The 72,089-nt window shown below is 37.4% G+C and overlaps 3 protein-coding genes, 1 long non-coding RNA gene and 1 other non-coding gene across 6 annotated transcripts; 2 read left to right on the top strand and 3 right to left on the bottom strand.

Annotated features, from left to right (window-relative positions):
• Positions 1–8,342: 8,342 nt before the first annotated feature.
• Positions 8,343–21,260, top strand: LOC121414422 (GPN-loop GTPase 2-like). 2 transcript variants are annotated; one of them, XM_041607595.1, is made up of 6 exons: positions 8,343–8,404; positions 13,044–13,463; positions 14,417–14,573; positions 15,732–15,892; positions 16,478–16,608; positions 19,551–21,260. In XM_041607595.1, the coding sequence occupies exons 2-6, from the start codon at positions 13,074–13,076 to the stop codon at positions 19,636–19,638; spliced, it is 927 nt and encodes a 308-aa protein (XP_041463529.1). In that variant the 5' UTR covers positions 8,343–8,404; positions 13,044–13,073; the 3' UTR covers positions 19,639–21,260. The 2 variants fall into 2 exon arrangements, with proteins under 2 accessions (XP_041463529.1, XP_041463528.1); XM_041607594.1 differs by having other exon boundaries at positions 8,344–8,371.
• Positions 21,261–32,510: 11,250 nt separating this feature from the next.
• On the top strand, positions 32,511–38,997 carry LOC121414423 (probable U3 small nucleolar RNA-associated protein 11). The gene is made up of 8 exons (XM_041607596.1): positions 32,511–32,681; positions 33,068–33,129; positions 33,562–33,664; positions 34,257–34,370; positions 34,783–34,879; positions 35,355–35,509; positions 36,988–37,098; positions 38,188–38,997. Exons 1-8 carry the CDS (start codon positions 32,622–32,624, stop codon positions 38,269–38,271), a joined length of 786 nt encoding a protein of 261 aa, XP_041463530.1. The 5' UTR covers positions 32,511–32,621; the 3' UTR covers positions 38,272–38,997.
• Positions 38,998–42,558: 3,561 nt separating this feature from the next.
• LOC121414424 (iron-sulfur cluster assembly scaffold protein IscU-like) lies at positions 42,559–49,570 on the bottom strand. The gene is made up of 5 exons (XM_041607597.1): positions 49,399–49,570; positions 46,485–46,598; positions 45,410–45,520; positions 44,037–44,115; positions 42,559–42,905 (listed from the first exon to the last, which is right to left on the bottom strand). Exons 1-5 carry the CDS (start codon positions 49,501–49,503, stop codon positions 42,829–42,831), a joined length of 486 nt encoding a protein of 161 aa, XP_041463531.1. The 5' UTR covers positions 49,504–49,570; the 3' UTR covers positions 42,559–42,828.
• A 1,379-nt stretch (positions 49,571–50,949) lies between these two features.
• Positions 50,950–51,105, bottom strand: LOC121414558. Its single transcript, XR_005969869.1, has one exon. It is a non-coding gene; the product is annotated as a U12 minor spliceosomal RNA (small nuclear RNA).
• Positions 51,106–59,284: 8,179 nt separating this feature from the next.
• Positions 59,285–65,618, bottom strand: LOC121414425. The gene is made up of 4 exons (XR_005969857.1): positions 65,419–65,618; positions 62,953–63,208; positions 62,154–62,456; positions 59,285–61,428 (listed from the first exon to the last, which is right to left on the bottom strand). It is a non-coding gene; the product is annotated as an uncharacterized LOC121414425 (long non-coding RNA).
• Positions 65,619–72,089: the final 6,471 nt, after the last annotated feature.

Consider the following 72,089-nt stretch of genomic DNA (forward strand, 5'->3'; position numbering starts at 1 on the left):
CAATATTTTTAGCACTTGCACAGGATTTTTCAAGTGATATGTGTGAGACTTTAATGCCACATATTCATCAATTTCTCATTATTATTAAGTTTGGCGTTTAGGGCATGATCTATCCAAAGATTGAGGTTAGTATGGGGGGAAGTTGGTTTGTATGAGTATTTAGGGGTAGATGATCTTTTCAATACACATAAGGTGGTTTCAAACCGCCTCGATCACAAGAATTCCCGTTAAAGTACGAGAACTTTTTTAGGCTGAAAAATACAAATTATTCCTGCATTCACACCGCCCTGAAACATACCTTAAATTTCGGGATAAGTTCCTGAAGTTACGAGCATGCGCAGTATGGTCTGATAAACAGGCAAGGTGCGAGATTCGAAATTTCTAGCCCAGCAGCCACCCATGCACGGCGCCGCACCCAAAGACACGCTTGGCTAAAAGTTTCCGTAATTTTTGCTTTCACATCGCCAAAATACCTGCGACCTTGGAAAAATCCCCGCGAAAGTTCTCGTAATTTCGCCAAGTACCTTCTATTTAGCGGGTATTTTTTTCGGAGAAATTACGCATAGTTTGCTTTCACATTACCAAAATACCTGGTATTTTCTGATCGGGGTAAATTTCCCGATCAGAGAATACCTGGAACTGGCGAACTTCGAGGCGGTCTGAAACCACCTATTATTGCCCCCTTTTTTCGGGGAAGGGGGGGGGGGTATTGTTAGATGTGATCTGTGATTGTGTCACATCTGTTTCTGTATTTCTTCCAGTTGTCTTCCCAATTGAATTTGGACTTTCCCTAACTTTAGAAAATCTTGTTATATGGGTCTCATTTATTCTAATTATGGTAAAAATGTATTTTTGCATGGAATAATAAAAGAAATTTAAGGAATCTTGAGCATATTCGTTAATTGCTCACAAGAACTTTTCTCTTTTACATGTTGAGTCGTTGAGATCTTAATTTGATAATGCATAGACTCTAGACCAGGGGTTCTCAAACTGCGGGCCGGATCCGGCCCGCAGAGCTTCCCAATCCGGCCCGCGAGACTGCTGTTTTTTTTAAAATCACTTTTAAGTCACAATATGTAACATGGCTCAATATGATTACATTGTGTAGACCTAACCGTAATAAAATTAATTTTAAACAAAGTTTAGTGGACTCTTTTTTGTCTGTTCGATCTACTTTCTTATTAGATGACAAGCACTGTTCTCACCATGTTTGGATCTACATCCACGTGCGAAAGTGCATTTTCCACAATGAACATTTTTAAAGAACTAACTCATACCAAAGTACCTTGAGAGGGGCCGCGAAACGGTTTTCAACGTGCAGGGGGGGGGGGACTTGCCATGCAAAAAAAAAAATCACAATCATATGGTCATTTTTACGTTTTTGTTCATGGTTTAGAAACAAAGTGGGGGCTGAAGCCTCCCCCCCCCGCTTCTGCGGCCCCTGCTTGACCAGTTAACATTTGCACCAGTGCCTTCGTCTGGCAATTACACCGTTTGTGCGAAGGTTCAAGCAACTTGTTGCTGACAGCGGGCTGTCAATTTTTCCATATTGAAAGTGACAAGGAGACTGACATCCTTATTAGAGTCTACTATAGACATCCTCTATCATTCATTCTTCTTTGACTACAAAAAAATAATGTTACTTCGAGACATTATCTGTCTCCCCAATACCAGGTATTTACAGGTACAATCTAGATTCCTTACAAAATTACTACAATTTTGTTATCATTGATATTGAATCTCGCTGTATTTTGAAATCTTTTCTAATTTTGCCTGCGTTCCATATGAAACTGTTATAAGTTTGTTGGATTAAATGATCCCAAAATAAGGGCCATATTGCACAAGAAAGCTTCTAGGACCCTGACCACAAGGGTCTTTGCGCTTCGCGCACAATTTTTTCTTAGTATCCACTTCACCCTGGCCCTTTCAGGTTTACTTGGAGTCTCATCTGGCCCTTCAAAGAAAAAATTTGAGAACCCCTGCTCTAGACCATGTTTATACAGATCCATTCTCCAGCGGTGTATTTTCAATGCTGATTCATCCAATTACCAACACGTCTACTATCACTTTGACTATTCAGTTCGTCCACTATTTCATCTAATAACCAGTTGGTTCAACAATAGCCATTTAGTCTATACCATTGTTCTAATTGGGCTTAGTTTTGATGGAGCAAAATGAATGAAAATAAATTAGGTATGAGACCAACTGGTTAAGAGATGGAATGGTCATGGCTAGCTGACGCTTAGAAAGTGTTGATTTAAATTAGACAGTGTTGATGGACGGAATGCCGTTAGACGAAATGAAGGTGGACCATGTTATAAGTGGACGAATTGGCAATCAACGAATTTGCAAATTACTTCTTCAACGAGTGGTGTGATGTCACAAAGCTACTGGCTAGTGTAAAATAAACAAGTGGTATGCCTCTACTGGCCGTATCACCTGCATCACACGATTCAATAAACATGTAGCAGCAGTATTGATTTTGCTTGGATAATGTCTTCAATCGGTTATTTCAAGTACTTTCAAACTTGATTTATATTCATGCTATACACAAAGCAGTGAAATTGGAGCGCACAATGTAATTATGGTATTCCTTACACATTAATAGTGTAGACCAGTATCATTATCACTGGGAAAAAATACTTTGCTTTACATGGTAACTATTTGACATTATATAGATTCGAATGAAATACATTTAAGTTACCGTTTTGTAATATCTCTTTTGACAATACCTTAATGAAATTTTATCCTCAACTGTCGGTTCAAATACAACATAAATCATTTGAGAAGATTAAATCAAACTTGCGTGTTAGCATTATTTTCATAAATGCATTCAAATTTCCCCTTTGTCGGAGTTCACGCTTATCCTACTTGTCAATCCTTCAACACTTTGATTTATATTCTCTCTGAACATGTTTAATAACCTTGTATTGACTAAGGATACATATTATACGAAAGAAAATCATTAATACTAAAACCAGTCGTAATTAAATTAAGTACTTTTTATTTCATAGCGATATACAGAGAATCAGTTATTAATTTTGCTTTCTAATATTCACCAATATGCTAACAAACATCATGTTGACATTTTATCAGTTCATACAACTTGAAATCAATTAAGTCAAATTCTAAATGTAGATTTTTTTTAAATCAAACGTGATATACACACAATATTACCATGATTACAAAATAGTACAGAAAAGTGGTCTGACTTACCAGAGCCATCCAAATATTAGGAGTAAATTTAGAAGCAAAAAGAATATAAAACATGAACATGAAACATCAATAGAAATATAAATTGTCCTCAGTCTGAACGCAGTCTCTACATGCAGTCAATAGATCTGTCATGGTCTTCCTTCTGTAATTCAGTCTTGGCATTAACATGGTTAAGATTGAAGTCATATTAGTTGCCGGGATTAGTTGGATTCAGTCTCTCTGTCATCTTCATGTTCATACCAGTCTTTCGTCATCGTTACCTTTGTGGATGTTGTGCCATCAGGTTCTGCCTTTGTTGCTGTTGTTGGTCCATCTCTTCTGTCTGCTCTTCCGTCTGGAAAGTACACCTTGATCTGTCTGTCTTCTTGGTCTCTTTCCATATCTCCTTTCATTTTCACTGTCGTAATCATCATCATTGAGGTATATATTGCTGTCACAACCGTTTTGTCACATCGCAATAACATTTCAGCAGCCAATTAAGTTCGATTTTGAGGAGGAAGAAGTTAAATTAATAGTTAACAGAGAGCAATTCTCCTTTTGTTATAGATTGTACACAGTTCAGTGGGGGCCTCGCTGGGTAATCCCCCGGGGGGCCACTTCCATTCACGAGTGGATACCATGCGCGACCATGGGGTCTCGAAAAGCACCCTAAACACGTAATTTCCATATTCTGAAAATGCACCCATTAACAAGTATTGGCGTGTGAAACACTACCCTTAACAAGTATTGGAAACAAAACGATACTCTTGGCAAATATTCCCTGAAATGAACCCCTAAACAAGTACAGGAATGTTTTATTGTTACGGGTCCTTCGGTCGTCGGCTTTACCTTATTTGGTTTAGTACGACCTCACCTTCTACACCTCGCGCAAATAGGACTCTAAACACGTAGTATTGGGGCAAAAGGACATCCTTTATAAAACATTTTAATTTTGTTTTATCATCCCCGCAAATTCGACCCTAAACACGTAATTTTCCTAGCGAAATAGATACCCTTTTTTCATTATTTTTGTGTTTTTGACACCCTTATCACGTTACGTACGTAACGTGCCCTATCGTGAAAAGGACATCCTTTTTACGTGTTTTTTGGTCGCGCATGGTATCCACTCGTCAATGTAAGTGCCCCCCCCCCGGGGTAATCCGGGTTCTCCACCATGTTGTGTTGGGGTTGAAAGTTAAAGTGCAATCGATCCAACCCCAACACAACACTAGGAATAGCACTAACACATTCTTAAATCAGTTATGACCCAAAGCCATCTTACAAACGTCGTTATCATAACGAATTTAAAGGCCTTTATACTACAATGGAAATCACTGTGTTTGGAATATCCTTAATGTTTTGTATCAGGTTTTGGAAGTAAACAACAGTGGAACCGGTATACTGATTAAAGTGCCAAAGTGAAATCGCATTTGATCATTTGGCAGTACAGGGCCCACTCCTTGAAAAAAAATAGATAAAAGAATTTGAAGGAGGAGAGGGGGGGGGGGATAAGTCCTCTGAAATACATGAAACAAGAATGATAATAGGTCTATTACGTAAATGAAAGTATAAACGAACAAATATAAACACCAAATAAAAAGTAGTGCAAGAAGAATAAACTATAATTCAATGGTAGGCCTGTAGACGAAACCGGGAATGGGAGCATGATATCATGATAGAGACACGTTATCGGAGAAGAAAATTTCCGTTTGGTACAGTGGAGGAACTGTGGTGTAGTGGTTCTGACTCTCGCCTTGTAAACAGAGTGTGGTGTGTTCGAATCCCACCGCGGTCTGGCGTCCTTTGGCAAGGCGTTAATCCACACTTTGCCACTCTCGACCAAGGTGCTACTGATGGGTACCCGGTAGGATGTGAAAGTCATTGTAGCTTGTCCAGTACTGTGTGCGCCTCACAGGCGACTGACTGGAATATTCCCCAGGGAGTAGAGGATGCGCACACATTGTGTGCGGGAATGACTGATTGAATCCGATGATCGACCGGGGTAATAATATATCTGTACAGCGCTTAGACACGTCGTTCCGATGTATTAAGCGCTATATAAAAGCAGATTATTATTATTATTATTACAGGAACTCTTACCCAGAGTTTGATACCTCAGGGGCCCGTTACAGAAAGAGTTGCAATCAGTCGAAACTATTAAAAATCATGCGCAACTTGATTTTCAACCAATCAACAGCGCGCATTTGGGACTTGCGATTGATATTTTTGGCTTGCGTTTAAACGCAACTTCTCTTTCTGCAACGCGGGCCCCAGACTGTATGACCCACCCTCATTGGCAACCTGAAACATACTTGTATATGAACAAAATAGTGCTTCGAGACAGACATCGACTTATTTTTTTAAAACAAATGTCGTTTTTCTACTCGAGCTGCACCTTGAGCATTTATGGAAACTGTGCCACACAAGTCTCACGTATCATTATCCTTTATTTTATTCATTTTATTGATATATTCATATTCTACAAATCCTCAAAGCACATTTCATGATCATTTTTACAAAGAAAATATGCATCAACTGCATATAGATGCAGGGTTGTAACGTACCAATGAAATTAAAGAAAGTGGGGGGCCTACTGATTAAGATTTAGACCCCTATCAAAAGTTTAAACAAGGGTAATGTGATAAGTAGAATAAAAATAATCAGCAAATTCTACAAATTTATGTAGATATAAACACTGTAACACAAATGTATACACACTCATATTGACTATATAATAATCACCACTGCCGTGGATAAAGTTCCATAAATATTTAATCGAATCAGTAAGAATTCAAAGTAATTTTTTTGCTGAGTATATAATAAATGGATTCAGATTAGCTGCCTCTTTTATTACTCTTTCCAGCGAATTCCAGAGTTTTTGGTCCTGTGATAAATACAGTTTTGCTAGAAAATACTCCGGTCTTCTTTTAGGTAGGTGATAGTCATTTGACTATCTCGTATTATATGAATGCAAAGTATTGTTTCTCATATTTTTTGGTAGGACATTAGATCCATTATTTCTATCTAGCTGATACATGAATTGGAAATGTAAGCGGTAACAGGTCACCGACTTTAAGGATACGTTTCTGACGAAACAATTAAAGGACATATTGCATATTCTCAGTACTTTTTTTTTGAAGTAGTAAGACATTGTTGAGTCTCGATTGGCGTTTCCCCATGCCAATCCCATATATTTGCACAATACAACATTGCCTGTGCTGGAAGAAAGTTTTCAAGCTTATTGATGATTCCAATATTTTTTGCCCCCGTATATTGTTGATATGAGCATTTCATGTAGGTTCGTTTAGTAAGACCTAAAAATTTTGTTGTTTCCACTTATTTGGTTTCAGTATCATCTAAAATGCGGCAGATAAATTAAGCATTAGGTTTTTTTGCAGATTCAGTGACAGTTGTTGGCTTGAATCCAGTTTGTTACTTTTTTAAATTCTGAATTCATAGTGCTCACAAATGAACACTGTAAAAACTGCGGTGTTAAAACTGACACCAATTGGTGTTAATAGAGGACCACACCCTCAGGTGTCAAAATTACACCCTAGAGATTAAACATAACACAAAAGAGTGTAAATGTAACAACAAAAGGTGTTGTAATAACACCTATATGTATAAAACTAACGTCCACCAATTTAACACCAGTGTATTACTGGTGTGGTCATCTTTGTACACCGGTTAACACCAGTGAATGTGGATCATGATGTGCGGAGAAAATATTAATCATCAGCAAAGAAAATAAATGAGAGAACATGAGATGAAATTTTCATATCATTAACTAAGTATAGAAAGCAAAAATTACAGGGCCTAGAAAAATACCTTGTGGAATTCCACAGGTAACTGGCTTTGTTGGAGATTCCGATTCATTTACGGTTACAAAATACTTCCGCTATAAACCATTGTAAAGCTGTCCTCTTGATAGCTTATTTCATGATCTATCGTATCAAATGCTTTTGATAAGTCGAGGAACTTAATTAATCCTACGCACGTTGTCAAAATAGCCTGCAATAGGAACAGAAACTTTCATACGTTATAGTCACTTGACGTTTTTTTTTTTTTTTTTTTTTTTTTTTTAATATTCTGTTAATGTTCCGTACTTGTTTATCCTTTCGTTTTGTACCAAGTAAGTCTATGTATTGTATTATTCATTTTTTTTTAATCACTTTGTGCAATTTTGATGTAATTTTTTATTGAATTGTGGAAATAAAATGAATTGAATTGAATTGAAAATATGCCATGTACTGCCTGCTCGACCTCAAAGTTTAGGAGAAAAATGAGTATTATACATCAACATGTAGGTAATCTATTCAGCACTAATCAATCTCTACTTTTTTAAAGGATATTTCAGTGGGAAAACCGCAGATGCCAGTGCTCGACTAATATGGGTGGTTTCGGACCTTTTGCAAGTGTTGTTGCAACATGCCGTCAATTTCAAATGAAGTGACAGCGAAAAGTAATTGAAGTGAATTAATTGTAATAATATTTACATCGGATTAATTGGACAAAATCATGATTTTTTTTCTCAAGACCTTTGTTTATGTATAAGAATAAAAAATAGGGTATATGCTCCGAAAATCTGGCTGCAGGAACAGTGGAAAAAATGGGTGAAAATGTAAGGATTCAAGAGTTTATAGTGGTCTAATATATAGACTATAGTGCCAGTCCAAAACTCAAAGGCAGTGCATTATTTTACATTTGCTTAGTTTATGAATTCATACCCCTTTTGAACAGACGTTCTATTTGTTAATTTGGTCTAAACTCGGTGTGATATCGTATAACTAATGCAAAAAAAAATAATAATCTGAGAAGGAAAAATGGTGTAACTTCAGGGCCCGGCCGTCTTTTTTTTTTTTTTTTTTAGAAAGAGTTACGATTGATCCAATCAATCGTCAATCAATCAATCGCCTCTCTCCACGCCCCTCCACGTAGTGTCACAATTTGTTCTACAGGAGCAAAATGTCCTTTGTAAAGAGGAGAACACACCAAATTGTCAAGATATCAATGGATTTATGGATATATATTCGTATCTAGATTTTTTTGGTGAAAAACATGCAGTTTATATGTTAATTTTGCTGGCATTCCATAGTTGCGGTACTGATCGGCCATCAACCAATCACAATTCTGACTAGTGCACAAGACAGGCTCTGGATTTCTGCGACAGCGACAGGTATGTGGAACCTAGTGCATTTGTTTTCGTCATGTAAGTTAAGAATGTGATAATTTGATCGCGTTTCATTTATTAGTTATTACTGAAAATATAACTGAGTGAGAGGGAAGCTGATAATAAGTCTAATGTTTGAACTTAATCGTTGAAGTTGTAATTGTCTGAACAGAGCAGAGCTCCGCAGCCGGCATGCACTGCAGCCATGGCAGTTGCAGGCAGGCCCACCCATGGGTTCATATCGTCTCGCGAGTGAAGGATTATCAGTCATACGCACGCGACACACCACTACACTTCGAAAATACAGTGGGCTTTTGCCCACATAAAATATTTTGTTTAAATAAACATTCCACATCCTGCTATGACACTTACCGAATCATTTAGATCCTTCCGTGACTTCTCCTTGAAGTTTCTTTCTAAAAATATGTATATTTTCTTGATCTTTAGTGAAGATTTTACGGAGATAGAAATCAGTCAGCGTTGATATCAATTTTCTCCTGAAGAGGGCGCGCGATTTATATTCATATCAAAGACACGACAAGGGAAAGAATAGGCACCTACACTATTTTACACGCATATCGACGCAAGGCATTACGCAAAGTCCGTGAAGTGTCCAATCTTTTCATTGTATAGACTTTGGTACACCGTATACGTATTATTGACGTTCGTCAAAGCTTGTACTGCTGGTTTCTTTCCAGGCACGTATATTATTTTCATTTTTTTTTTATCAGTCATCTTTTTGAATTAATGCAAATGAGTGTTATCATCACCAATAATAATCATTAATTATGTTTTTTGAAGGCATTTCATTAATTGGTGCCCATAATTAGTAAATTAATCATGAGGATTGCGCATTCAAAGAATTTAGATACAGTTATAAAATTACCGAGGAGCTGAATCAAGGTTGTGAAATTATTAGCGCCACCAACGGGCTTCCTTGTATTTCCGTGGAAGAGACAAGCGAAGTCACTTTCGAGGCCGAGGTAAGCAAAATGTGCTTTTTTTATCGGATTATTATTTTATTATTATTTTATATTAAAAAAACTCTTGCTACTTACCGGCAAGAGCCCCGGTGCGTAGCGAGAAGGAGCTTCGGCAAATATTACTTCAGCAATGAAGCGATGTTTGCCGACTACTTCGAAATCCAGGGTCAAACACAGTCTATTGTACGAGGTTAGTACATACTAACCTCGTACAATGTGTGAGTGAGGCAGGCCTGGCTCCGGCGCAGACTCCGCGCCGCGGCCGTGGTGAAGCGGTTGCACCGGAGACCACTCATTCAATGAACAAGGTTATGATATGATATAACCTAACCTTGTTTTCACTTACTTCCAGGATACTGCCCAACTCCCCTAAAAGGGGTCAAACGGGCAGGGTTAGGGTGCGCTGATGGTCGTTAAGCGGAGGTGAGAGGCGATGCTTAGTACCGGTAATATTAGTATTAATTTGGGTTTAAACTTTAGGTACTTCTGGATTGTTACTTTGAATTTGTCTTTGTCGAGAATTGATTTGATTGAGTTTGGCAAGTTGTTCCAGTCAACAACAGAACGTGGTATAAAAGAAAACTTATAGCAGTTTTTGTTAGTTGCAATCGGAATAAAGCTATTTGTGGTTGAGGTAGGCCTACATGTATTACGCAGGTTCCTTTGGGCCGGGCGCAGGGTGGATCGCAGCGGCACGGCGAGCTGGCCCGACAATGCCTGCTGGAAGATTGACATTCGGTTTATACTTATATCTCCATGTGTGGCAAAATAAGGGTGGCAATGTTTGGCTTATTTTCTCGTTTTCTTTGGGGCAAATGCTTGATTTTTTTTACACTGACAGTTTCCAATACACCCATTATTCATACAACCTGACTCTTAATTGAATTTTGATTTTTTAAATTATTTTTGTCTTAGTTAAAAATACAGATCAAAAAATGAAAATTTTCTTGCCACATTAATTTCCACCAATAGAGGGCGTACAAAAAATATGCCCAAAATTCAAGTTTTTGAGCGCTCTGGTGAATACAAAAATTATTCCCAAGTTACGAATGAAAAATAAATTGCAACTGTATGGAAATTAGTGATTTTGGTCACAAAAGCGATATTTTAATGATTTTTTAAAGTGTGTGCTCTGTACAGCATCGGCATACCATAAGCATAGTCCTACCAGTAGATTCCCCACAGGCAGGGTGGTAGCAGTGAACAAGTGCCGGATACAAGATGTACGATATACATGTAAACTAGACCAAAAGCTTCGGTCTCTGTTTTGTTGTTTGTTCAGCTGAACTTCGTTGGCTTCACTCACCAAATACAGAGACCGAAGTTCTAGCGCGATCTGTACAAGGGACTCAAGAGTTAATGGCCATATGTTTATGTACTTAAGAACGGATAAAACGGGGAAGTGAATTTGCGCAACAGCCGAGGTAAGTCACTGTTTTTGTTCCTTTTAACTTCATTTTTCTCCATTTTTTGGCAATAAATGCCAAGAGGGAATATAAATTTGCATTTCGGTCATGTTAATTTTCAAAATTTTTATTCATTAAAGACAAAAATTGAAGAGCCCCAACGGGGGGATTTGGCATTGCAAGTCTCCCAAACATGTGGCTACACGATAGCGAGCCGTCTGTGTACGAGGAGAAATGAAAAAAAATGTTAAAAAACTCCTCGAAACAGACAGCTGCCAGCTGTCTAGATATAAACGTGCGTGGCCATGGAGATCGGAGACGGGAGAGAGGGTCCGGTAGCCTCTTGTCGAGGCCCTGTCGGCTGCGAGCGAACATGGCATAGCAGAGCCTCTTGTCTAGAGCCTCTTGTCTTGGCATCTGAGCCGAATTTCACTGACTTTCTTTTGTTATTTTATTGTTTTTAACAATATTCCGACCAAAAACTGGTCGGTGAAAATCATCGAATTCGAATGATGAGAGCGCGGGCTGCTAAAAAGTGCTATGACGTCATATTGAATATTCATTAGCTGATCTTGAATGGCGACCAGTGGATTCTTTGCGAAGAGTGACAACAAAATATCAAAGAGCATATGCCTCTAAAATGCTGAATATTGACCGATTTAAGGATTTGCAAGTCAATGAAATTAAATCTGCACTGAAAGGACAAGATGTTTTTGTAAATCTACCCACAGGATATGGAAAAAATGTTATCTTTCATGCAAATCCACTATGCTTCGATTATCAATCTCCGCGATGCAGTGAGGGAATGCTGGAGTGCATTAGTTGCTTCCCATTGACTCGAGTCTGACCAGCGGCTGACCAGTATCTCCCGGGAAGTTTTTGGGCGGTGATGGGTCTGTTACGGCTAGTAGTAGTTTTGCTGGTTATATTGTATAATTCGAAAAGGTCAAAGGACAAGGTCACAGTGACATGCTTTCATTTTACCCTTCTGTAGTCCTTGTAAATGCGATAACTTCAGTTTAACTTCACCTAGGCTCAAATAATTTGGTGTGTATGATGGCCCTAGGATGGATCCCAGGCAGGAAGCCTATTGATTTTGACATGTAGGTCAAATGGTCAACGGTCAAGTCGCCATCTTTCATTTCCTTGCTTCACCACTAATTCCATTTTCTACTTTACAGGTTGGCGTATTATGTGCTCACCCTAGCGACAATCTACTTCTCTTTTGATTCTAATCAACATTTTTCTCAGGTGGACTAGACATTTAGGTATTAAGATGAAGAGTATTGGCACAGATTTACTATAAAGGTAGTTTTGAATCTTGGGCCTGGCTTGGCCTTTCGCTTTGATGTAGCGGTTCTGACTCTCGCCTTGTAAACAGAGGGTCGTGTGTTCGAATCCCACCGCGGTCTAGCGTCCTTTGGCAAGGCGTTAATCCACACTTTGCCACTCTCGACCCAGGTGCTAAATGGGTACCCGGTAGGATGCGAAAGATATTGTATGTTTGATTTTGCCAGCGCCATAATGAGGCTGCGATGAATGCAAGGAATGCTCCCCAGGGAGTGGAAATTGTGCACTTTTCGTGCGGGATTGAAATGAATCCAATGACCGGGGTAATAATATGCTGTAACGCGCTTTGGGCCATTCTGGGAAAAGCGCTTTATAAAAATTGGGTATTATTATTATTATAATTAAAAAAGAAAGTGTCTGATAAGACCATGAAGACAGCGCCTAATATAATGAATGCTGATTTTGCTACAGCAAGGGTCCTAAATTCATGCTTGTCATGACAATGTTGGTCGCATTGCCATTATCTACTAACGGACATTCTTCCCTGACACATTTAGACTGTGAAATGGGCTGTTCCAAGATGCCATCAGCTGTACCAATTTAGTCCAATTCAAGTAAGTGGTACAGTAAACTCAGCTCTGCTAGATGGGGCCACTTGTTTTTAGCGGCACTGTACATAGCCAATGAATTTGTTTTAACCTGCACTGTGCATATTCGGATGCCTACCATACCTACCAAAGGTGGACATGGAAGAAGAAGCTCATCAATATTTACCAATCATTTTCTTTCATAATTCAGTCTTGTGACCCTTAGTCAATTTTCATAAAGACTTGCAACTGCACATAGGCCTATCTGACTTTACCATTGTAACGAGGCTCAGTAGCCAATCACATTCCAGAATTCCATGGAAGTTACAATAATGGCAAAGTTGGAGTACATTGTAGATATAATTCTTTACATGCCTTGGAACTTACATAGTCTTTAATCTCTCATTTTCAGATTTGACTTAAATAGAACAAGCATCAAGACATGGCCTTTGCTCAAGTAGTAATCGGACCACCTGGATCTGGTAAGACCACCTACTGCAAGGGGATGAAGGAATTCCTCTCACAAACCGGACGCAAAGTGACCATCGTGAACCTGGACCCGGCCAACGACTTTCTCCCCTACGACGTCGGAGTGGACATCTCTGACCTTGTCACCCTCTCAGATGTCATGGAGAAGCTGCGGCTTGGACCCAATGGAGGCCTGGTCTATTGCATGGAGTATTTGGAGAAGAACCTGGACTGGTTGAAGGGCCAGTTGGATAAGTTAAAGGATCATTACTTTCTCTTTGACTGTCCTGGTCAGGTTGAGCTCTACACACATCACGATTCAGTGAAGAACATTGTCGCCCAGCTCCAGAAGTGGAATTTCAAGGTGAAATACTCAACAAATTAAAAATGGAATTGAAATAAAACAAATAATAAAAAATAAATGAAACAATATTTTTAATGTATCATTTGTCCTAGAACGGCAGATGACTGCGCGACAGCCTTTGATCCCATGAGTTCAAGTTTTGACCGATTACATCGGTGCCCGGACGGTGACCACCTGGGCATCAAGTGTATTTAGGGTGGCGAGTGAAAAGTGAGCAGGCGCCACAAGAATTTAAACTCCAGTTAAATCTCTAGTGATGCCCCAAAAACCAGTGGTGCCCAGACGGCCTCTGCTCTATGCCGGGCGAAATTGGCTATAATACTCGCCACTTACCGCTAAGCAGGCTAATTTGGGGGGTTTTGACCATAGCCTTATGGAAGTTGTCAGTGATAGTCATTGACAAAGGCCATAAGTTGCTTTGATTACTGGGTTTGTTTGATTTCATTCTGAACCAAACACCCAACTTTTTCATCAAACTTGTGAATAATTTGAGATATATTGTGCAACCGGGGACTTTGAATGTTTTATTTGAGATAAATGGCACTATACAACTGCTGTTCATCATCAACATCATCATCATTCAGGATCTTCAAATAATTTGTAATTTCTTTCAGCTTATGTTGCGATCATAATTGCAAACCATTAGGTCAGACAGGAGCCACCAGAGATTTTTAGCTTCTTGGTCGCTTGATGGCTGACGTAGTGATGACTAATGTCATAAGTGTAAATTATTTATGGACACTTGAGTTAACACTCTAGGATATGAAGGAAAAATAAACCCCATTTTACTTTTAGAGCATGAAATGATATTTATTGATTGAAGGCTTCAGGGTTTCCTCTTGAAATATTGCTTCGTATACTTGCAGCATGTAGGGTTTCTCAGCTCATATTTTTGCAAGCTCCAGAAAAATACTTGATCCCCTATTGATGTTCAAATCTTCCTTTCTTTACAGTTGGTGTCTGTTCATCTAGTTGATGCCCACTACTGCAGTGATCCAGCCAAGTTCATCAGTGTCCTCCTCACTTCTCTATCCACCATGCTACAAATGGAACTACCTCACGTTAATCTCCTGTCAAAGATTGACCTGGTGGAGCAGTATGGAAGATTACGTAAGTTCCCCCGGACCCATTTCATAATAGAAGTAACATTGCCATCTTATGGTAGCCAACATGGTGACAAGTGACAATGCTCAACACCCAATCAAAGTCAAATGAAAATCTATCTTGAAAATATCTATTCTTGGGCTGAGTCAAAGCGTTTAATCGCTGTTAACGACTGTTAAAAGCATAAGTGCTGACCTATTTTGACAACTGTTAAACCATATAGAGATCTAGGGCCATTGGGGAAAAGAAACCATCCCCTAAAATGCTGAAATTTCACATTTTACATCTTTATATTTATGAAATTGGCCATATATTTTCCATATTTCCTTGAAACACAAGAGAAAATGAGGAATGTTCACCTCTTACTTGACTCTAGAAGATCATTAATGGTGTTAAACTTTGTAGTCCAACATGTAGACTATCATGGCGTTGACCGAGTGTAAAACAAAAAAAATGATTGAATCGTTCAGTGATCATTTTCATTGAATTTTCCAACACCATGAAATTCTACATGTGGAATTATAATATTTACCAAGTGTAACATCATAGATATTCAGTCAATAAAGAAGTGAATATTCTTCATTTTTCTTGTTAGAGTCCTGCTAAATCAATGCAATTTCAAGGATATATAGAAAATAAAGGGTTATTTCATAGATTTCAAGATGCAAAATGTTAATTTCTTGCAATTTTTGGTGAAGGATTTTATTTAACCCCCGCCTGTTAAATGTAAATGCTCGTTTAATAGTAACCATTCAAACGTTTTTCAAAATAATGACTCGGGCCTACCCTGTTCCGAGGTGCATTGTTATTTCACATTGTTTTTGTCTTTGATAAAGTCTACATGTACATGTATATTTCAATTTTGGGGTAAGCATTTTATCGGAGAAACGTTTGTTATATCTTTGGGGTATATAGAAATCCCTTCTTCATGAAAGTGTAAATATGAATCAACAAAAAGGGTTTAAACTTGAAAAACACAGCACCAGAGTAAACATTTGATTTTTTATTGGTAATCAGATAATGTGATGTGAATATCTTCAGTCAGTGAAATAGATTCATAAAACAGAGAAAGTTCTTCATATGAAAAGGGAAGAGAGGTAATGTTATAACAATTATTAATGGTGTACTGGACTACTGGCAATGCAATTCAATTTTTCTTTGTAGCATTCAACCTGGACTACTTCACAGAGGTGTTGGATCTAGGCTACCTGCTGTCACATCTAGAAGAAGACCCGTTTCTCAAGAAGTTTAAGAAGCTGAACGAGGCCCTCATCGGTCTGGTGGAAGACTACAGTCTTGTTTCTTTCATCCCTCTCAACATTCAAGTAAGTTCTCTGTTTGTAAAACAAGTTTTTGGGGACTTCTTTTCATAGACTTCTGCATAAATTTGCAACATTGAAGAAGCTTTAACAATGCAGTGAATGAGGATTTTCCAGGACTTTTTTCTGGGGCCCTTTTAAGTATTTCAGGTGCAAAACTGCCCTTAGCCCCCATCTAATATTTTCACTAACTTTTTGAGCACCTACTGTAGGTGCATGTGGACTGATTGTGCGAAGGTGCTAGTCCTAGGTACTAGTCTTTACAACTTCAAGTTTTATTTTTGTTTTAAATTCTTTTACAATTTGGTGTCATTGCCATAAATTATTGTCTATATTCTGTGCTTTTATAATATGATGATATATTTTGATTGGTGATATTTATGTACAGTACATTATTGATCTGGCATGGATCCAGCCAGATAAGGCACTGACTATTGTGAATAACAAATGGCCCCTGAAATGTTATTGTGTTGAACCCCACCAGATCCGCCATTGTTTTTTTATCACTGTAAACGGTCCGTTTCAGGTTTCAATCTCTTGGTAATTGATATTTTCTTATGAAAAGTAAATCGTTTCCTCCATCCACTCCAGGACAAGGACAGTGTGTTGACTGCCGTTAAGACGATAGACAAAGCCAATGGCTATGTCTTTGGAGATCTTGAAGAACGGAATCTAAAGGCTTTGATGTCCTGTGCTGTGGGAGCTGACTTCGAATTCTTCAAGTATCCTTTGCATCAGTCACTCAAGAGTTTATTTGCAATTATACCAGGGCAATTCCATATAATGCTCAATTATTTGTACGTTTGACCCCCATTTTTTCTCAAGTCTTTCTTCACTTCATAAACTGACCAATTCATGGTCCTTTGAGAATTGAACAGACTGTCATAAGAACCAGAAATCAGGGACAGAAGATTCATGAAGGTCCCATGTAAAGGGGGTTGGATGTACATATTGTATGGAATTGCCCACCTTTAGAATCATTTATCAAAACTCTTCTATTAATACTAAAAGTATGAGGGAGGGACTGGGGACTAATCGCTTTTAATGAAGCTATTTTATTCTTGAAGGTAAATAGCGAGCTATTCTACATGTACTTTGTAATTTTTTTGAGAGAATATTATGGGTTACTTATTGCAGGGGCCAGAGTTGCTAATTTTCCGGATTTTTCCGGAATTCCGGATTTTTTCCTTTGCTGAAAAATATTCCGGAAAAAAAATCGATTGTCAAAGTGAAATCCGTAAAAATTTCCCCTCCAAATCTTGTCACGGAGTTCGCTACGGAGAGCGCAATTTCAATTTTGGATGGCCAATTTGCGCAGACGGAAAATTATTAGCGTTGTGCGCAGCATGAAGTTTAGCTGGTACTGTACTTGCACGGTACGCGCGAGCAATACATTGTAGCAGTTGCAAACGCCGCCCTATACCCTGCAGGGATACGGGTGTCAGCGCTATCCCAGTCGGGCGATCGCCCGGTAGAACCGCTCGAAGCATGGCCCGGTGTGGCTGCAATTGCCTGCTGCTGCGTGAGTGATTGGTTGTCTGCCGCGGGATTGCTACCATGAAATATGTGTTCTCTGGTGCGTATTCATCAATTCATATGTGTGAACTATCCATCATTTTGATAGAAATTGTGATTTATGGATTTTCAATAGTATAGGATTGTCTTGTTGATGAGTACAGTGAGTGAAAAAGGGCACCCCAGCTGCTACATACACCCGTCCCGAGTCGCACCCATTGGCCGCAGCATATTAACCCGCAGCAGGTTAACCCGTACCGTAATGAGTACGGGTTACATGATTTTTTTTTTTAGCACCTTTCTTGCCTATGATATGAAGTTTATTATGTCATTAATTATTTGTTATGTACTACTGTAGATTAATGATTTCAGCCCTCTAAAGAATAAGAAAACGTTCCAGCTTCAGGGGGCTTCGCCCTTGACCCCGCCAGGGGCCCTGGGCGGGCCCCTGGACCCCCGGCCTGGGTTTTCAGGATTTTTTTGAGCTATCAGTTAGCATCTCTGAGGGGCATAAATCATTTATATAGGTTTGGTAACATTGTATTCTTGTTTTGGTTTGTATCATTCTAACTATTGAATATTTGAATGAAATAAAAATTTTAAAAGAAAAATTGTTTATGTAAAAAATGGTAACTTAAAAACTGATTTTTCTGAGTGGTTCAGCAACTCCTTTGTGATAAGTACATGTACATATCTCCAAGTGATTTCTAGTGCACTATTAAGAGGCCTGCATGCAGTGCATACATGTATATTGACTTGATTGATTTCTTTTTGCACATCAGTCAGATTTTGTTGGAAACAGGCATCAGTTGATATTTATGAATATATTTGTTTCATTTCATTTCATGGTTTATTTATTTCCAGTAAAACAATCATACACATACTGCAGCTAAAAAGCTGAAATGTATGTATTTACAAAGGTATTACAATTGAACATGTATAGCATAAAACAATAATGTAATAATGATAAAACTAATAGTACATTAAAAAAATACAGTATACAATGAAATTACAATGAAAATATACACTTTATGAGTTATTAAGGAGGTTAATAAAATATGGTATTGCACTTTGTTTAAAACGGGAGGTCCTGCATTTGTATTGCATATACTTTTGTTTATTGCGTAAATTCATGCCAACAACGTTCCTTTCCGGAAACCATTTTTTACAATGTTGATTTTTGCTTATAGAAACTGCAAAATCAGTGCATAATTGTTGACTCTTTTCTGAATTCTTTCTAGTTTCTGTACATGGTCTAAAGTCAAACTTCCATTAAACACAGGTACACAATATTCTAAAACAGGGCGGATGTATCCGATGTATATTTGTATTAAGTCAGAAATTGGTAATTTATATTTTTTCACTAATCTAAACATATAAAGTTTTTTATTGCACTTTTTTAACATTTCATTTATATGGAAGTCCCATTTTAAATTATGTTGAATATAAACTCCTAAAATCTTTAAAGTATCAACATAAGGCAGTTCTGATTCCCCGATATGCAAAGACTCACAAAAGGGTGCATTTTTCATAAATGTTATGTTCATTGCCATGCACTTACTAGGATTTAGTGTCATATGATTACTGTTTGTCCATTCTAATAAATCATCTAATATATTTTGTAATATTGATAGTTTATGTAAGTTTCTGTTTTCAAGTAGTGTAAGATCATCAACGTATTTGAAATAAGGCAAAGATTGTTCTTGACAAGCATCATTAAACATATTAAAAAATAAAATGGGTCCTAATTTTGTGCCTTGGGGCACTCCCGCGTGGGTGGTTACATATTCTAAAAAATGATTCTGATATTTCATGCACTGATATCTTTGTTCTAAAAACTAATGATCCAATCAATAATAAATGGTCTAACTCTAAAATCAATTAATTTTCTAACTAAAATATTTGTATTCATAAATAAATGATATATATTTTTCTCCTTAAATTAAGGAGAAAAACTTTAAAATATAGGGCCTACCCTCTTTTACTACCCCTATTGAATATCAAAGAACTATATCTTTATTGGGAAAAGAAAACTTTTTTTTTATTGACTAATCCTACCCCTTATTTGTTTAAAAAGCTATTGATAAATATCACTGTTCCTTATATTTTCACCATACAATGATGCTTTTCCTTAACATACTATTTTCAGAACGGCTAGTGTCCAAGAGAAGTACATGCAGAAAAACCCCACTCCGCTGGATGAAGCCTCCGCTGCCCCTGAAGACATGGACACGTGACCCAGAGATTGACAGTTGACTCCAGTTTAGTCGAGTCTACCATGGCCATTAGAAAATGATCATTGCATTGACCATGATTGCATCTTCACTTGCTTGGGTACCAACCAATAGGCAATAAAGAGATTGATAGTTGACCCCGGTCTAGTCGAGTCTACTATGGCCGTTGAAAATGATCATTGTCCATGATTGGATCTTCACCTGCTTGGGTACCCACCAATAGGCAATAAAGAGATTGACCGTTGACCCCGGTCAGGTCGCGTCTACCATGGCCGTTGAAAATGATCATTGTCCACGATTGGATCTTCACCTGCTTGGGTACCCACCAATAGGCAATAAAGAGATTGACCGTTGACCCCGGTCAAGTCGCGTCTACCATGGCCGTTGAAAATGATCATTGTCCACGGTGGGATGTTCACTTGCTTGGGTACCCACCCATAGGCAATAAAGAGATTGACCGTTGACCCCGGTCTAGTCGAGTCTACCATGGCCGTTGAAAATGATCATTGTCCACGGTGGGATGTTCACTTGCTCGGGTACCCACCCATAGGCAATAAAGAGATTGACCGTTGACCCCGGTCTAGTCGAGTCTACCATGGCCGTTGAAAATGATCATTGACCACGATTGGATCTTCACTTGCTTGGGTACCCACCAATAGGCAATAAAGAGATTGACTGTTGACCCTGGTCAAGTCGCGTCTACCATGGCCGTTGAAAATGATCATTGACCGAGATGGGATCTGCACTTGCTTGGGTACCCACCCATAGGCAATAGAGAGAGTGGTGTTGTACTCCGTAATACCTTGTGTCTGTTGGACATTTTATAACGGAAAGGAACGAATCGAGGTGGAGGTGAACTACAAGCAGCCTGCTGCCCAGGGGACGTACAGTTCACTTCCCATACCTGGAAGTAGGAAAGTAGAATAATGGGAAAGTTGGCTTTTGTTTAACCTAAGAATGGTCTGATTCTCGATGCTAAGATACTTGTCTGGTGGTTAGTGGTTAGCTAAATTCAAATACTTGACCGTCAATGTTCAATTCCAAGTCATTTTTTTTTCAAGTAAATCAAGAAAATCATATGCGTGTATGTGTATGTTCAATGTGTGAGCAAAAATTTCCTACCTGTATGTTTACTTAAACTCAATTTAACCAAGGGAAGGACTGGGGTCATTCTTTCATGAACTCAATTAGTTCTCTGTCTCTAAAAATCAGAAAGACTTGGAATTTTAATCCTTATTCAAGGGTAATAAAGTTTAGTATATTGTTTATAGATATTTTTTTGATTTTCTACCTTGGTGGGGAAGTGTTGCAGGGTTAACTTCATGATTTCCTTGATGTTTACACTATTATTCATAGGGTAATTTTCAACATCCATTCCCGCAATTTATGGTACTATCAGTATCCAGTTGTGATCAGTAGCATGTCATTCACTCATTACCACCTTTTTTAACTCTTTGCAAGCTGAATTAATTTTAGGGGATAATAATGACAATTGCTTCCATGTTGTTTTCTTTAATTCAAGATATCCATATTGCACCATTGAATACTTATTATTATATAGATGCCATCCAAGAACTGTTGCTACAGTATTTTATTAGCTTATCTAATTTGAAGGTACATGTAGGGGGGGGGAGAAAAAATAATTATGACGATGGTTGAATTTAATTGTACAAATGTGCAAAATTGCAACATCAGCGCGCAAAGGGTTAAAACAGATTACAACAGGCGATCATTATTAGGATATCCCCACTTTTGATCGGTGGCACGTTTACGCTCCAAAACATTGACATAGTAATGCTCTCTGCATGTATTTTTTTTTTGTTTGCTCCTTATAAAAATAATGACGCTAATGTGATAGACCATTCAATATGTTTGCAGATCTTCTCCTTCATTGACATACCTGACCTTTTGGAAGTCATTATTTGGTATATTTTTTGTCCACAATGGAAAGTCTCATCAAGTTTGTTTCAAGTTCATTTTCCTCAGAATTTTCAAGCACTGTTCTAGATTTTCCTCATTGTTTTTTTTTCCTGTAATAATCATGTCATCAAGCGTACACTGGGTACTTCGTGTACCCTGGAGGATTTGTTCCATGGTTCTTTGCCACTAATAGCTGGGGCAGACGACATCCGAACACTAAAGCGATTGCATTCGTACAACCCCTTATGTGAGTTGATAGCAATTTCTGTGATCTTTCCTGGGCCCTGTCTTACAAAGAGTTACGATCGATCCAATCATCGCAACTACATGTATGGATGACCAGCAAAGTCAACATACAAAATGCATGTTCAAAAAAAATTTCTAGATATGATGTATACTTATGATTTCATTTATTTCTTGACAATTTGCTGCACACATGTTCTCCTTTGTTTACAAAGGACATTTTACAAATTTCCTGTAGAAAGTTATGACACTGTTGGATTTTCATAGAGTTATCAATCGTATCTCTTTGTAAGACGGGGCCCTGATGGTATGCTTGTTTCAGATCTATTTTGGTGAATTTCTCTCCACCTCCCAGATAAGCTGTATCCTTGGCATAGGATGTTGGTCCACCTTTAGCACCAAGTCAATTGTGACCTTGTAGTTGCCACATAATCTATCATTTACATTTGGTTTCATAACAGTACGAATGTGCAACTTTTGTCATGTGCTCTGCCTCAAGACGGTCAAGTTCTTTTTCAACTTTTTCTCTCATCACCTGCCAAGAAATGCAAACTAGCAGTCTCTCTTAACAGCAGAAGTGCCTCCATTTCCTTGAGCTCACCCATTCCATTCAACGCTTTATAGTCTAGGAGTTGATGATGCGCCCTGTCCGTCAACATTTACCATTGCGACACCAAGCGGGCTCAATAGCTCTTCTGAGAAGCTTTTCAGCTCGTCAAACATTTTTTTTGGCATGACGGACCCAGCTGGTCCTGTGTCTAATTCCATTTGCATGGGTTCATTTTTCTGGGGTAACATAAATTGGTGATGACTTGAATATATTACCAATACTGTCTAATACTTTCTCCGAGATCTCTTCCTCACTTGTTTAATGCAGTTCAACTCTGTCCTGCCTTTCAGAACTTCATCCTTGCACTCTTCCCTTTTCCTTAAGTGTCCACTCATCGCAGCGGTATAATCGATGAATTTTGCCTCCTATTTCCGATTGTGGTGCATTATCCCATAATGACAGGTCATCTCAGATATGGCTCTGTTTCATAGGAACAATAAGTGCACCTGAGGGTAATGGTGGCCTCGTGCTTGTCACTTCTTCTTCTCCGTTCTCCTTCCCTTTTTCTTATTAAAATGTCCAGTCACAGCGGTATAATTGATGAACTTTGCCTTTTACTGTTGTGCATCCTCCCAAAATGCTGGGTCATCTCCGCTCTCCCTTCAGTCTCATATGAGCAGTAAGTACATCTGAGTGTCACGGTGGCCTAGTGCTCCTGCATGTGTTGCTGGTATGTGTATCCTTTGATGCTTCTCTTGCATATGTGACAATACAGGTATGGCATCTGCAGTGAAGAAATGAAAACACAGGTAGTTGTCATAAGTGCAGGTTAATTGTTAGACCTTGTGAGCTAACCCTAAAAGGACTGGGCTATTTGAGATGTACATGTGCATCTGCTAAGAAGTAGATTCGACTACCTTCATCAAATGGATTTAGTGTAAAATGATGATCTGCACAAAGTCCATAAAATTTACTGTTTGAAAAAAAGCATCTCAAACAAAGGCCCGCACATGGGAACCTGCTGTGAGCGGGAATCTCCACACCTTCAAATATGATGTTATACAATTGATCTGCTGACATGGCAGTACATGGGAAATACCCAAATGGCGACTGGAGCCCGGTACAGATGCCACACACCATGACTGCAAGGCCATGCGATATGATAAGTTTTTTGGCATGTTGGTTGTCCTTATCTAATTTCTCTTCCTTCTTTTCCTTCCTGCCCTCCTCTACTTTCTCTTTCTTTTCTTCCTGTCCTCTCCTTCATGCTTACTTTCCTTCCTGTCATTATCTTCCTTCCTTTCCTTGCTCTCCCTTTCTGTCTTCTTTTCTTCCTCCCACTTGTCCCTTCTCCTCTCTCCTTCCTGTTTTCTCAGGGGTCCCGTCGTCACTGCAGTGTAATTTATGAACTCTGCCTCTTGTTTTCGACCGGGTGCATACTCCCGAAATGGCGGGTCATTTCCGACCTCTCTTCCGTCTCATAAGCCCAATAGGTGCACCTGAGGGTCATGGTGGCCTTGTGCTTGTCTCTTCTCCACTCTCTTTCCCTTTTTGTTAAGTGTCCAGTTGCCGCAGCGGTATAATTGATGAAATTTGCCTCTTCTTTTCGACTGTTGTGCTTCCTCACGAAATGCCAGGTCATTTCCGACCTCCCTTCAGTCTCATACGAGCAGTAAGTACATCTGAGGGTCACTGGGGCCTAGTGCTCTTACATGTGTTGCTGGTACTTGTATCCTTTGATGCTTCTCTTGCATATACGACAATACAGGTATGGCATCTGCAGTGAAGAAAAGAAAACACAGGTACATGTAGTTGTCATAAGTGCAGGTTAATTGTTAGACCTTGTGAGCTAACCCTAAAAGGACTGGGCTATTTGAGATGTACATGTGCATCTGCTAAGAACAAGATTCAGCTACCTTCATCAAATGGATTTATTGTAAAATGATGATCTGCACAAAGTCCATAAAATTTACCGTCTGAAAAAGCATCATCTGAAACAAAGGCCCGCACATAGGAACCTGCTGTGTGTGGGCATCTCCCCACCTTCAAATATGATGTTATACAATTGATCTGCTGACATGGCAGTACATGGGAAATACCCAAATGGCGACTGGAGCCCGGTAAAGATGCCACACACCATGACTGCAAGGCCATGCGATATGATAGGTTTTTTGGAATGTTGGTTGTCCTTATCTACTTTCTCTTCCTTCTTTTCCTTCCTGTCTACTTTCTCTTTCTTCTTTTCTTTCCTGTCCTCTCCTTCATGCTTACTTTCCTTCCTGTCATCTTTATCTTCCTCTCTTACCTTGCTCTACCTTTCTGTCTTCTTTTCTTCATCCCACTTGTCCCTTCTTCTCCTCTCTCCTTCCTGTTTTCTCAGGGGTCCCGTCGTCACTGCAGTGTAATTTAAGAACTGTGCCTCTTGTTTTCGTCCGTGGTACATCCTCCCGAAATGGCGGGTCATTTCCGACCTCTCTTCCGTCTCGTAAGCCCAATAGGTGCACCTGACGGTCATGGTGGCCTTGTGCTTGTCTCTTCTTCTCCACTCTCCTTCCCGTTTTGTTAAGTGTCCAGTTGCCGCAGCGGTATAATTGATGAACTTTGCCTCTTCTTTTTACTGTTGTGCATCCTCCCGAAATGCCGGGTCATCTCCGACCTCCCTTCCGTCTCATACGAGCAATAAGTGCATCTGAGGGTTATGGTGGCCTCGTGCTCCTGCATGTGTTGCTGGTATTTGTATCCTTTGATGCTTCTCTTCCATATGTGACAATACAGGTATGGCATCTGCAGTGAAGAAAAGAAAACACAGGTAGTTGTCATAAGTGCAGGTTAATTGTTGGACCTTGTGAGCTAACCCTAAAAGAACTGGGCTATTTGAGATGTACATGTGCATCTGCTAAGAAGTAGATTCAGCTACCTTCATCAAATGGATCTATTGTAAAATGATGATCTGCATAAAGTCCATAAAATTTACTGTTTGACAAAGCATCATCTCAAACAAAGGCCCGCACATGGGAACCTGCTGTGTGCGGGCATCTCCACACCTTCAAATATGATGTTATACAATTGATCTGCTGACATGGCAGTACATGGGAAATACCCAAATGGTAACTGGAGCCTGGTAAAGATGCCACACACCATGACTGCAAGGCCATGCGATAGGATAAGTTTTTTGGCATGTTGGTTGTCCTTATCTACTTTCTCCTCCTTCTTTTCCTTCCTGTCCTCTACTTTCTCTTTCTTCTTTTCTTTCCTGTCCTCCTCTCCTTCATGCTTACTTTCCTTCCTGTCATCTTTATCTTCCTTCCTTACCATGCTCTCCCTTTCTGTCTTCTTTTCTTCCTCCCACTTGTCCCTTCTTCTCTCTCCTTCCTGTTTTCTCAAGGGTCCCGTCGTTGCTGCATTGTAATTTATGAACTCTGCCTCTTGTTTTCGACTGTGGTGCATCCTCCCTAAATGGCGGGTCATCTCCGACCTCTCTTCCGTCTCGTAAGCCCAATAGGTGCACCTGAGGGTCATGGTGGCCTCGTGCTTGTCCCTTCTTCTCTGCTCTCCTTCCCTTTTTCTTAATTGTCCAGCTGTCGTAGAGGTATAATTAATGATATTTGCCTCTTATTTTTTACTGTTGTGCATCCTCCCGAAATGCCGTGTCATCTCTGACCTCCCTTCCGTCTCATACGAGCAATAAGTGCATCTGATGGTCATGGTGGCCTCGTGCTCCTGCATGTGTTGCTGGTACTTGTACCCCTTGATACTCTTTTTACATATGTGACAGTACAAATAAGGCATCAGCAGTGAAGAAAGGAAAACACAGGTAGTTGTCCTAAGTGCAGGTTAATCACTAGACTTTATAAACTAGATCTTTATATCTATTTGGCATCACCCTTTTCCTAGCAGGGTTTCTCCTTTCTTGGTTGGACGGACATCAACCAATATTTCAATTTTGGTCCAGTGTAGGTTTTCAAGCGGTCAATGTGAATCATTTTTGTTTAACACGTTGCTGATGGCTGTATGTGTACACAACATCTGACAATCTCTAGTTTGGTGTTCAGATTGCCAAGGCCTGTGAAGTTGACAAGGGTGTCTTATGATGTGTACGTCAGCCCACACTTAATTTTCATTTCATAAAAAATAAGTCATTTTTTGAGGGCTGGCAAGGAACTGGAGCCGATGTCTTTACACACTTTCTGGAGTATTTGAAATTGTAACCTGGGGAGATATCAAATGCATGTGGAGTGTGATTTTGTAGGGCAATTTTACAAAGCCAGAAGTACAAAGTAAATTGTAGGCTGCTGGGGATTCTCCTGGTAGGGTGATTTACAGCCTCACCAGGATGCCACCGAATCTGTCAGGCTCCTTTTGAGGAAGCAGCTTTTTTCTCTTTGTCAAAAAAGTGTTGCAGATGACCCCTCCGAAAAAATGACAGGAGTTTCTCCCTGACCATTGTTTGGAATGCTTTATGCTGGCTCTTTGTGAGTTCCTGCCCATTCTTCTGAATTAGATTTTACGCTTGTTTTTTGGCAATTGAAAACTTCTTTCTTTAAATTGTTTTTCTCTTGGTCAGAACTCTGCCTGACCATTGTTTAGAATGCTTTATGCTGGCTCTTTGCGAGTTCCTATCCATCCTGGTGAGTGAGATTTTTCAGTTCCTTTTTAGCAGTTGAAAGCTGTTTCTTTACAATGTTTTTCTCTTGCATGACACGAAACGTCAGAATTCTGCTTGACCATTGTTTGGAATGCTTTATGTTGGCTCTTTGTGAGTTCCTATCCATCCTGCTGAGTGAGATTTTTCAGTTCCTTTTTAGCAGTTGAAAGCCGTCTCTTTACATTTCTTTTCTCTTGTGTTATTAACTGAAATCTCAAATAGTTCCTGTTTTGTCATGTATTTTTGAGGTTTGTGTACTGATTTTCGAGCTACATGTATGTCCTATTTCTTTCCCTTTCTTGTGTGGACAGTAGCTCTATTGCTCCTGTAGATATGACACACAGGAAATGTTCCTGGTTCATTCATTAAAACTGGACAGTCATGGTGTCGAATAGTTCTTGCCAAGTCATTTGCTGAAGGATGGAAATAAATGGGCCTGGTAGAAATCTCTTTTTCGAGTAGGTCTGCATAGTCCTGATTCCCAGTACATACATGGAGGGTGTTGAATGTATCCAGGAAAGGCGAGAATGTGATGGCAATGAAGAGGGATAAATACAGCCATAAAGAGATCGTTGTTCAACACATCTTTGCCGTAAACTTTCACTCGCCATTTACCATCCGCCGTTATTGTTGCTATCTTTCGCGAGTGACACTCACTGTCCAGTTCCGCAAGTTGCTCTCTGGTGCCTCTTCGTTCCATGCTCATCTCGTGCAACTACCATATCCTATTATTTTTCTTGTAGAAAAGGTATGCTGGGCTGGTCAGAATGGCTGGATATGGCCGTAAGAGACCATTGTTTGACACATCTTTACCGTAAACTTTCACTTGCCATTTACCATCAGCCATTATTGTCGAATGCACAAGTCACCCTCATGACTTTCCAGTTCCATAATTGGCAATCTGTCGCTTCTTTTTTCCATGCACATTTCAATGCAACTAGCATATCCTTAAAACTTTTTCTAGAAAAGGTTTGCTGGGCTGGTCAAGATAGATAGATAAAGTCATAAGAGACCATTGTTGACACATCTTTACCATGAACTTTAACTTGCCATTCGCCATTTGCCATTATTGTCGCTAAGTTACACATGTCACCATCATGTGTTGATCATCTGTAAATGGTTGTCCATGCCGAAAGTGATTGTTGCACACCCGTGTTGATGAAGTGACCATAAAATTGTCTCGGTTGATGAGCCTGGTCCAGCGGGCATTGTTCCTGGGATCGGTACATCTGTGAAACTTAATGGCTGTCCACATGGTCCTCTATTAGGTATCTGTAGAATTAGCAGGAGTGAGAAGAAAGACCTTCTTGTTTGAGAGTCAATGAGAATAAAGCATACTTTAATAATACACATGCAGGAACATAATGGCCCGAAATCACAAAGGTGGTTTTGAAAACCCAAGATTGAGTCCATGGTTTATGCAGATATTCTGTATAAATTACACTTAATTTAGCACGTATTGGGCTTGTGTAAAAAACATATCCAATGCTGATGCGCGCTTTTGTCACAGTGCGCCGAATTGACGCCTGTTGCCGTGGTTATCCACGCTATTTCATTCATGAGTCCACTGTTTTTATTCATGAGTCCACTCTTCAAACAGTGGACTCATGAATAAAATAGCGTATCTAACCATGGTAACAGGTGTCAATTTGGCGTACTGTCACAACAGCTTTCAGGAAACACCTGCATTGCTACAAATGTACAAGAAAATTCACATTATTCTCCTCAGAATAACCAGTATCAAAAGCATGCATCCAAGACACATAAGATACTGCACATTTTTCGAATGGAATCACTTGTAGACACACAAACACAAAGGCAAGTTCATCTAACCATAAAATCAGGAAAACCTTTGGTTCATGTATTCTGAAATTGATATATGAACCATTCTGAAAGTGATTTTTTGCCAGACCTTCTAATCGTGTCACTTTTCAAATCTGTATCCAGAAATTATGTTAAATGTACCAGTAGAATCTGCATAGATCAGTAAATTATGAGGTGTATAATATATCCCTGCCCTGGAATGGGGTAAATTGTTTTTTGTAATTTCCATCAAGCCCTTCATATAAAACAGACAAAATCAAAATCAACTGCAAAATAGAGAAGTAGCATTTTGGGGGTTTTTTAAAATAAATTTGCATCAATTTGTATATAATGAATTTCAGAATTTTGTGTAGAAAGTTTGGAAGCCACCACCAAATTTTTTTTGAAAATTCAATCTTGAGGCCAGCGCACACTAAGCAACGCGATGCGATGTGATTTTCAAAGAAATTGTAATAACATTTGATATGAGCATTCCAAACTATAAAATTTGAACTATCAACGTTCGGAATAGTGGTATGAATACTGAAATGGAATTTCCAGTGTAATTTGAGCCTCCCGGTGGGAACACAAGTAATTTCAATTCCAAATTGCAATGACGTCATCATCCGATTTGGAATTTACTCCAACCACAAGTCTTGCAGCAAAACAGAATTGTTATTTTAGTGTTCCTAGCATTATGTTGATCGTCGAATAAAGTAATTCAACTTCTTGGAACTTTCAAATTTAATGCAAATTAAGATTTGTGAAAAAATCATGTCGCAGCGCGTCGCATAGTGTGCGCTGGGATTTAGACTTCAAGAATTTTGAATTCTGTGAAATAAATTAAAACATGCATGTACATACCGTTGAAAGAACTCAAGGGTTGATGAGCGTGTCTCTGTGCACAGGATATTGAAGCAGTAGAAACTGGCAAACAGCTTGATGACAGCAATGTCAAAGGATGTGACATTAGTTGCTACCACCTGACGATCGAGGACAACATATATACTACCTTGTGCTGCTCATAAGGTTATCTCCTTTAATAAAGAAAATATGATAGAGAATTAAAGGAAACACCAAGTGAATATTAGAGACAAATTGGCAGTTATATAGGAGTGGATCATCTACATTCATAAAATGCTGACCAATCCATTGTTTTAGAACTTAGATGTTTGTTACATTATTGTGGCATATTCCCTGAGTTACTGAAGTCCCATAGACTTTATTATACAATTCCTACATCTAATTAAATATGTCATCTTTATTTTCAGATGATGTTGTACATGGCTCTTCTTCACTGACATTTTTCTTGTGGGTCTCATACTTTAGACAGGTTTTGTATTCTCCATGTCCCAGTTTTTGCAAAGCTAGTGTTCATTTCCTTCAAAACTTTTCGGTAAACTTCCCTTCCACAAATACCTGGGTTCCTGGTGTTGAAATCATGGTGCATAACCGTTGTAGACAACTTGGATGGGAGATAATTTTGAGGTGCATGCTAACAACGATAATTGATGGTATCATTTTGAATTTGTCCAAACTTAAAAAAAATAAACATATCAGCAACTTATTTACCGCCCAGCTATTTGCTCGAAATAATGCTATATTCATTCTTTGACCCCTAGAAATCAATATTCCATAAAGAATAAAGACTCAGTGGATTGTTAGATCAAATGAAAGGCACCCTGCCCCCCCCCCCCCCATCCAGAAAAAGAAGAAAAATCTTCCCAAAATATTTATATTGTTATTCACTTTATGGATGATGTTAACACAAGGCAGCAAACTCGGCTAGTTTGGCTCACCCTTAAGGATTCTATGCTACTGTAACAGTTTATGTACATTGGTAGTATTAAACTGTTGCAATCCCTGGTCACTAAGCTTCATGGTGAGGGCTCTCCATCTTCCCGATTTGTTGAACCCTATAAATAAATCATTGATTACATCTGCCATATACAACTTGTTTACCACCAAGTTCTTTTCTTCAAATATTAATAAAATATCTGTCTTGTCACCCCTAGCAGTTATATACATGAAGAATTAGTCTTGGTGTGTTGTTAAATCAACCCCCCCCCCCCAGAACAGAAAGTCATTTTATGCAACACTTCCCTCTAAAGACAGCTTTTTCTTTATTCAGTATTACAGAAGTAATTTAGTTATGAATATCTAAATGTACAATACTGTTACTGTGTATGCTCATTTGTATGTTTGCAATTCAATGGCATTAAATTAAATTTTGTAAGAAAAGAGTTTCAATGTACTTTCATAATGTCTCTATGTGTCTTGTAATATATACAGATATTTAACTGTGTGGTATGATTAAGAGGGACAATGGCATTGTGTTTTGTTCTAAAGCTTTTCGGCCTTGAGATCACTGTCTTATTATACTTCTGTGTATAAGGGGAAGTTCAACCTGACTGAAAGTTTTTTTTTCAAGAAATGGCAGAAAAAAAATATTGGAAAAGGCTAGAGTGAAATCCATCAAATATTTTTAAAGTTATTAAAATTTCAACTTTTTGATTTATGACATATGTTAGCAGCTTTGTATCATTAATAAAAACAAACAATGAAATGTCAATTTCTCACAATTTTTTTATTGTACTTTATTTTATCGTACCTTCAGTATCAACATTATTTCACACCCACTCCTGAAAAAATAGTCTTCATGAACCATTAAAAAATAAATTCATGCATTATATATTACATAACTTAAAAGGCAGCTGCTTGTACATGATGTCACAAATCCCCAAACTTACAGTTCTGACAACTTTCTTAATCTTCTATTGGATTTTCCTAAAATCTCTGCCAATTGTTTTGATTTTTTCTGGGTGAACTTCCCCTTTAAGCTCTACGTAGGCTTAATAGTTCTTGAAAAAAAAAATCATGGCTGAACACTGAAGTGAACAGGAGTACCCATTACTGTTGCATGTGCATGATTTGGAAGTGACCTAAGAGATTTTTAAAATGCTATATTGGGTATCATTTTAGAATGGGGATGTAATAGGTGGCAGAAGAGAATTGCTCTGATCGATAAACAAGCTGTAGTAACATTTTAGAATGAGGGATGTAATATGTGGCAGAAGAGAGAGGGAGAGACTTGCTCTGATCGATAAATTTTAATTCCAATTAAAATCCTCTTTGAATCCAGAGAGTTTAAGGGATGGAAAAGAGCGGATTTGCGTGAAATAAGAGAGAAGTTGAAGGAATCTGAACAAAGGGTGCTGGATGGGATGGGGGGGGGGGAAGCTCTTTGCCTAAGGGGAGCTTGGACCAAAATGGTCTAAAAAGGGAAAATAGGTATTTGCTGCTTGCAAATTGAAGGAGAAGGGCCTTGTAACCCAGTCGATATTTCCACATCTATAGTCTATCCCTGCTTTCTTTTGTCTTATCCATAATTATTTAAATTTCTTATTTTCTTTACTCTAATCATGCCTTCCGCGATGGCACCATACTAGTAGTTGATTAACTAGAAAACACACTGAGGGCCCCCGTAGGCAGGCAGCAGCATATCATCTTGCCCCCCCCCCCCCTCCCGTCGATATGGCCCAAGGATGGGATATCAGTCTGACAAATCCAACTATCAGTATCAATAAGGGGTCACATCAATGCCGACGCCAAATCTTTGAGCAATGCACTTACAGACCCCGGGCACACAGCCTATACTTTGTGCGCATTATTATTTTGTAATTTTTTTAGTTTATAATTCCCATTTCCCTTTTGGCGTTCCATACACAAACAACTTTGTGGCGTTCACACGTGTGTGAATTTTTTATTTTGTAACCTTATATTATAGTTTGCATGGAGATCTCCTTATACTGTTAAGTTAAAAAGATGTCATCTTTCAAGAAGGCACAAAAGGCAGCTCAAAAAAGCCATCGAGAAAGATCTCAGGTGAGTGGAGAATTTTGATAATTATTAAAGAATTCTTCATGGTCGTTACTACGTCTACGGTCCCATCAATATATTTTTGTGTTTGTTGTGAATGATTGGAAGGTCGTGAGAAATATTCGTGGTTGCTTGTCACGATTTTGTCTCCCTGTGTTAATTTTGTTTAACAGTTATATAATATATAAATTGTAGATTCTTACCCTACAGTACACCCTTTTTTTTATCATAACCTTTCCCCGTGGCCGAGGCCTACATGTATTTTTGTCATGAAAATGATCCAATGCCAATGGCAATGGCAATCAAGTTCTCAGTATTTCTCTCCACTCATTCAATTCCTTCATCCTTCTCTGCATTCCCTTTTCATATTCTTTTTCTGTTCTTGACCCTAGCCTTCCAGTCGTGCCAAGTTTGGACTTTTAGAAAAGAAGAAAGATTATCAACTACGTGCAAGGTAAGCTAGCTTATTTTTCTTCAGTTCATTTAAAAATACGTTCTGATATCTAGCAATGCTTTTCTCTTTATCTTAATATTAATAGGTTTGCCAAGAAAGAGAATTCTTTCACTGCCTATAGAGGTCTAGTTATACTGTTAACTAAAGGTAGTAATGCCTCTCTTTCCCTGTGAATTATGATTTATTATTATTGCGTGACTCCTTGTTTCTTATAAATGGCTAGGAGAATTGATTTATGAAAGAAGAAAACCCAAATTTCACATTAAAAAATTATTTATTGCTAATTCTAAAAAAAAATCACATTCACAAGTTTTAAGCAATCTTGGGAAATCAGTGTGAATGAGATAATGCATTTGGTTGATAAGTTAAAAACAAAGGAATATCTTATCTCTCTGTCATTTTATGTCCATGTTCTATTGCATTTTTTTCCAGGGATTATCACAAGAAACAAGCTGCACTCAAGCGGCTTCGCCAGAAAGCACGAGATAGGAACCCAGATGAATTCTACTACAAGATGATCAGCACAAGGATGATTGTAATTAATCTCATTTCCTCTCAAATCTGTAAAATTAATTTTTGCTGCTGAGAAAAATATGATTGAGGGAAATATGATTAAAATGGGATAACTATGTTCAGGCTGAATAATTTTGTGTACATGCAAATCCCAAATGTACTATTTCCGTCTGCATTGCTCTCAAATTATAGTTGAGTTGGTATCTTTTTGGGATTACAAAATCTTTAAGAAGTTTACACTGCATTTAAGAGTAGTTTTAATAAAACAAATTGAATAATTAGAAGTACATTAATAAGGTTAGAGAGAAAAAAAAACACCTTGAATACATGTAGAATAACAGAATGAGGAGTTTTTTAAGTTTTGCTTTAGTGAGGTCATATATAGGTTAAAGAAATTGCCATTTTTCATGGTTCATGATGATCAAGAACTGTTTTATGATAAAATTTTCCATTTAATCATTGATTTTTTTAGAATCCTTTATAAAATTATTGTACTACTGTACTATTTTGGGAGGGGGAGAGGGTATTGGGGGCCTGTTAGACAATATTTTGTGATTATTTTTCACAACTGCAATCAAAAAGCCTAGAATTCTGTTTCTGATGTTTTCTGATAGGATGGAGTTCATACCAGTGTGAAGAAAGACGAACCGACCACTGAAGAACAATTGAAGATGATGGAAACGCAAGATCTGAGATACGTCAACCACAAGATGACGGTTGAATCAAAAGTAAGTCTATTGGCAATCTGCAATTTATTACTATATGTGCAATGTACTTCTCATTCAGTATTCAAGATTTCTGTCATGAATGCCAATTTTTCCCTTGGGGGTCGGATTCCTTTCATAAAAATTATGTTAGATTTTCGTCAGCCTTTTATCTCATACTATTGTGAATATGATATGGTTCTAATCAGACTTCTATTTGTATTTGTTTACAAATAAACTTGTTCTCTTTAATAGCACCATTTTCAATGAATTTTCCTTCTCAAAGCAATGCAGTGTAATACAAATCTTCAAATTGTGTTGTTCATAAAAAAAACCCAGTTCTTATCAATTCATTCCATGTAGTCACTATTTTTCTTTCCTTTTTCTTTAAAGTTTTATTTTTTTTCTAATTCTGTTATTTTTGTTTACCTTTTAGAAAATTGAGAAGCTGAAATCCAGTCTTCATATGCTTGAAGATAGAGAGGAGAAACCAAAGAACAAGCACACATTTTTTGTTGACACTGTCAAAGAAGGTACGTCCATATATGTATATATATTTTTTTTTCAAATTTTTTGTTCAATACCAACTTGTTTCTTTGCTGACAGAGTGACAGGCATATGCAGTATTACACATTATGTATTTTCCATCTTATTTCACAATATTTGCCTGATTGTGTCATCTTCTGCATTTTGTTGAAAAAATATGCTGCCATGCAAAGCCTATGATTTTGTCATCCGAAAAAGCAGAAACTGCAAACAGTAGGAGAAGGAGAAATGAAGGAGGAGGATGAGAGGGAGAAGGATGAGAGCTACAAGGAGGAGATGAATGCTAAGAAGAGGATGAGGAGAAAAATAGAGGAAGATTAAAAGAGAAAGAAGTAGATTTAGTAGTACTAGTTGCAGTGGTGTAATAATATAATTCAAAATCACTCCTACGATTGTTTACCACAATTTTGTGATGTTCACTACTTCAATCTTCTAGTTTGTGTGTGCTTTTGTCCTCCTTAGCAAAAGAATTTGATCCAGCTAAGCATCTGAACACCCATCCTGCCTTGCTCCATCGAGCTCACAATCGTCCTACACTGTCCATGTTATCTGATCCATCGCTGCTGAAGGCTTTAGCAGGAAGCAGTTCAGGGGAAGGGGCGTCGTCAGGCTTAGCGGTGAGTCGATTCAATATAATTTCGAATTCATATTGAAGTAAGTGTAGGACAGTGGCATGCGCAGGGGGTGGTAACAGCGGTTCAACCCCCCCCCCCCTTAAAATTGATGTTATACGCAAACCCATCCGCCTTAATAATTTTTGAAGACCTTTTTTTTGGTGTTGTCAACATTTCATTAAGCTTGAACCCCCCCCTTACATAAAAATCCTATGTACGCTACTGGTGTAGGAGCAGTATTGTTGATACAAAGTCCTAAAATCAATAAGATTTTGTTTCATATCATCACTGGGTGCACTTACCATTAACAGATTACGTCAACAAAGTCGAATGAGACTAGATGATGCCTGAATCATGTAATTATTTATCTTGTCTAAGTCAAATTTCTCCTTTATCGTAGAACACCAGAATTACGTGCATTTATTATAATCTCTTTTCTGGGGTAGAATAAGATTTCAGAACATTTCAGGTTGCAAGCTTTTTGCAGATACGTGCTGCATGCAAATTGTTTGAATAAGTATGCCTTTTTTTTATTATGTAAAGTAAATGGGTACCCGGTAGGAAGGAATTCCTTGAATGCACCTGATCAGGGTTTGCTGCGCTAAAGCCGGGGTATAAGCCAGTTCGTAGTTCCTTTCTGCGCATGATCAAAAGATTCTACGCATGATCAGAAGAAGGTCATTTGTACTAAAGTGACATGGTGCTTTAAAATCTAATGAGATAAGCACCAACTTTGATGTCTTGATTATTCATATATTCTTTTGAATTGTCGTTTTCATTTACATCCACAAAAAACAACAGTGCTTCCATGAACGACTGGTATTTCACAGTTTGTCAAGTACATTGTGCAACGTGCTAAGATATGCATTCAAAGTAGGAATGCAACAAATACCTTCATTAAGTGTTCATTGGTGTGCTATTCTAGTCACCTGGTCTATTCAATTTCTTCATCCTGCTATGTAAGGCAAGCTTACGTAATATCTTGCTTTGAAATCTGCCTATCATGATGAAAGAAATGAAAGGTCATTTGACCAAAATTGCCCATGAAGTAACTACGAACTGGTCTATTGGTATGCAGCACTGAGAAACGTTATAAGAGCCATGGTGTAGTGGGTCTGACTCTCTCCTTGTAAACAGGTGGGTCATGTGTTCATGTCTTCTAGCGTCCTTTGGCAAGGTGTTAATCCACACTTTGCGACTCCCCAGCCAGGTGCTAAATGGGTACCCTGTAGGATGCGAAAGATATTGTATGTTTGAATTTGCCAGCGCCATAATGAGGCTGCGATGAATGCAAGGAATGCTCCCCAGGGAGTGGAAATTGTGCACTTTTCGTGCGGGATTGAAATGAATCCAATGACCGGGGTAATAATATGCTGTAAAGCGCTTTGAGCCGTTCTGGGAAAAGCGCTATATATAAATTGACTATTATTATTGTATTAAGGATTACATAAATCTAACATATTATCATATTTTTGTTACAGGATGTTGGAAAAGAAAAGAAGAAACGATACCATGAGCTCAGCCAGCGAATTGAGAGGGAGAAACAACTCAACATCATTGCAGAGAAGATGGAAGCAAAGAAACATGCTAAGGTGATTCATTGCTGGCAATTCATTACTTGTGCATGTTCTTAAATGTAGAACTATCAATTAAAAAAGGAAAAACATGAAGGCTGCAATCAAAAAAAGTTTGAAAAGCATAATAAACTATTAAATTCTTGCATATGTATTCTTCATTGTCTATCATGCACTTGGAATGAGCCAATGAGCTTGTGATACAAAGTGAGTTCGATTGGTGAAATACTCCAGGGGGGTGTTTCATGAAAGGACTTGTGGGACGTTTTATCCGACAAGTCCCATTTTATCCGACAGTTACCATAGTAACAGTACCTCTCAGCCAATCAACATCAGAGAAAGATGTCAGATCTGACAACTTGTCAGATGAAAATGTTGATGAAACACTCCCCTGATTTGCACTTTTGTCATTGTTAAGACTTGGAGTTAATGCAGATTCATGTAATGTAATTGTCCAAATCCTAGCCAAACTTTGAACCACTTTTATGCATTTGGCCGTAATAGTTTTTAATGACAAACAGCATATTAAACCATGACAAAAGCATATGAGGATAGGAATGTCCCTAAAAAAAATCTATGGCAGAGTGATGATTACCCAATTCACGTAAAGCTGCCTTAATATTCTGAATATATATCATAATGTGGAGCATCATGCTCCATTGGATTTAGTCTCCTGACTTTGAAACAGAGGGTCATGTGTTTGAATCCCAACCATTGCATAATTTCCTTAAGCAAGAAATTGAACCACATTGTACATGTACCTCACTCAACCTCAACCCATGTTAGGTAAATTGGTAACAGGCAGGAATTTATACTGTGGGGCTAACGTTAGGGTACTTCTATCCAAGTTGTTTGGATGTGCGTTAGCACGTTATGTATGTGCTATACAAGAACTGAGTGATTGATATTATTTTTTTTCTCTGTCCATCTTCTTCTTGTTCCCTCTCTCTCTCCTATTTATTTGTCTCACTCTTCTAATTTTTTTCTCTTTTCCTCTTTTCTCTATTCCTCTTCTGATTTTCTCTCTTAACTATTTGCTTTTCCGTATGTCCTTCACCGTCTATGTTTCTATCTCTTTTCCTAACCCTCTCTTTTTCCATACTGCAGGATAAATCTCGTAAGAAGCTTGTAAAGGAGGAGACACCCGAGTCGGCACCAGTCTATAAGTTCCACATGAAACGGAAGAGATGACATCCTCACATTATACTCTATGCTTGTAAATTATTTTAAGAGGAAATTTCCTATCAAACGGACATTGCTGTACAGTGATGTCAAACTGGCTTCATAATGAAAAGGAAAATATTCATGAATGTAATTGGTAATTAAGTTGGGGGGGGTAATGAGTGGGATCTTTTTCAACTAACATTGACTATTTGGACATGGGAGGGGGTGCAGAGGGGGTTGTGAAACAATGATTGTGAATAGATTGTGCCCATAAAGGGAGCACGTATAGCATATCTGCAAAAATATCTGCAACCTTTGAAGCTCTTGTAGCCTACAAATCTAGGCCGAGGCGACAGCTTTTGGCATTACTTTTACGAGTCTGATTGTGCTTCATGAAATGTAACTGATTAGTCTGATGCGAAAGAATGTGAACAGTGGCTGCATGAGAGCGACTGACTTTACTCTCCTGTCCGGCTGTAGTTGCTGTTTTTCTTATGAAGAACCTGCACCGAATACTGATCAATAAAGAGAAAACAAGACAAAAGCAAGCCAGGAGTGTATAGATGATGGCCGCATCCTACGAATAGCTTACGTTTACCTTAGCAGCAAAGATCTGTAGCTTCCACCTTAATTACAGCTTTTTACTTTAGGGCAGATGCAGTGTATGAGTTGTTATAATACTGCAATATAAAAAAGTAACATGGTTGTATTTTGTCTTAAGTCATATCAGCAATATAGGCAGGCACTCAATAAGTGATGAAAAATAGATGAAGCAAATTTGCAAAAGATTGTTTGATTTATTCACCCTCATTCACACTTGCTATAGAAAGAACCATGTCCATGAAGAAGCAGCAAAAAATGTTTTTTTCCTAGATAGTTGCCTTTTGCTGCCAAATATGAATGGGGGTACAATGGGGATATGAGCACAATTATGAAAGCGCACAATTGGGCTACTAAGAAAATAAAATCAGACAAACCAGGTGAAAAGTAAACTGCATTTAATTTTTCATGTGGTAATAACTGGTATACAAGAGGCAATGGTTTAAGTCATAATTTATTTTATTATATCACGTATTACTTGAATGTAATAGTAAAATAAATGATTTATAAAAAAACTCTCAGAAGGTCTAGTTTGTCAGTACGAAGCTAGAGTTTGTTTGAAATTGTGAACAGTAGAATTGATTCATTTTATTTTCACAAATCCCCATCCCTCTGTTCCCACCTACTTGCCTCTCTTTTCACCCTCATCCTTCAAGTAAAGATGTCTGTGTATCTCCATTTCCCTTTCTTCCTGCTTTCATTTATCTTTCTTCTTTCAACTCCTCCATTTCATATTTTCTCCTTTTCTTTCTTTCTCTCATGTACATATTTTCTGTTTATAATCACTTGGTCTTAAAAAAGCAGTTGGGCTATTCTCAGTTCTAATACGACATGGGCTAACCCTTTTGGTCTTCTATCGTCCTGGCCTAATTGCCTTTTTGTCTACACTAAACTTGGTCATATACCCACTTTAGAGTCAAATTTGCATTTAGTCTAATGCCAAGTTGGTCTAATTTCCACTTTTTCAAATCAAATTGTGTTCATAAACAGTTTATCTAACTCTGACTATTAAAGTGGTGTTAGAAATACCAAGTGGATATGAGGCGGAATGGGCATAGCCCAGCTGGAAATGGGACAAAATTAGTTTAATTGCAATTACTTTTAATTTCTTCCCACAATTTTCTTCATTATTTTAACCAATCGTCTTACTCTTCTTTCCCTATCTCCCATTTTCCTTGCTCTCTCTATTCATTCATTGCATTTTCTGTTTTATTCCCCTTATTTCCTTTTCTTTCTATCTCTATTCCTCCTTTAATTTTCTTCAACCCAATCTTTGTTTTCATCAACTGATATGCTCTCTGTTCTTCCTTCCCTTTATATCTTTCTCTCCATCCTTTTCACACCCCCCGGGGGGGGGGGGGGCAGTCGAATATTTTGCTGTACTCACACATGACCAAAAAACGCGTGTCAAGGGGTGGTTTTTTAGTTTTGGATGCGGTACCACGTGGACTCGTTAAGGGTATCAAAAACACAGATTTTCAAGAAAGAGGGTGGTTTTGAAAGACTGGTCAATGGTCAATCGCGGGTCCAACATATTTAGGGTATGTTTTTTTCCCCAAAGCTCTTTTTAAAGACTAGCCAAACGTGTAATTAGGGCATGTTTTTTCCCCCAAGGTCATATTTTGGCGACAACTTGTTTAGGGGTCAAAATGTGTAAAGCCCGCGAAAAACTTGTTTAGGGGGTTATTTTGCACACAGAGAAAAACTCGTTTAGGGGGTGTTTGGAAATTCTTTGGTCACGCCTTTGTACAGCAATATATATGACTGCCCCCCCCCCCCAGTTCACACCCACCCCCTTACTTGTCTCCATCTTTCTGTGCTCTAGCTCTCTCTATCCTTTCATCCTTTCTCTTTTTTCCCTTTATTTTCCTTTCTTCCTCCCTCTACTCTGTGTCCTCATGCCCTCTTCACATTTCATTTTCTCTAAACAGAATCTCCCAAGTATCTTTTTTTTTAAACCTCACATTCAATGATTATACCTGGGCCTGGTGTTACAAATTCAATGAATCATTGCAAAAGATTCAAAACAAAGTCAAATAAGCAACTGATATGAAAGTCTTTATATGTAATCTTTCATCACTATGCAATTAGAGTTTGAATTGAATCTATTGTAACTTTTGATTTTTTTTCTCCTCTTTTCAACCTTTCAACGATATCCCTCTCTAATATTCCTTCTGTTTCGGCAACATCCCAATCATAATTACATTCAAATTAAACTAATCTACACACATTGGTTAATATACTTCTTACTTTATTATATACATGATGAACATCGAGATAACACCCAGAAGCAAATAATAATAATCTCAGAGTTTGAACCCGACAATGTTTGTGCAGAAACAAGCAAGCCATAATGTATTATGATAGCCATCCATATAGGTCACTAATTCACTGAAAATTGGAGACCACCACACCATCCTACATGCAGGTTATAAGAAACACTCCTTGTGGAGTTAGATGATGCATGCATTTCAATTCTGAATGATATTCATTATTTTACTATTAGGTAGGTTTCGCATTTACTATGGGGAAACTGCAATGGATCTATTCCTTTGAAAATACAATTTAAATCACAATGGAGAGCTGAGAGGCTTTTGTCGTAAGTTGGTGGACTGGGACAGCAGATCATCCGGAGATATGCATCGGACGAACAATTGCAAATATGTCATTGTCCAGAGTCAAGAGATTCTGATACTGTCCCGTTCCACCAATTTCGACAAAGCCTCTCAGATCTCCACTGTGATTCGACTTGCATTTTCAAAGGAATTGGTGCGTTGTAGAGTTTCCCCGAAGTACATGCGAAAAGTCTTAAATATGACTGTCCTCAAAACAAAATGGGCAGTAGTTGCTGAAAAATATATGAAAATAAAGAAAAGGTGCATCAAAGGGAGTGCTTGTACAATTAATGAAAAAACAGGATATTCCAGTTTGACCCAGGTTACGTTAAATGACCAAACATCCTTGTTTGCAGCTAAAATTCATTCAGCCAACGAAGAAAGTATCAATTGTGTTGTACTATAGGCCTACATGTATTTCCCTTGGCAACCAATGTTCATGTTTCTTGAACATGAAACCACTTTGCATTTTTGTAACAACAAACAATTCTATAATAATCTGAAAAAGGGAAAGTGCTTCCAATTTTATTAATATCACTAAAAGATCCAACAGAATGTGAAAATGCACCACAATTTTGCAACAGGCCTGTCTAGATATAAGTCATTACCAATGAGTCACAATTTTTCCAAAGAGCATGTACTTAACCTTATAAGTCTACACTGATAATATGTTTCATTGCACTTAACATTTGTCTAGCAAGAATACCACTTAGCCAATAACATGCTTATTCAAGTCTACAGTTGTAAAAAATAGTATAACACACTTTTTGATTTCTAAGAAACAGAAAATGAGGCATCCAGCTTTGATTTATTTTCTTTTTCAAATTACTCAGAAACCCGAGCATCACTTTTATACATAACATTCCATAAAAAGAGAGAAATAATAATAGCATGAATGAGTTCTCCCAAAAAGAAATTTGTATGAACTCATACTGACAATGCTCAGAATAATCTGGTACTGTAGTATTGCTCAGATTTGGACCAAACATTTATCAGTATTTACATGTACCATAATTTCCCATTATTTACTAGAAAATTGTCCACTACGGTTCACATAAATGTAGGATGCTATTAGGGTTGTTATTTTTTCCTCCTTATAAAAACTGACACCATTATTGACTTAAAAGTGGCTAGAATTCCTTCCAAAATTTGGGAAACTTGTATTGGAATTGTGTCAATTCCCTGTAAAAATTTTAAATGATATAAGTTTTTCTTTTTCTATTACACCAACGTGTGCATTTTTTAATCTATGGTAATGCCAGCTATTATTGGTTTTACTGCAAACTGAAAAAGTCGACTGTTTTCATTGCATAAAAATAAAATACACAAAATATAATGAAGGATTATTAATAATATAAAAACATAGGTTCTAAGCATTCTCTTCCTTGGGATCCTGCTTCACCCTGTAGTCCTGGAGCGCCGCCTTGATAGCATCCTCTGCCAGCACTACAGTGTGGGAAGAAAATAAGATTTGAAATTAAGTTATCAATAGGTGTATTATAAACAGGGTTGAATCTTCTTAGCAAATATAATTTCTTATAAAAAACATTAAAGCTACAGGATATTATGTGCAATATGAATGTTAATAATATAATAGTAAATATCCACAAGCATCCTCTGTCAGCACTATGGTGTATTAAATAAAGAGGTAAATCAAATTATCGATCGGTTCATAATTAACACCCTTCCAAACGAATACAAATTAGTAAAGAGCCACAGGAAATAAACATGTCGTAGTAAAAATAATATGATATAATCATGATAATCAAAATCCATAATAAGCATCCTCTGCCAGCACCACAGTGTATTGAGAAAAGAAGTTTTTATCAAAAATTAAATTATCAATACCACTGGTTATTTATGAACAGGCTTTGCCTCTTCAAAACAAGTAAAAAGTTGTCATTACAGCAGCAGAATATGTTTAATAGGAATACTATTAAAAAAATTTCAAAATCCGTAAAAGCATCCTCTGCCAGCGATACAGTGTACAAAGAATAAAAGTTTTTAAAAACTATTATCAATTGGTTCATTATGTACAGGCTTTATTGCCCTTTCTGTTAACAAACATCGATTCATGATATTTATCAGCCGATGCAATTATTTTACGATTCATGATATTTATCGGCCGATGCAAGTACTTTTTAAATCTAAATTGGCACTGCTCATGATGTTGTCGCCCTCTACACGCATCTTTGTATCTAGGCTACGATAACAAAGATGGCGACAATAACAGACTATGAGTAAACGCTCCTGTACTTTTAATATTTTCATGAAGTGTAATTTAACTTTAAAAAAGATCGGATTTTGGCCATAAGTTGCAACCCAAGATTGTACCCCATTTACATAAGTTTGGGCTCAAAACCCTAAAGAAAACAAGTATTTTGGAGCAACATTATTGTTGCCAAAATACTTGGTTTGTGAAGTGCAATGGCAATCTGTCCCTGGCTCCGTGGAGAGTAAGCACATTTTAGTGAATGATTTTTACTCTCTAGGAGCCTCCTGGCTAAGGTGATGGAGCTTGCTTTTCTTTTTTACAATGTTACTTGAAAATAAAAGTTATTAAGTATGACTACTTACTTGAACAATGTAACTTGACTGGAGGAAGACTCAACTCTTTGGCGATGTCTGTGTTCTTGATATTCTTTGCCTCATCAACCTTAAAAGAAACAACAAAAACAAAATGAATCTTTCATTAATAACTCCTTTTCAATTCCATTTATATGGTAAGCTGGATTTACATTACATGGTGTCTATCTGATACTTGGCTCTTTCATCATGTACCCTAATTCTCCCGGGGGGGGGGGGGGGGCCCATAATGGCCATAATGGCCCCCCCCTCAACAATTTTCGCGATATATCTGCTGCGCGAAATTTTTTCACCTCGCAGCTCACTGACTTTTTACATTCAAGTCTCGCGCAAATTTTGAGACCAAAGTTGTGACGCCGGGTACGCGGTTACAACATTACGCAACATTATGCAAGTGCATGTCAGACCCAAAATTGCTCATAAACGTGATTTCATGTACAAATCCAATGCAAATTGCGTATTTAGCCAAAATTCATAAATGTATCATTATTTCTACTTTTACTGATTAAACTTAATTAATTTTGCCTTGTTTATGATCAGAATTATGTCTGGAACAATTTCCATTGAAAAAACAATAAAAAACAAAAAGTAAAAAACAAAGAAATACATAAGAAATTCATAAAACAATAAAATACATAAGAAATTTATTTCCAAACCAAAGTTTTTTTGAATTACGATTGTTAAGAATGCTACAAAGAAAATTTTTACCAAAAATTAGCATTCTAGGAGCTTTATTTAGTGAATTAGAGCAAAAAGTATGATTTATGCATAAATTAGCATAATTAATTCATATAAAATAAAATCTCATTATTTTGGAAAATTTTACCATACAGCCTTGTAGATTACATCGCACACTACCAGCATGCAAATTTTTGCGTCGCTCGCGCGATCGGCGGCCGAGATCTTAAGGGGGGGCCATAATGGCCCCCCCCCGGGAATGACAAGAATCAAAATACCCCGGGAGATTTAGGGTTAATGATCAAGAGAACTATTTATTCCCATTCAGTATTGACAGAATTTACTGATTAATGAGCTGATAATTTGAACTTGAACTTTTAGAAATTTGTAACAATTGGTTATCCATAGTTAATCACTATCTTTGCTTAGTTTATTTATCATGTTTTAATGTAAAGATAACTATTTCGCTAATTCTTCCCAGTCAGTTTTGAATGACTTTAGTGTCAAATGAGCTGATAAATTAAACTTTCAATTATAACTTTGTCCCTATTGGCGATCCACAGTTAAACCACAACTCTGCACCTGAGTTTAAATTACACCCAAATTCAGAATACGGGCCATTCGATCTATGATCATCTATCATGAGCAATTCTCATCTACATGTAGGATGTGAACAGAGTATTTACCGATCTTCCTTTGATCCATTCAGTGGCTAATGAACTTGATGCTATTGCTGACCCACAACCAAATGTCTTAAACTTAGCATCTACTATCTTTCCATCGTCATCAACTTTGATCTGTAAAAGAGAGAAATTGAGGGAAAAAGCATGGGGGGAATGAAGGGAGTGGAAGTGAGGGGAAGGAGAGGGTGGAGGGGAGTGGGAGAGAAAGAGTAAAAAAAAAGAAAGCAAGAAGATTGAGAGAGATTACGATATCTTTTTCTTTCTAAAAGATTATTAAGAGCAAGTGAGTACACAACTTTGACAAGGTATGGAGAGTAATCTGCCTTTGTTCCTCAAATTGGCACGGTGTTGCCGATTTAAAGTCAGTGCTGATAATGCAAAGTCATTTGTGGCTTGTGAGCACTGAAGATAAAGAAAAGTACTTTCTAAATTCTAAATCAATATAACAAAAAACCTGAATAAATGAATGAAAAATGCTTTGCAAAATTAATTGTTGATATTCCTTTAATACTTCTGTCTCCCTTTCTTCTCATTACATTATCTCCTTTTTTCTGGGGGGGGGGGGAACTTTTTCATTACAGGGTTATATAAATTTACACGGTGATACGCTGGTACTTTGCCAAGTGAAGAAACAAACTCCCTTATTATTCTCTCATTCTTTCCACTTCTTCTTTTTTTTCCCCATTAAAGAGCTCCCTACCTCCTTGGTTTTTTGCCATCCCATTCATGTATCATCCCCCGTTTATCTACAATAAAATGTGCCTACCCCCTGGAATGGTAAAAAATATCATTGTTGTTCAAACATGCACATGTACTAAGTCTCATATCTCTTTCTCATGCAGGTATCACAGTAGGCTTTCTTCATATTCATAATGCCTTATGATCTCACATGGAGTCCCAATTCCCTGCTTTAAATCTCAGGCATCGGCCATCTTTGAACTTGGCATCTCTGGATGTTGTCATTAACAGTTGAACCATATTTTTTTCATTAATGTTACTTAACCTTATATTTTGATTTAAAAAAAAAGTCAGTCACATGAATCAACAGGAATGGCTTTCTATTAAAATCAAAGCTTACCTGTAGTTTCATGACGTCTCCACAAGCTGGCGCACCAACCAACCCTGTGCCAACATTCTTGTCATTCTTGTCCATTGCTCCAACATTCCTTGGGTTCTCATAGTGATCTATCACCTAAGAATACAAAGATAAATAGGAGATGAGATCAGTTTGACCAAAACAGATACAAGGGCTTCATGATACTTGCGCACATTTCTTGCACTGTGCGATTGACAAACAAGTACCAGATACTTTTGAGAGTAGCCTTGCATTAATTAGTTAGCAATTTTACCTTACCCCCCCCCTTCCCACACATACCCAATCTAACTTTTCGTTGGGCATAATTTTGTTGGTGCACTGTAGTTGAAAATTGATTTCAGAAATGGTAACCCTGGCAACAAGTGACCATCATGACCCTGATTAAAGTGCCAAAATGATTCTAATAGGGAATACAGAGATATTGAATTTAACAAAACAAGAATAGCATTAGCAGGAATTGCCGTGAAATAGGAAACCACTGTTCACTTCCTACAGTAGCACGTAATTCAGCCAACGCATTTTGGTGTTAACCACATATCCAACACCTCTTTTGAAAGTGACCACCTTGCACGCATTATTAGATTACCCAGTATTGCGTACACGAGGGAGAGTATATGAAGTGTCCATACATAGAAACGATAAGAATTGGATTTATGAAAGAAAAATAGGAATGAAAAGGTAGGAAACTTCATAGAATTTATCAACTGTTTTGACCAAACCTAATCCCACTGCAAATAGCTCTTCATACCAAGAAATCAGATAGGAAAAGGCTTGAGAAAAAATATCCGTTGTCAGCCGTCGATTCATGTGCCGAAGCTTGCGATTGAAGTGCATGTATCGAGACAATGAACAAGCATGATAAAATCATAGAACTTATTGGAAAGAGATATTTTGCTAGCGCGACAAAGAATCGGCTGTAAAATCAGTTTATGGCTGGTGGTCCTCCTAAAATTGGTTGGAGATATCTACTTGCATAGAATCTGAGTCGTTGATCTAAACGTGGGATTCTGATCTGCTCAATTCTCTGCACCAATGAGACAAAACCTAGGTAAACCTGATAAATATTTTCGCAGATATGATGCTTAGGCGGAGCGTCAAAAGCCCAAATGCATTCCAACGCGTGCATAGCTATTGTTCCATAATGAGAGTGTGCAAAGGTGTTCCAAGAGATTAGTAGGAAGTACCGTTATATTCTACATTAAAGCTAATTTGCATAATCCGTACACGCTGGGGAACAGGGCAATTATTATCTCGATTGCTATTGACAAACTAGCATACGCTTGTATAGACCAAAAGCTTCGGTCTCTGTTATGTTGGTTGTTCAGCTGAACTCCGTTGGCTTCACTCACCAAATATAGAGACCAAAGTTCTAGCGCGATCTGTACAGGGGACTCAATGGCCATATGTTTATGTACTTAAGATCGGATAAAACGGGGAAGTGAATTTGCGCGACAGCCGAGGTAAGTCACTGTTTTTGTTCCTTTTAACTTGATTTTTCTCTGTTTTTTGGCACTTAATGCCAAGAGGGAATATTAATTTGCATTTTGGTCACGTTCATTTTCAAAATTTTATTCATTTAAGACAAAAATTTTGCATTGCAAGTCCCCTAATGGTTGCTGCACGATAGCGAGCCGTCTGTGTACGAGGAGAAATTAAAAAAAAAATAATGTTAAAAAACTCCTCGAAACAGACGGCTGCCAGCTGTCTAAGGCTTGTACTGCTTGTTTTGTTTTAAAGCTTGTGTATAGTTTTGGTAAATCCACCAAAATGCACCTATCACTATTCCAATTCATTGCTAGCTAATATGAATGGATATGCCCTATAACAGTTATGATGTGGAGGATATGAAATGGAAATGTGTTTTACAGGATAAATTTTGCGATTTTACATGGAAATTTAACTTGATCGGGTCACCCGATCAAATTACAATATCTGTGTGTTTTTGTCTTTCAATTAAATCCTATTCCAAATCATGGAATGGGTTGAAACTTTCTTTGTAACTTTTGGATATCTAATCTCTAAATTTATAAGATAAGTGCTTGAATGCCCATTTTTAAAATTTAAAACAAGCATTGCCGACAGAGGGCGCTATATATCCAAGATTTGAATATTTGAAATTTTCTCAGAGAAGTGCAGTTGGAAAAATATCTAACGGTCTCTACGCTTCAGTAAGACTGTCATATTAGATGATATTCGATTATCAATCACATTATTGACCCTTTACCAAAGCTATACACAGGCTTAAGGAACATAAAATTTTTAATTTTTTTTTTTCAATTTGTTGTCGCTTTAAATGATTTCCCAAAAGGCCACTTTCCAGGCCAAGGTAAGCGATTTTGCTCTTTTTTTTCATGAGCTTTATAAAAAAAATATTCAAAATTTGATAATGGAAGCTTTTCAGCAGAAATGACATGAGTTTCCGCTAACATTATTCGTGTTGTGAAGTGATGTTATAAACTCTAAAATCCATCACGTAAACACGTTCGTTGTGCGAGGTTACTTCGCAATATGTGTAAGTTGGTGATGTGATTATTTACACATTGCACTTTTTTGCAGTCTCGGCTCTCGCACAGGACACTAGGCAAAGGCAAAGCCTGGGCGGGAATGGAGAATTATTATGTAAGAAACGGTTATTATTTGGAGGAAAAATAAAGGTAATTCAGACATAAACCTTTTCCATTGTATTGTGTTAAGGCTCTTTCTCATGGAAACCATGCCATGGTTTGCTGCAACTGTACACAGTTGACCGGAAACGGCCGTCTGGTTTTACCAAATGCAACCTTACACAAACTCGGCTCCGCGCTCTCACTCGGCTCTGCACTGTAAGGCAGCCTTCTCAATCTCATTCTCGTTATCTTCTCATATTTTTCTGGTCGCCACAAAAAGATGTACTCACATTTTTATGATACGAAGCTGACGCAGGAACCGGTTGAATTAACTTTGTTGCCAGTAGAGGCCGCAAAGTCTTCCCAAGTAGTCTAGCATTGCTTGAAATCGGCATTTTGATGTCACAAAATTGTAGTTGTCGCAGTCAGAATAGGCGAAAACAGCACATTGCGTAAGCTGTTGTTTATCATTATCACGTGACACATTTCACGTCACGTGGGTAAATAAGGATCCTCAAATTTCTCTCTCTCCCCCACTCTCACTCCCTTAATTTCATGTTATCATAGACAAAATACACCATAATAGATTTCATAAAGACAGAGAGAAATCAAACGATATTTGAATGTACTAATAAATAAATAAATATAGATAGAGATAGATAGATAAATAGATAAAAGAATGAAAGGAAAGAATGAACGAGACAAAAAAATTGATCAGCTAGGTTAGACAGACAGACAGACAGACAGACAGACAGATCGACAGACAGACAGACAGATAGATAGATAAATAGATAAATAGATGGATGAAGAAAAATGAACAGTAAGGCAAAACTTCCAATAGGCCCTATATATGCCATTTTTTTCCTGTCAAGAATGATACTTTTTTTTTCTTCTTTTCCATGTAGGGCTTCCACTCTACAGTTGTAATACATTGGAATTTCTTTGTTAGTTTCATTTTATCAATTACAAATTAAGATTTAATATTTCTTTTAGATCATGCGCAGACCTAACAGAGCAGATTCCCTCATATTTCACCCTATTTTGAATTGTCATTGATTTCAATCGCTGTATTATTTAACTTGGATGAATGATGGCATGCTCATTTCATACGATGTTAATAATTAATTCTTCGGATGTTATATTGTTTTTGTATTATGTGTTCATAATTGTGTGAAATATGGGAAATAATGTCAATGTTAATCATTGTGACCAGCTCCTCGTATCATGAGGGGGGGGGGGGGGTCCTTCATACTTTTTCTAGTTTTTATTTCATTTTTTAATGATTCTGTATAACATATCACAGATAATGAATACAAGTAGGGCCTAATATTGAAAAAAAAGAGAGAAAAAAATGATAGAGCAGCATACATTATTAATTGTCATCATTTTAGAAACAATAAGCATATCAATTATTACCAATGATTAATAGTATATAGTTAATGTAGTCACTTTGTCTTTTCTACGTATTCCTCGTCCCCTATTATAATATTAAAGGGGAAGTTCCCCCTGAAAAAAAAGTTAATTGTTAAAATAGCCTAGAAAAAAAAATAAAAAATATTGCCGATGAAAACTTGCTATTACGATCTGTGTTGAATTTAATTGTAGGAATGTGCAAGATTGCATCATCAGCACGTGAAGGGTTAACAAATTCCAAGTTTAGAAAAAGTTAGAAGGCATGCATATCAAGATATTGTTTAGCTGTAAAATAATGATGATAGAACAATAACTTACAACTTAAAAGAAATTCTGATAATTACTTGTAAGTTTATTATTTGTCTGGCAATGTGAGACATATTGCTTAGATGTTTGATCTTTCTTTCTATGACTTTTTGAGGGATGAACGGGAAGATGGCCAATCATGGTGCATCCCATCAAAGTAAGATGGATCACTCCAAGGGCTACCTGTTCCCTCAAGAGAAATTCCTCACAGACTATTAAGCTGTGGAACCTAGGGCTACCTAGGCTCGTTATTTTCCTTACTCATTAGTTTAAGGCATGCTGCCGCAGAGGGCACTCAGCAATCCCAACCAAATTAAAGATATTTGTCGTAGCAGTTAGTAAAAATAGATGCAATGTAATAGATTGCACATTCAGTAATAATCCATAGGTGATGTACTTATATATAAATGCGTTACATGGTTGGTAATACATTTCAAGATAATGAGATTCAAGATTTCTGCGTCTTGAATTCCTGAATAGATTTTCATCCGCATGTTTGCCTGTAAGCGATGACTTCTATCCCCTATCCAAAGAACGAACGATATTCACAATTACTCATACATATTTATGATGTATGGAAAGCCAAGTGTGCACGAGGAATACAGAATCGTTTGAACATTTTTAGGTGATATTTCAATTCAATTTCAATTTATTTCTTTTTCAACAGAAAAGAGTAAAACGGTCGAAATAAATACAATGAACTTATACAGACGATATAAATTGAGCGTATACAATATATGATATTTTTCTACAAGTACAACAAAACTAAGTATTTTATATCAGCAAAATAACGAGGGTCTCACAGGCCTAATTCATTCCCCATAGACTCATGTGTTAAATTGGCACTTTAAAAAATTCATAAAAAATAAGGATGAAATTCGGGGGTCGAATGTTTACTACCAGTGGATAGGATTTATATCTGGCAATCCATATCTGACCAGAAAAGGGTCCCTCGACCGGCTCATTTTAAAAATAAATTGGCGTGTTTGAAGACACCGTCGGGGGGGGGGGGGAGCAGATTCATCAACTCAAACAGCAAAATAGCCGTAATCCTTCCGCCAGTCAAAATATAGTCCAAAATTGGTGATATTTCTTCCCAATTAGGGAAAAGGAAGTTCAGTAATTACCAAATATAGAATCAGTGTTAGATGGACAATCATATGCATACAGCCATATCAAAATAAAAAATAGCAATCATTTGGCTCGAATGAATATCTAGGGCCTGCCACTAGTGATTAGGCCCGTGAGACCTGTAATGTATGGCACATGAAGGTTTATTTTTAATTTACCTTCCTGGCTTTTCTTTAACATCTCTACACTCACTTTATCACAAAGAAATGCATGAAATATACAGATGTGTTATGTAATGACCATTTCTAATGTTACTTCTAATGTCTAGTGCTCTATGGATTTACATACATCCTACATGCCTATATGTAGCTCAACAATGGATGCAATGTTAGGGCCCAAATCCTATAATGCAAATTGTAGATATGAATAGTGTGCATATCTGGATTCAAGATCTGCCCACAATATAAATACCAGATTCACATGAGTTTAATTAGATAACAATAAAAAGAAATGAGAATCAACATACAAGCATACTATACATTCACATCTTCCTATGACAAGGGCCCAATTAAGCCAGGGTGTAAGAGAAAGAGGCAGGGGGTTAGATGGCTTGTATTCTAAATGGATGGGGGCTAGTCTGGCTAGAAGTCAGTAAAAGTTGAACAAGATAGCAGTAGAACTCATTCTCAGCCCCCCCCCCCCCACATAGGCCTACTAACTATGCTTTTCTCCCCCCCCCCCTCCCTCTTGAATCCATCACTCTTCAGCCAAATTCTAAAGTTTTCTCTTCTCATTCCCTTCCCCATGAACCAATTTCACAAGCGCAATTGATGCAAGGCCTATCTAATGTGTACTTTATCTCGTGATGGGTGCAATACACGATTTACAGCAGCGCTCGTCGGTATACGAAAACACACGACAACATGCAAGCAACCCAGTGCACAACACACGCACAGCCTACACAGCCTAGCCTAGGTACACAAACACAGAGTTAGTTACTAATAACAACTTGTTACATTGTACCTGTAGTACCCCCTATGTAGCCTTGTATAGCCATGAAGTTCAGTTTTTGGACCTCTTGATGATTGAAACATGTCTACTAGAAAAACAATCTGCTACTGAAGAGTTGGGCAGGTATTTCATCCACTAAGGAATTCCCCATGTAATAGGCTATGGTCAAGGTTACCTATAGGTCTCACAGGCCTAATTCATTCCCCATAGACTCATGTGTTAAATTGGCACTTTAAAAAATTCATGAAAAATAAGGATGAAATTCGGGGGTCAAATGTTTACTACCAGTGGATAGGATTTATATCTGGCAATCCATATCTGACCAGAAAAGGGTCCCTCGACCGGCTCATTTTAAAAATAAATTGGCGTGTTTGAAGACACCGTCGGGGGGGGGGGGGGAGCAGATTCATCAACTCAAACAGCAAAATAGCCGTAATCCTTCCGCCAGTCAAAATGTACTCCAAAATTGGTGATATTTCTTCCCAATTAGGGAAAAGGAAGTTCAGTAATTACCAAATATAGAATCAGTGTTAGATGGACAATCATATGCATACACTTTGTCAATCAGCCATATCAAAATAAAAAAAAATAGCAATGGGTTGGCTCGAATGAATATCTAGGGCCTGCCACTAGTGATTAGGCCCGTGAGACCCGAGGCTGGCCGGCAGAATCATGTGAGCATGGTTGTGAGGTTGGGAGAAACATTGAGTCCTTGAGCTTTATGATGCAAGTTAGGAGCATGGAAAATGTTTAGGAAATTTTGTGTATCACGATTTATGATACTCCTGTGAGACAGAAAATTATGGTTGGGAGGTTGGGAAGAATTATGTCAGCATTGGTTGGGAGGTTGGGAGAGATATTGATTTTATGTTGGAAATTAGGAGCACAGGAAATCTGAAGGTAACTCTTTGGCCTGCATAAGGTTGGAAGGTTGGGCGGGCAAGCGTTTATCAAGAAAGCGTGCACAGATACACCATGGTTGCGGATACAACCATAGTATGGATATAAACATATACATGTCATATGTATTTTCAGACTTAAGGAAGCTAGCATATTAGGTAATGTGGCTAATTTTGGTTGTTACACGTAAGGGGCATGAAAGGATGGTGCCAGGTAAAAAAGGCAGAGGTAAAAATGGCAGAGGTAATAATGGCAGAGGTAAAAGTGGCAAAGGTAAAAATGGCTAAGGTAAAAAAAAAAACCTCTGCCACTTTTACCTCTGCCATTGTTACCTCTGCCATTTTTACCTCTGCCATTTTTACCTCTGCCATTTTTACCTCTGCCATTTATACCTCTGCCATTTTTACCTCTGCCATTATTACCTCTGCCATTTTTACCTATGCCAATTTTACCTCTGCCATCATTACCTATTATGTTATTTAAGCATATTGCCTAGTAGTACGTGTTTTGATGCCTCGTATGGAATTAAATGGCAAGCAATGGCAAATTATTTGTACACTTGTTTTCTTCTCAAAATGCATATAACTGTGATGTACGAGTAAAAATATTGTCTTACACATGATTTCTAACTAAATACATCACATATTGATCATGGAGGTAATAAAGGCTGTAATTTGAAATTTTGACAGAATTTGGCTTTTCTTGACTCTTAATATTGCATATAATTGTGAATTGTGATGTAAGGGTGAAATGCTGTCTAAAACCATGGTTTCTAATGAGATATTTCATAATGTTGTGTAATTAAGGTGATAAATGCTGCATTTTTACATGCACTGGAACCTCAAAAAAACGAAAAGTTCTCTCCTTCTACATGTTCTACCCCCGTCTCGATCGGCCATTTTTGTTATGAATTGTAACAAAATGGCCGATCGAGACGGGGGTAGAAGGAGAGAACTTTTCGTTTTTTGCCGGTTCCAGTCTGTGCCCAGATGTCAGAAAAACTGCCACTCGTTAGACCATCATCCATATAATCGTGATAAGTGCTTGATTTCTGTTTTAACTATTTATTCGGAGAATTATTTTGACCATACTTCACGCTTGTCAGGTGAGTATGCCAAATTGCACGTACGATCCTGGGCTCCCGACCCACGGCTGTTTCACTCCCATAGGCTATGTACAAAATAAGCCCTTTCAAGTACGCGCGCACGAAATCCTCGCGCGCTGCCCAGCCAGCTGATACGCTATTTCAACTTTTACACTACTCGACGATCAACTGTAAGATTTCAATTCAACATGTGTGAAAAAGCTACATTTTTGGAGGTTTGCCTTACCTTTTAAGGTTATTCCTTTCCATCGTCATATGGTATCTCCAAAATTTCACGAGAAATCACATTCCAAATTTCGAAAATCCTTATCATTTTGATGATATTCACATAAATCCTGAAAGTTCCACTCTTATTAGTGACATTTTCAGTGCAATCGCGAATGAGCCTGGCCCCTGGGACTTGCAGAGAGCGACCATTTCAGGCATAATATCTTGAAAAACACTACTCCGATTTGGTGTTCTCAACGTCTCAAAAGATATAATGTCTTGCTTAATAATATATCCGATCGGCATCAATAACCCATCATTAGTTGTCTTTTAATTCTACTTTTGCTACCCAGTACGACTAATGCACGTCAAATACCATATACGGTCTTTGACGTTGCCAAGTTTCTTCTGGGAACTTATAACACGATCATTGTTTCATTATAAGATTTGGAAGGTGTATATTTCATGAATAAAGTAACAAATTCAAATAAAAATAAGTTTGTTAGAAGTTTTAGATATTTTTTGTTAAGTTTTGTCAGAAAAATTATGACGATATGTTGAATTTACTTTATATAGATTTGAATCATTGAAATTTATAAATACCAATTGGCAATCGATCCTTCACCGCTAACGATTTACGATTTATTTGTAAACAAAACTATCTGGACGTCATCGATCACACTTTGAATGCGGAAATGGGTCTAGATCTAACGTTAGGTCCAAGACCGGACCAAACACAGCGAGACCACTTGAACAAATGTATTTGTTTTAGAGGAAAATTCTACTTGAATTATTCCATTACTCTTCTCATAATTAAAATTTGAGAGAAATGTTGCAACTAAAACGATTCACGTTCGTCTGACAGCATTTTGTGATCCTTTTTAGACTTGATCCTGGGGAGAGCCTATTTTAGAATGGGAGATCGAGTCGACGATACCTTTGGAAAAAAATTATTTCTTCTAACTAGCTGTCATCATATAAGCCGTGAGAGTACATTGGCCTATTTTTTCAATGGCATGAATTGCTTAAGTTGGCGGTCCTCTAAAAAAATAGGCAAACTCTTTCTCATTAAAAAAATGAAAAAAATAAATAACTTGTTATAGTAGCCTAAGTAGGAATATTTAAGAGGGATGGGTCAAGCTGAATGAAATGTTGATGACCCCCCCCCAAAAAAAAAAAACAGAGTCTTAGCCTCCAATTTTTGGTCGTCCCTAACCCCCCCCCCCCCAAAAAAAAAAATAAAATAAAAAGAAATAAATGAATAAATAAATAAATAATTGAATAAAAAAGGGTCTTTCAAAAAATTTAGTAAGGGCGGTCTTTTTTTCTATCTCGGCGCTTCCCTCTTGAAAACTTATAGATCATTTTAATCTTAAATCTGCCTTTTTTATTTGTAATGTTTCATGATTTTATGCTTTTCCATCATGCTAATCATTTGTAAATATTGTGATTGTTATGATTTACTTCAATAAAAACTTAAATATAAAAAATAGTGTTTTTTTTATTGTGGTGGGGGTGGGAGGGTTAAAAAAATTGAAGGGGGTTTAACCCCTGTAACCCCCACCCCTGTGTATGCCACTGACTTGTTAATACTGAACCAGATCCAGAGACAGGGGCCGGCCCCGGGGCCATCTTACTTTTGAGGATAAGGCAGTCCCCCCCCCCCCCGCCCCTTCTGGAAAGTGGTGTTAGGTGCCGTGGAAGTTTTGAAAATGGGGGCTGACCATGCAATAATCATATTTATATGGTAATTTTTATGTTTTTGTACATGGTTTTAGAAAGCCCTCACAGCCCCCCCTCACAGCCCCTGGCAGGGGCCGCGGAACCGGGGGGGCTTCAGCCCCCCCACTTTTTTCCAAAACCGTGTACAAAAACGAAAAAATGATCATACGATGTGATTTTTAGCATGGTCAGCCCCCCCACTTTTGGCTCAGCCCCCCACTTTGAAAACCGTTCCGTGGCCCCTGCCTGGTGTTGACTAGTATCATTGTCACTGATTTTTTTAAAAATAACTTTACTTGTTAAATTTTTTAAATGGAAACTGTTTTTTCTTATTGTGGAGGTGAAATATTACCCCCCCCCCCCACCGTCATAAATACCCAAGCCAATCCAACCCCACAATACCTCAGAGGAAGGTCCAGTATTTTTAAAATCAAGAGGGTGCAAAGAGCAAAACTGAAAATTGAGTGGGTGCAGATGACAATTTCTATGCAATTTCCTAAAACTGGCTATAGGCCTATAGTTATATTAGCAGTATGTTCAATTGAGATTTTTTTTTCAAAATGAGGAGGGGGGGGGGGGACATCCCTTCCAACCCTGCCTTTGACTCTGGTTTTTCAGTTCATCAATACTGCCTTTGTCCCGTTTCATTAATTGTTTGTTGTCAGTGATCAAGGATTTAATATACATCGGCCCCATTGCATAAAAAAGTTACAATTATGATTTACCATGCAAATACAACTTGTATGGAGTCCTTGATCTTGATTGGCTTTGATTAGTGTTAACATGGTAGTTACCATTTGATAACAAGGTTACCATAATACTAACTTTTATGCAATTGGGGCACTGGAGAAGGCAAAATTGAGGAAGGGGTTGCGTATTAATGACAATGGCCTTTCATTTGGATAAGGCTGCCTAATCAAGGAGTCATTCTCAAAATATAGCATGCCAGGCAGCATACAAGTACATGTGCCTCACCCTTGTGCCTTTATCCTTGATTATACAGCAGAATGTTAGATGTCTCAAGTAGTCATGGCAGGTCATCCCTTGCTTATAAAAAGAGTGAGATTATATAAACGAATTTCATTCAAAATTTACAATAAAATTGCAGTGAATTACTACATATTTTAGGAAGTTTAGATACGGATAGAGTTTCATTCACATTCAACTATTTATTGAACCACATTTGAAAATTTGCCCTCCAGTGATATTACATGCACAGATATATATATAAATAAACATTAAGACAATAATTTTACTTGAAAGAAACCTTCCAATAAAATGATATTTTAATAAGCATGTATAACAACTGAGGTAGGAGGTAAAGTTCAATCTCTACATGTCTGTTGGGTTAATGAAACCCTCGTAACTTTATAAAAGCTATAAAATATGGATGAAAGGAGAAGGGATTGAACTCCTAAATGAAAACAATGGTCACTTGTCAGGTCTGCATTATATACCCCCTCCCAAAAAAAGAATTAATATGAATATGAAAAAATCAGTCATTTTAAAACATAATATATTTGCAAATTTCATGTGATCTACCACTCACACAGCCATAAAAATTGGTTATCTATCATTGTTGTATGCATATCAATTACAGTGTACATAACAATTAAAAAAACACTGAAAAAATACTTTCACCTTCACATGCCTGGCAAATTCAGTACCCCGTGGATAAATTTTTTTATGCAATGATACAAGACTTAAAAATACAATAAATATAAATTACAAATCAGATAAGTGACTACTGGTAATTGATTAGATTGGATATGACATGCACATGTAGCTCATTCCTTTATATTCTCAAAATTATTGAATTTGTAAAAATAATCTGAATCTCGTTGTTCTCTGCATTTTAAGTGACTAGAAATGTAAACCATAGTCATAATTCATATGATACAATATAATACATTGCTATTATAATACATATTTTCAGTTGTTTTTAACCTACTATTTAACATACAATTCAATTCAAGGTTTATTAGAAACATGAGTCGCAGCCAAATGGCTGAATTGTTCATGTATACAAAGTAAAAACAATAAAAAGACTCATTACATATTTCAAACATTAAAAAACAGTAACCTTTGTAAAAACTGACATGAGAAATATGTGTATAGGCAAGAATACTTTGGCAAAGAAAATTTATATACATGTACATAAGATAATGAGGAAATAGTAAATTAAAAAAATAAAAAAATAAAATACGTAAACGTTTGTAAAAGATCAATAAAAATATATGGATATTAAAAAGAGTTGATTTCCTCATTCATTAAAAAACTTGATATTGCAAGTAGGCTGGTATTGCTTTCAAATGAGCAATGGGTTTATTGATTGGGCATGTCTTTATTCAGGAGATCTATGAAATATGGTATGGGGCTATTGCGAAATCGATTTGTCCTACATTTGTATTGCTGATATCTAGGAGTATGTCGGAGATTGATGGGTAAGTTTTTTGGAGGAGGTAACCAGGTACTGAATGTTGGATATTTGGTTACAGATATTGCGAAATCCAGGCCGAGTTTCTCCCTTCTGTATTCCAGAGTAGGAATTTCACATGATAGGCAAGCACTGGCATAATCTGTGTAGTTTGCCCGGGTAGTTTGGGCCCAACATGATTCTACAAGCTCTTTTTTGAATTTGCTCTAAACTTCTTACATATTTCTTTGTAAGCCCACCATTAAAAACTGGGGTGCAATATTCCATAACAGGACGAATGTAGCCCATGTATACCAATTTCAGATCCGATAGAGACAGCCCATATTGCTTCGAAAGCCTAAACATGTACAACTTCCTGTTACATTTTTTGATGATTTCCATGATATGTAGGTCCCATTTTAGATTGGATTGGACGATTACACCAAGAATTTTAACAGACTGTTACATGTTATTAACTTCTTAATCAATACACTTCAAATCGAACAAGAGTGTTGCTAAGGCGGGCACAAGATATATGCTGTCTGTAACATGGAAAATGGAGCTATTGGTCAAACAAGATAAGTGAAAGATGGTGACTTCACCTTTGACCTTCTGACCTCTAAATCAATAGGCTTCCTGGGATCCATGCTAGTATCGTGCACCAAATTATATGAGCCTAGATTCTACAAGCTCTTTTTTGAAATTGCTCTAAACTGAAGTTATCACGTTTACAAGGAAAAGTTAACGGACGGACGGACACCGAGCATGATACCTTAATACGTCCCGTCAAGACGGGCGTATAAAAAGTGATGCCTGTAGTCTTTGAATTAAAGTTTGAAGTGAAATATATCTAAATTATTGGAACTAAATTTTTTTTTTCAATTTGAATATTATATTATTATGACATTTTCCTACTAGTGTAGTATAATTAGACATGTCATGAATAATAACTGTAGAGAGACATTCCAGAAGTCTTTTTTTTATTGATAATTGAATTTAATATTATTCAATTATTGGCATTTAACTCGACAAATACTTTTTCCATTATCCACCCATTTCCATACCGAACTTCTGACCATATTGAATTGCATAATAATGCAGGCAAGACTGCCAGAGATGTCTTATTTGTATTGAAATACATTCATGTTAATACCCTCCTTTTAAATAAATTTGTCAGCTTGCAATCAGAATTTGATCAATTCTAACTGCATATCAATTAAAAACAAATATAGCGCAGGTAAGTTTTGAAATTGTTTAAAATGCTTTGACTTGTCTCTTCTTCCAGATGAATAGTTCTGAACTAATCTAGGATATTTTCAGCTACTAACACCTAATAGATGTTTTGGGTGAATTCTATCTTGATCTTTATAAGTACATCAAAGGCTGCAAGAACTCTTTTCCCGTATCCTATGGTTGCGCACTTTAAAATTTCACTGTAGCATTTAACCTTGCAGCAAATATTCTGCACATGGATATTGGTACATATACTTGCACATGTTTCTCAAAACTCTTATTACTGACATCGTTTAATAATTATTGATAAAAAAATAATGAATTTGTCAGATTTGATGGAGAAATACTAAATTTGAAAAAAAATAATTATAAGCAAAAGATAGGGAATCCAATAAACCACCTTTTCTGACTAAGTAATTTTCAGTTGATTATTAACATTAGGCAGTTGATTATTAACATTAGGCCTTTGACCCATTATCCTAATGAAAGTACATGTATTACCCAAGGATCAGATGTAGTGTGAACATAATTGATGCAGAAATAAAGGAATGTGACCAAGTTGAACAAAAACTTGACCTTTTGACCCCAACTTCCTTTTGTAGTGAGTACCTCAGTAAATACTGAAAACATAATGAATGAAAAGTTTCACCATGTCCAATTTGTAGAACTTTTTCCTAGATAATGTTACAAGTAGACCGTTTTTTTAACTATATGTGAACTTGAGGTTTACTGTGTTTGTAGCAAAACTGGGCTCCTAAAAACATTCACAGGACATGTTAACTACAATAAAGGCCAGTAGAAGTAGAACAACAAGAAGCTCTTGAAAAAGCTGGAATCACACTTGAAGCAGCTAAACATTCATTCGTGGAAAGAGCCTCCAGTTCATTGTTTGGAAGAAGCGTTAGGAAGATGGTCACGTCGAAATCAACAAGATACCTGGAACAGTAAGTAACACAAATTCTTAGCACTGTGAATTAAATGAGAGAATTATCTTAATTCAGAGCTCATCACCTGTACAAATGCAACATACTACTTGTTTATTTCTTTGAAATATAGATAAAACATAATTTTTTTAAAGAATGGTTTACAAGTATAGATGTTGATCTACTTATAGTTGGAAAAAAAATATATATCCCCTTCCTTATGATATCCAAATCACTTTGATTTCTCATCTTCAAGCATTTTCTTCCATATTGACTAATTTTTACATTTAAAATAATAGTAACTGTGATAGAAATTGACACAATATTCAGAAAGTAATATGTTTCACCCTTTTACTTTCCTTTTCTTATCCCCTTTTCTTTGTGGTGAAAATTTTGGGAGCCATGAACCAGTGTGTACATGCAAGTGAGTGGGGGCATTTTCTTTCAACCTGTATAGTGGCAGATGAATTTAAAAACACCAAATTTGAATTGCGGGGGGGGGGGGGGGTGTCTTCTAATGAATGGCCATCAAAATATTAAATTAAAATTGTTATGTATATATGCTTTAGAGCTTATACATGTGAAGAAAGCTTCTTCTTGTTTAATAGTCATTCAAAGAGATTTACATAACAAGATGCAGCAAAGACATTGGCCATGATGAATGATGGGCACCTTAATTGGTCCACAGTACAGACAGATGAATAGGTAATTTTCACGGAGAATTAATGTCATACTGACCTCACTGTCTTTATTATCTCCGTTCTTCTTATCAATGGATAACCACTGAAGACCTGGCTCAAGATCTCTGGCAGTGCATGGCTCCTTGGGGGGGGGGGGGGGCTGACCAACGGGAATTGCATCGTCTGATCTTCACAGTCAAAGGTAGTGTCCCATCACTGCTATAGCCCCATTCCTGCATAAGATTTTGCATATGTTGCAATTGCATTCTGTAGGTAATCAAGAAATGACCAGGTTTGCCAATCCTCACTTGAACCATGGACAGTCAACAGTGATTCACTAGGTCCATAGCAGAGTCACAGACTGGAGGTGGTTAGACAACAGAAACAGAAAGAAAAGTTAGCACCAGAATATTGCTTTATTTTGAATAGTTTTAATGATCATAAAGAATGTGAAATCAATAAATTCATCTCAAGGACATTGCCACAAAGGATTATTCATGATCATTTCATTTGCACCTTTAAATGACAATAGATATTATAATCTGCCACCAGATTCATGATTAAATTCATCAAAAGTGAGAATAATATATACAATCATAAATCTTTCCTGGAGACAGAATAAAGCATTGGATTTGTACTAAAACAAGTTTTTGAGCAAATTTTGATCTGATATGCACTTGCATAATTGTATTATTTTTTTAAAACTGTGCCGATTGTCACCAGTGTGGCCTCAAATTTTGCATTACCAGAAGACTCAAACGAAAAAGAGTAATAGAAATATCTTTAAAAATGTTGAGGGAGGCCAGCCTTTTTTTCATAGCTAAAGCTATTAATTGGTAGATATCATCAAAACCTACCCATATGTTCATGTTCCATCATCTTTCCACAGGAATGGATTTCTCACAACTCACGATGGGGCAATTCCTGAAGAAGAGGTGTGGATTAAGTTTGGGGGAGATCATGGTGGACAGGTGGAGGCTCATTTAAGTTGGTGATACAGAGGTCTGCAATGTGGAAAACACAATGCCTCATAGAAATCCTTGTTTGTTGGATGCTATGAAGGTTCCTTCCATCTCATTGCTTCAGAAAATGACTCATTCCATCACCAAGCAACTGACAAATGAAGAAGATTAAATGTAGAAGTCAGGATATTGGAGACATAAATTTCAAATTATTCTATTTTGTAACGTCACAGATGTGTAGATTATTACTGAAAATTGTGTGATATAATTTTTTAATTTTTAATATAAAAAGTAAAATAGCTGGCAGTTGTTTTAGATGTTTATTTTATCTGATGTAATATAGGTATGATTTAGATTTAACCTCTGATGTAACATACATATTTTTTCCTTCAATTTTTGAGACTAGGGGAACTAGTTGAAAGGATACATAAAATAAAAAAACCTATAAATATATTGGTAATAATGTCATTTTCATGTGTGAAATTAGATTTTTCAGATTATGTTGGTGACATCAGTTAAATATGACATATCAACACTCAAATCAACAAAAGAAGAAATTCTTTGAATACATGTTTCACCAGAGAACAACTATCATGATGATAAAAAAGACGAACAGAATTTATGCTAATCTTCCCTGTACAAAACGTGCACACAGAAGACATGTTATATTAAAGATAAAAGGATCTTTGAAAAATGAAAGTCATCTTATGATGAAATTTAGTAAACAAGAAATGCCACAAAAGAAGCGCGTGCAGAGATAAACTATCATGTATGAACTATAATAATAAATGTATATTTTGGTCTGATACAATAGAAAATTAAAATTTAGGGCCTACCTGACCTATGTGTGTATAGTTTCTTGTGAATAAATGTAGCAATGTGTGTTATTGATTGATTCATTGAAACTAAAAAATTGAGAAAACAAAGAAATAAAAAAACACAAAATCCTTCATTTCAGACCCAATTCCCCGGACCCACCGTATAGACTCTATGAAGTACAGCATATTTTTAATGCAATACCCCCCCCCCATGTATCTGAAAAAAACCTCAAGCAGAATCTTACCCTAAAAAAATCAATTAAAAAATCTAGAATCTATAGGGCCTACTAGTACTACCACTTAGCCGAGAGGACTCAGTGATATTTTTTATGATTTTGATAATATTGTCATTTGATCAAATGGCAATATCAAAATCATAAAAAATATGATCACCGAGTCCTCCAGGCTAACTAGCAGTAGCACTGCTGGCCTTGAATCTAGTCACTAGTGCGGTGTAGTCAATATAGCCGCAGTATCACAGATATGGGTAACACTGACTGTAAATTTGTATGCAAAAAAAAAAAACAAATGGCCAAAAATATTGCAAGTGTTGTCATGATTGTGAAAATAAGAGTCTAGACCAAGACTGTGAAATACCCTTTTTTACGAGTCAAAGTTAGCACTCAGCAGCATAAATCATTACATGTACAGCAAATGCACTCTCAGTCTCACTCAGGCAGTCTGGCTCAGCTAGCTCTGCCTTAACCCAGGGAGCGCCGGCCCGCATAGCGGTCCGGCGCCCAGGAGCTCATGTATTGACCCATACTCATGGGACAAGGGTAGATTATGGTCAAAATATCTAGCAAGATAAATTATGAAAACAGAAATTATGCACTTACCACGATTACGGTATATGGATGAAGGTCTAACGAGTGGCAATTCATAACAAAAATGGCCGATCGAGACGGGGGTAGGAGAAAACTTTTCGTTTTTTTGAGGTTCCAGTCTGTGCCCAGATGTCTGAAAAACTGCCACTCGTTAGACCATCATCCATATAATCGTGGTAAGTGCATAATTTCTGTTTTCATAATTTATCTTGCTAGATATTTTGACCATAATCTACCCTTGTAGACCATTGAGTATGGTCAATTACACGGTAAGCTCCTGGGCTCCCGCCCGCTACGCGGACGGGAGTTCCCTGGGTTAGCTCTGCCTCAGCTCACGAAGCGCAGCTGAGCTGCTGTGTACATGAGCGGTGTCTGACCACACAGCCAGGCGGCCCGCGACCCGGCCCTGCCCGGCTTCACCCGAGGTAGCAGCGCCCACATCCTGTACAAACAGAATGTGCTGTATCGAAAAATGAACCTAAAGTAAATTCTAATGTTGGGTCCCACGAAAAAATGCGCCAGATGAATCTTAAGTGCAATGAAAACAAAACTAAAATAAATACGAAATGCTGACAAACCGGACTTTTTACATTTTGGACCTTATAAAGTTCCATAATTAGGTCCAGATTTGCGAGTTAACATTGGATTATGCAAACGCAAACAACATCACAAAATGGAAAAAAACAGAAAACGTATAATCCCATTGCCATACTTACGACTTCAAACATGGAAAAAAATGTTTCCTCCACGGAATTCTTGCGAAATAAATAAACTGTTGGGGACAGACAGAGAGAGTTGGTCGTATCAGCGCCAGATGCCACAACATTCGCCAAAGATTTTTTCATCGCCCCTGTAGAGATTGCAGCACAACAACGTTAAATGCATATGCGCACTTGGGCCGCGAGGGGGCGCTAAGCTTATTTTCACTCTGAAACAGCCGTGATATCGACCGCTACGCGGCCGGGAGCCCCCTGGGTTAGGCCAGTGGCAGCTATTTTAGATATCGAAATACAGCAATGTTCCCATATATGACATAATAAATGATATTATCTCCTTAGTAATGATGATTTGCATATATTGTTCACACATCGCGATTTTTTGCAGTTTAGCTCATTTTTGCGAAAATTAGTTTTCCCTGCTCATATTGTACATAATAGAGTATACTAGGGCCTATGGCGGCCATTTTGAACATCAGGAAAATAAATATTTTTTTCAAAAAATATTTTTACAGAGAGTATTTCACTCCTGCCACACAATTTCATGCAGTTCATAGCCAATGTGCGGACAATTTTATGATTTCCATGGGTAATTTGCATATTTTGGCGGCCATATTGGATTTTGCCAATTAGCGGAAAATGCTCAAGGTTACACGAGTGGCATCATTCAGATTCGTAATCAGCACCCTCGAATTGACAAGTAACCATAAAAAAATATTGTATATATAAAAAAACAAGGTTATGCCTCTTCTATCCTGGACTATAATGCTTTCTCGAACATGACAGTAGAAGGCAAAAAATGAGGCATGACGGATGAATTTGAACATTGATAGGCCTACAGATTTCTTATTTTCTTATTTGATCGGTGCATTTGAAGTTTTTTTTGCAGGAGTTTCTGCATTTATTGTAAAGTAAAAATAAATTGACAATACATAAACATAATCGTAGTATAACATTAAAGTACATTGTAATGTGTCAAATTTGTAACAGTGTGATAAAATTGAGACATGAATACAATTTAAGGATAAGACAAAGTAGTGAAAAACAAATGCAGTGGCAAAAAATATATAATCAAAATAAATGCTTGAGTAATAGCAGCCAAAAGGGAAAAGGGGCTACATGTAAACCAAATATATTCCATTGGTCTGGAAGAAATTCTTACGCCACAAATCATCAGAAAAGGAGAAAGAAGAAGTTCCAACAAATTATTGACAATCATGCGACAAATGAAAGTGTTAGCTAGAGGGTTAATTCTCACCCCCCCCCCCCCCACCTCCCTTCTCCTGTAAACCATTCCCATTCCCGTTCGTCATCCCTGAGAGGATCAGGGGAGCGTTTCATCAACATTTTTGTCCGACAAGTTGTCAGACCTGACAACTTTCCCTGATTCTGATTGGCTGAGAGGCACTGTTACTATGGTAACTGTCGGATAAAACAGGACTTGTCGGATAAAATCCTTTCATGAAACGCTCCCCAGGCTCCTCCGGGAGAGTAGTAACTGCACTGCAAAATCTCTCGTGTGTTGATTTAACACCAGCCCGGAATCTTTTTATGTCCACACCAGAGAAGTGTTAAACAACACCACTATCGTTTTGGTCTAACACCAGATAGGTGTTTATACAACACGAATTAGTATTAAAGCAGTATCGGTTTGATACCAAACTGGTGTTGTTTCAATACTTCTCTGGTGTGGACATTTATAGATTCCGGACTGGTGTTAAATCAACACCGGAGTTTTTGCAGTGTGCAACAATAGTTCTATTAAAAAAAAGAAAAGAGAAACCAAGGGATTGGCATGAGAAGCAACATACTGATTAATGATGTTGTCCTTAAAGCATTTAGAGTGAGGGGAGTTATCCTCCGGGGGTTATCTACCGGGAAGTTATACTCCAGGGGACCTGCCCTCACGGGGTTGCCCTAAGGGGAAGGTGTTCTCCGGGAGTTATCCATCGGGGGAAGTTGTCCCCCGGCGGAGTTGTCCTTCGGGGACCTGTCTTCGGTGGAACTATCGGGGGGGGGGGTGACCTCCTTGATAGTTGTTCCCAGGCCGGGGAGCTGGCCTCCGAGGGACTTGTCCGGGGGGGGGGGGGATTTGTCAGGTGAAAGCTTTCCTCGTGGGAGTTGTCTTCCTGGGGAGATGTCCAAAAAACACAGCAATGCATGGCAAGACATTATTGAACTGTGATTGATTATCTGCGATTGTTATTCCAGGATGATTGATTGTCACGTTAGTTTTTAAGTCCATATGTAGTGTCTTTACTGGTTTTGATGACCCAAAACAATACAAAATTAATGAGTCTCGAAAGTAACTCAACCACATTTTGACAGTGATCGACGATGATAATTTACAAAACATCATACTTATTCACTTCCGTTCAAGGAATATGATTAATACGCACTAGGCAGCCCACTGAACTAATCGCTTTATCATACGTTCTTGTTGGACGTAACACTGGTATACATTCAGGCATGCTCATGCAATTCCTCATAATATTGAACTTAATTGCAATGAAAGGAACATGGCTTCATCCAAACATTATTTCAATGACATTACTACGTACTTGGTAATCTTCTATATTCAGGTATACAGTGTAACATCAATATGCCCTGATACTAGCCCAAAGACATTTCTCTCTCAACCAGAAGATCTAAGCTTAACGGAAGGATCAAATGCCACGTTCACCTGTGTTGTTTCTCATTTTGAACCTGATGCTGACAGAGTAACATGGTACCTGGATCCGGCATCGCATTATACAGAAGTCACCACATTCTTCGACGAACAAAGACGTCAAATGGTGTCGAGTTTGACTATCCCCATGATTGACAGAGATAAGTATACTGTGCAGTGTGTTTTGTATGTACCCGATGATCAAATTGGCGTTCAGATGTGCTATTCTAGGGTCGGAACATTGATTGTACAGTATTTTCCTGAAGCTGATGATTTGCAGTGTGGACCTAAGAACTCCCTGATTTTTAGCGAGGGTGAACCAGTGCAAATTTGGTGTAGTGTCTCTTTGTGGAGCCCGGGTATGTTAATAAATTGGAGCCTGGAAGACTATATGTATCTATCAAAAACAGAGGCGGTAGATACAAAGAAGCATACAATTCAAAAAGTTATCTTGAATGTGAAGCGTGACCTCCATAACGTTTCCTTAATATGTTCCATAACAAATCCCTCTGTTTTCCCAGGGGACGTCTTATCCTGTACGATTGGTCCATTTGTTGTCTTTCAGCGGAATATTGGTGAGGATTTGAGTTCAACAAACAGTTCCGCAGGCCTATACGGAATGCTCAATGATGGGCAAGATGGACATCATAACACGACTAAGGACATTGAAACGAACAGTGTTTCAACCGTAAGCTCTTACCACTTGAATAAAGCTCCAATTTCTCAAAACGATGACGCCGTTACCACATCAGTTACTGGACATAACGGTAGACAGTTCCGATGGCACACTACTTCTACTTTGGCAGAAGAAAAGGCTCTCGACGGCGTGGATGAAAGTATTGTTAGTGGATCTGTAGGAATGGGTGGACGAACAGGTTTAGTCGATGAACTTGGTTATGGTATAACTGGGATAATAGTTGGTATACCTGTATCTGCAGTTGTTCTTATCGCATTTTTGTTTGCAGTTCTTTCCGCAGTGTTACACTATCGCTTTAAGCAGCCTCAGGGTAATATTGCCATCAGCGATCTTCAAGAGTTGCAGAAATTTGCTAAAGTAATTAAAGAGCAAACGCCAGAGAGGTGCGACCTGTTTGAGTCATCCGAAAAGAGCACAAACTCTGAAGAGCCAGAATATTCAGAAGCAGGTTATTTCTACGCAATTAATCATCAGGCGCGCGGATGCGACACAACTTCAACAGCTTCATCAGGTTCTAATGTCGGTTCTCATTACGACTATTCAGCACGTTCAGGGAACTCATCAGCAGCAAGCTCTGAGGGTACCAGCGGATCATCTTCCAGAAATTCAACTGACAGTTCAACAAACATGTATTACGAGACATATGAAGATCCAAATTGTGAAGTTCTTGATACGAGTTTTTGCCATGTTTATGGAAATCAACAGATAGTGAAAACGAAAACTGTTACCAGGTGTCCCGTCTGGAATTATGAAGACATTGTAAATGCTTCAGATTTCCCCACACCACCACCTTTTCCAAACCAGTAAATCGTTTTGGCATAATTATGGCAACAAAAGTGTCGATTTCCCCTCCCCTTTCTATTTCAAATGATAATGTTACCAACCATGTTAGGCTATAAAATACTATCAGCCTGATATAACTTTCGAATAGATCATGTAGATGATGTATTGATGTTGTGTGAATATCAATGGCTCCAGCAAGAGTTTCAGTAAAATCAAATTATTTCGATTTTAGCACTATTTGAAAAAATAAGTGTGAGGAATCAAGAGAACAGGAATCTTTGATACGCCGTGATTTTCTGATTATGGTTGATCATTTTGGGAAAGCTTTGGTCAAGTAGATGATGAAGAGGATATGTCCGTTTAATTTTAATGACTCCAACAAGACTTCTTGTATAAGTCACTGTGAAATACATTTTCTAATGGAGTTTGAAAACCCAGACTTCACTAAACACCTTCAAAGGCAACCTGAAAACATATCTGTATAAGAGTGCTTTTTTATATACATTGATTTTATTGTTCACGTAACTATGTATTATATGTATATAATTTTGTTTGTTCTGCTCTGAAGCGCCTTGAGCATCTAATCAAGAAGGAAAGTGCGGTTTACAAATCTCATGTATTTGCATTATCATTATTAATACATTAAAATGAGAATTCGAAATAATTTACTTATGGAATAACACACCTTAGGAAGAAGGATAGTATATACCATTGATGTACCATCGTTGATTTGGTGATGAATGTTTATTCGTTGGGAAGAGCAATGTTTTCATCAGATGATTTAGATGAAATTCTTACTAGTTTTGGGTGGATAATATGACTATAACTTGTAAAGACGATGGGACTGCTGAAATGCAATTTGCTTTAATGCTCATCATTTATGCACATTGCTTTTATCAGAAATTTCTACAATAAATGCAGAATTCAACACACAATCAGTACTTACATTATCTTTTGTCAGGTAGTGTGTGTGAGGGTGTGTGTGTGTGTGTGTGTGGGGGGGGGGGGGTTATCTCACGTTTTCCTTTTCCCCCCACTATGGTAATTCATTTTGCTAAATATGCTAATTTCATAGGTATAACTATTGATAATAAACCTTCATGGGAAAAACATTTTGAAATAATTTCCAAGAAAAATCGATGTAATGTTGGCGTTATGTGTAAACTAAGATTTTTTTTTTACCATTTTCTGCCATCCTTTCTCCTTACCAGATACTTTTTATGAACTCCGATTATCACACAAATTATTAAAAGAAAAAAGGGTGACTCTCGTCTTCCACAATTTACTAATTCTCTTTTTAAAATAGATCAACTAGATTTCAGGGATAAAAAAAGGAATTTTCTAAGCAGTAATATAAAGGGTACTTCGAAATACATTTCATTAAAAAATGAATTAAAGAGCACAATACTTCCACTTATTATTCTATTATTCTGATTATTTCTTTAATGTTCTTTAACTCTTTAGTCTTCTTATGAATTTATTGCCATTTTTCATATTATTTTGTATCTAATTTATTGTATTCTCATTGTATTTAAAACATTTTTCGAGGGTTGCTTGTTTCCAATTTTTGAACTCAATCCTGGTATTTCATGCAGTACATTGTTTACAGTATATCAATCATTGTATCTTGATTTTATCTCATATCAAATAAATGTTAATTTGAATATGAATCAACATGATCAAGGCGGGAATCAATTGTTGACTTATTGGTTCCATGCAATTTGCTTCAGCGACCATTGCTCCGATTGGAGAGTGGTACGTCAAGTCAATTCTAAACCTAAATAAACCCTATCATTATCTTTACATATTCTGAATCAAAACTCTATTCCTAACTCTAACCATATGCCTTAAATATGAAATATTTTAAAAGACCGGAGCCGGACATTGACGTGTCATATGATATCATTTAAATCTTCCAAGAAATAAAAGAGGCCTGGGAGTACATAATAAAACCGTTTACGTTGTCACAATAAATCAATAAAAGTGATAAAACTCATATATCTCAAATATACTGTGATCACTGCAAATAACCAAGTCCAGTGCTTTATCAATCGCCTACCATTAAGACAATCTCCTTCCACACGTAGACCTGTTGCCAAATTTTGAACAAATAATACTCCCACAGTTCAAATATCATACCTTCAAAACGATTACAATGAAAGATCTTCAGAACGTTGCCAATGATTAACTCATTGTTTTTTAAGTAAAAAAATTCTAACAGTGTATAGGATTGAGGTATTTCTCGAAAAGATGCTGTATTTTGGTAAGTTAGATTTAACTTATATTTTGATAGAACATTATCATTTCTGTATTTAATTAATACATATACAACATATAAAAGAAAACTAAACAAAGTTCTGCAAGTGTATGGTATAAGGAACAATCATTCCTTATTCATGTAGACCCCGGAAAGAGTCAGGAGATGGGTCACTAAACTATACTGCACATACTTACCAGAAAACGATTTGAGATAAATGTTGTGTTTGTTAAGACGAGTTTAATTAGATATGTCAAGATGAAACT

Source organism: Lytechinus variegatus, chromosome 4 (assembly GCF_018143015.1).
Source record: "Lytechinus variegatus isolate NC3 chromosome 4, Lvar_3.0, whole genome shotgun sequence".
NCBI lineage: Eukaryota > Metazoa > Echinodermata > Echinoidea > Temnopleuroida > Toxopneustidae > Lytechinus > Lytechinus variegatus.

Bases quoted from the DNA above. Each gene is read 5' to 3' on its own strand.
- LOC121414422 (XM_041607595.1), top strand. From the start codon at position 13,074: ATGGCCTTTGCTCAAGTAGTAATCGGACCACCTGGATCTGGTAAGACC. The intron at 13,464-14,416 runs GTGAAATACTCA...CTTTCTTTACAG, and splicing joins TCCAGAAGTGGAATTTCAAG to TTGGTGTCTGTTCATCTAGT. The intron at 14,574-15,731 runs GTAAGTTCCCCC...TTTTCTTTGTAG, and splicing joins GGAGCAGTATGGAAGATTAC to CATTCAACCTGGACTACTTC.
- LOC121414423 (XM_041607596.1), top strand. From the start codon at position 32,622: ATGTCATCTTTCAAGAAGGCACAAAAGGCAGCTCAAAAAAGCCATCGA. The intron at 33,130-33,561 runs GTAAGCTAGCTT...ATTTTTTTCCAG, and splicing joins GATTATCAACTACGTGCAAG to GGATTATCACAAGAAACAAG. The intron at 35,510-36,987 runs GTGAGTCGATTC...TTTTTGTTACAG, and splicing joins GGGCGTCGTCAGGCTTAGCG to GATGTTGGAAAAGAAAAGAA.
- LOC121414424 (XM_041607597.1), bottom strand. From the start codon at position 49,503: ATGCCGATTTCAAGCAATGCTAGACTACTTGGGAAGACTTTGCGGCCT. The intron at 44,116-45,409 runs GTAAATACTCTG...GTTTCTTTTAAG, and splicing joins AATGGATCAAAGGAAGATCG to GTTGATGAGGCAAAGAATAT. The intron at 42,906-44,036 runs GTAAGTAGTCAT...CCCACACTGTAG, and splicing joins AGTCAAGTTACATTGTTCAA to TGCTGGCAGAGGATGCTATC.